This window comes from Eumetopias jubatus, unplaced genomic scaffold (genome assembly GCF_037043125.1).
Source record: "Eumetopias jubatus isolate StellerSeaLion01/CBP00866 unplaced genomic scaffold, mEumJub1_p1.0 scaffold_1, whole genome shotgun sequence".
Lineage (NCBI taxonomy): Eukaryota > Metazoa > Chordata > Mammalia > Carnivora > Otariidae > Eumetopias > Eumetopias jubatus.
This window is the reverse complement of record NW_028274807.1, coordinates 39,738,301-39,810,389: the sequence shown is the minus strand read 5'-3', so window position 1 is coordinate 39,810,389 and position 72,089 is coordinate 39,738,301. Positions and strand designations below refer to the sequence as shown.

Sequence of the window (72,089 nt, the reverse complement as noted above, 5' to 3'; positions counted from 1 at the left end):
GGGAGAAGTAGACTTCCTGTGGAGCAGGGAGCCCGATGCGGGGCTCCATCCCAGGACTCTGGGATCATGACCTGAGCTGAAGGCAGACGCTTAACGACTGAACCACCCAGGCGCCCCTAAAATTTTATCTTTCAACCCATACATTTGCGCACCCCTGGTGTTCCCCATCTCACTGAGTGGTTCCACCCCCTACCCCCTTGCCTAGTCCAGAAACTCCATTACCACCCTTGAGTATCCTACATTCGAATGAAGGGAGACAGAAAATATACAAATATATCTGAGGAAAATTAACACTATGAAAATATAAAGCAGAGTAAACGGGTACAGTATGAAGGTGAAGCTGTTATAGTGTGAGAACATGCAGAGACGGCACACAAATGAGCATAGGTATTTTCCAATAAAGTGTTAGCAAAACAGGTGATGAGTCCGATTTGGCTGCCCAGATCTATTCTAATGTGTTGTTCTAGAGTGTTGACCAGAATATGTTAACCAAAAAGCATGTATTTCATTTATACTTAGGGATACAGAATAAATAAACCAATATTCACTCAGTAGAGTTTATTTTTTTCACAACTTTTTCTTAAGATTTATTTATTTGAGGGAGAGAGAGAGAGAGAGAGAGTTGTGGGACAGTGGCAGAGGGAGAAGGAGAGAGAGAGAATCTCAAGCTGACTCCTCACTGAGCATGGAACCTGATGCAGGCTTTGATCTCACAACCCCAAGATCATGACCTGAGCCGAAATCGAGTCAGACGCTCAAACGACTGAGCCACCCAGGCGCCCCGATTTTTTTCACATACTTTTTGATAGTCAGCAAATTTTATGCTAGCAAACAAGTTTAATGTAGGCTTTGATATTGCAAATGTTGAAGATACTTTGTATTAGAGTGTAACTTTTCTTTGTTTTATAAATATTTCATTCCCTCATGTATCTGTGGTTTCAGTGGTAAGATTATTTAGATAAAATAATAAAATGTTACATTTTTTCTTGAGAATTGAAACAAATAATTATCACTTACCCATGATGCAGAGTTCGTTCCAAACAATTTCATCATGGAGTATAATTTTTTATTAGTCAATAAATTCTGTACATTTGGGAATCCCTTTCTATAGAAATGCCACTTTAAGGGTTTTCCAGGCACCAGGCAAAACTTTGCAAAACTATCTGCCCGCTTGCTATTTTTCCTAGAAACACATTCGATGTGTATTATGGGTGCTTCTCTCTGGATAGACAGACAGATAGATAGATAGATAGATTTATAGATACAGAGAGAGATATATTTGATCATCTCTGTATAATTCATTAAAGTACTCAGAAGTCAAGTTTTGACTTTTTATTACAGGTATTATTTAAAAACAATATTAGACTTGTTTTAAGAAAAGTCTATTTTCCTGATGATAACATTCTCCCATAAATCTTCACAATTCCTTTTGTTTACTGGGCTCTGGGTGTGTGGTAGTGCCACCTGCTGGTGTATTGAAGCAAATGTCCGTATCATGAATAAAAGCAATTTACGTGTTGAACAGGATAAAACTGTATTGTGAGGAGCTAGAAAATTGAATAATGTTGAGCACAATTCAAGGTGCATAAAAATATTTCACTGAAATTGAATTTTATTTTTTAAACATTTATTTTTAAATGTAGTAAAATAGTCTTTCTCAGACCTTTAGTGAACTTTTTGGGGATAGTAAAACTTTTTAAACTTTCTAACGAGGAATTCACAACTTTAGGCACCAAAATCATTCTTGTTCAACTTTTTTTATGATTTTTATGAAATGTCTCTAATTTCTCAACTTTCTTGAACAGAATATTAAGAGGACAATTTATCTGATGCACACTCACTGATAGCAAATAGACCTTCAACCAACTTCCCACGTGACTTCCCAAGTCAGTTGATGAATGATCACTGCATGCATGGTACTAGCCTCTCTCTTGCCCTCTAGTTTTCTTTTCCTAACCACTTGTATTAATGGAAACCACCTAAACCATCAACAAAAACTTAAAACTGCTTCTAAAATAAAAGTTTAAAATAATCAGGATGGAAGTATTCATGTCAGTTTGCAAAAAGGCTTGCAATTTAATGCTAGAGTATGTGTACGGGGAGAAGGAGAGAAGACCAACTTCTACCTTAGAAATTTGTTTTTTTTTTTTAATTAACAAATGAACCAAAAGATTTAACACCATATATTAACTCTCAGTAACTTTCATTTACCCCACTCCTCCAACTCTTTTGAATAGTAGTTAACTACCATTTTCTGAGAGCAGAAAAAGAAGTAGAAGACAAATGGCAAAGTAGACTCGCCCTTAAGGTGAAATTGGAGACAAAATTTATATAAATGTAGTAGTTTTCTCCTCAACTTTCTGAGCATTTCTAGAATCTTCTCTGCCAACTGTACCCCCATTTGGTATCTATGTCCTCATGCTGCACTGCATTTACACAGTGTCGCGAAAATACTGAATACTTGAGATGTTCACTGTCTCCCTGATGCAGTCATCAGTATGCCCTCCCTGGACTAAAGACTATTATACCGCTCTCTGCTTCCCTTTGGCTAGATGGCTTTCAATATTTCTTTATTTTTTACTCCATTTTTAATTGTCAAATTTTAAGTGCTTTTGCTGCAAGTAACTTCAAATTCCTTTAAAAACATTGTGGGCATTCTTTACACATATTCAATAAATAAATATCTATTGTAGCCTTTCTTTACATGAAGGATTTTTTTTTTTTTCTGGAAAATGATCAGTAAGGCTAGTGACTTATGAATTCTTGGTTACGGTTTTATATGGTTGCTTCACAAATCTTTGCTTGAACCAAAAAGAGTAATAGCAGTGTGAGCATTTTATCTACCTGATGGATCAGTGCCAGGTTATGGGGAAGATTCAAGCTCTTGTGGGCCCCCTGGAAGTCCATAATTTGTTTATTGCTTTTTCTACCCCAGACCAGAGCTGCCCCTGTGGGAATTTAACAGTGAAGGTGCCAGGACAGCTCTCACCTTAGTTTCTATTCACGTGACAGCTCACTTTGGCAAAACAAAGAAAAAGAATATTTTTTAAAAAGCTTTTATTTATTTATTTATTCGTTCATTCATTCATTCATTCATTCATTTGAGAGAGAGAGAGCATGAGCAGGGGGAGGGGGAGATGGAGAGGAAGAAGTAGACTCCCCACAGAGCAGGGAGCCTGTTGCAGGGGCTCTATCCCAGGACCCTGGGATCATGACCTGAGCCAAAGGCAGAAGCTTAGCCGACTGAGCCACCCAGGCACCCCAGAAAAAGAATTTTTAAAACTTTTGTGGGCTTCCTAATGTAAATAAAATCTAATGTGATTTTTATACAAAAATACTGGGTGTTTACATATTCTAACAAAATGTAGAAAAGCCATTATTAGCACCTATCACTGTAGAGACACATTATTTGACCATTTGGTGCTAATTTGTTGAGGATTTGAGTTGACATATCTTTGAAGAAACTTTTTCATTCCCTTAAACAACTTATATCTTTATGTCAGTTTGCTGAAAGTGTCCTCTCTTCCTCTACAGAACTGTTTTAAGAGATGGGGGGGCTGGGGGGATGGGTTAGCCGGGTGATGGGTATTAAGGAGGGCACGTATGGCAGGGAGCACTGGGTATTATATGCAAACAATGAATCATGGAACACCACATCAGAAACTAACGATGTAGGGGCTCCTGGGTGGCTCAGCCGTTAAGTGTCTGCCTTCGGCTCAGGTCATGGTCCCGGGGTCCTGGGATCGAGTCCACATTGAGCCTCGCATCGGGCTCCCTGCTCGGCGGGAAGCCTGCTTCTCCCTCTCCTGCTCCCCCTGCTTGTGTTCCCTCTCTTGCTGTCTCTCTCTCTGTCAAATAAATACATAAAATCTTAAAAAAAAAACTAATGATGTAATGTATGGTGATTAACATAACATAATAAAAAAAAAGAAGTTGGCAAAGGAGACAAAAAAAAAAGAGTTTCAATTTGAATAAGAAAACTTCAACTTATCCCATTACACTTGAAATTCTAAATCTATACTTGGAGACTACCTAGCCCAACTTTGAACCTCACAATGTACCATCTCTTCTTGTCAATAAACTACTCTCTAAGAGTAAAGTGGATAATTCTGAAGATGCAGGAATTACCAAAAGCTAGTAGAATGAAAAATGAGTCCTAATTTAGTGAAAAGTGACTGCTTTTATGATAGAAGATTATTTGCTATCAGAAGATGATGACAAATTATCTCCTCATGTGTTATTAATGTTTATTGTGATGGACAAAATTGTCACAGACTAATTCAAAGACTGAAAGGCTGGCTGCGATTTGCTTAATTGCAATGGTGACTACGGTACGGGTGGATGTGAGTGCCCGGGAAATGTCCTGGTGGCCAAATGCCAAAGCGTCAGACCTAGAAAAGAACACTCAGTATTTCCCAAGTCATAGGATTCTGCGCTGGGAAATACAAGGAGTCTGGTGTTCATCCATTTGCTTACTTGAGCTGAGATCAGTGCGGGTATAATTTGCTATTCAAAATACCAACTTGGTATATAAAGTGTTTTTTTTTCTTTTTTTATCATTTTATTTTATTTTTTTCATCACGGTAAGTATCCTCTTTAATCCCTATCTCCTATTTCCCTCTTTCCCTCACCCCCCGACCCGCTTCCTGACTGGTAACAGTTCGTTCTCTACAGTTAAGAGTCTGTCTTTTGGTGTGTCTCTTTTTTCTTCATTCGTTTTGTCTCTTAAATTCTACACATGAGTGAAATCATAAGGCATTTGTCTTTCTCTGACTTATTTCGCTTAGCATTATATTCTCTAGCTCCATTCAGGTCATTGCAAATGACAGGATTTCATTCTTTTTGATGGCTAATAATATTCCATTATATTTTTACCACCTCTTCTTTTTTTAATTTTATTTGTTTCACTTAAGTTCAATTAATTAATGTATAAATGTATTACTGGCTTCAGAGGTAGAAGTCAGTGATTCATCAGTCTTATATAATACCCAGTCCTCATTACATCACGTGTCCTTCTTAATGTGCATCATCCAGTACACCTAAGTAGATATACACATTAGGGGCAGTCAAAAAAATATTTTTACCATGAGAGGGAGTATTTAGCAATATTCTTATAATAGTTGTTTTAAACATATTTTGATATTATACTTTGCAGGATGTAGAAATGTGATACTAATCGATTCTTCCCTCAAACAACAATACGTTCTATAAATATATTTATTCTCTCTTTGACATCTTCTGTATCTCCCAAATCCAACATTTCCTGGGTTATTTTTGACATATGGCAATGCTTTGGCAATATTTGCAATTTGAGAGGAAATGGCAAAAATGTTTCAAGTAAACCTGTAGATGACTTGAGTCATAGCTTGTGAAAAAGGATTAAGTACTAGCTTTGGAGAATGCTTCATTCTAGGCACATATTTATAGGGAAATATAACATTGGTGGTCCCATATTTTTACTTCAAATCCTCTTTCACGGTAATATTTTGGCTTAAGCTTGTGTTATCGTGAATTTATTTATTGTCTTGTTCCATTATAAAATTTTTTTGCACTTCTCTAGACTCTGATACTACATAGATATTGACAGTACCAGTATTAATCACTTATCTAATCATCTGAAATATGTCACTATCGATGTTCATAGGTGAACTTTGAAACAATTTATGGACAGATTATGGAGAATTCTCTATCTTCAATACAACACAATTTGCAATTTGTTTAGTGTATGCTGCATTCAGTTTTATATTTGTACCTGACTACTTTTAGTTATAATTTTACTTTAAAATATACTTTAAACTCTTTTAAATCCTGAAATCCAGAACCTTCTGGCATAATCTCATGGATTACTGTGTTTTCTCATATTGTGTTTTTTCTGTGCATTTTATATCTCTTCCCAGTCTGGTTAGAGATACTACATGAAGCAAGGTATTGTTTTTAAAAAATAGTAAAGATAATTCAGCTAGCCAATAATCTTGAACACTAAGGGTGGCTAACAGCTGTATCAGTCAAGCTTCTCCAGAGAAACACTCATAGAATAATAGTGTGTGTGCGCATGTGTGCGTGTGTGTGTACATGCATTTAAAGGAATTGGCTCAGGTACCCATGGGCACTAGCAAGTCTGAAATCTGTAGGGCAGCTAGCTTATGGGAAACTCAGGCAGAGTTGATGTTGCAGACTTGAGGCAGAATTTCTGCTTGTTTGTGAAATCTCAGTTTTTGCTCTTAAAGACTTCAACTAATTGGGTTAGGTCAACAACGTTATTAAGGATCATCTCCTTTTCTTAAGGTCAACAGTAGATGTTAACCACAGTACAAAATACCTTCATAGCAACACCTAGGTTAGTGTTTGATGAATTCACCGGTCACTATAACCTAGCCAAGTTAACATAGAAAAGTAAACGTCACAATAGCTAGTGGAATTGATTTCTCCTTATTGCCACTTTTTTTTCTCTATTACTTCTCCAAAGCCTTTGAGTGAAAGGACAAAATGTTATAGTCATGGGGGTGGTGCTATTTTTGAAAAGCTGCTACACTTAAAGTTCTGTCAAAATGAAATTATTCCCATTAAAGAATGAATTATTTGTCTTTTGTTGCACAGACTGATTTGGGAAAAAAACAGAGAGGAGTAAATGCTCTAAAAAATGGCATGACTAATGCAAAAGACACCACTGTGGAAAGAAAAAAAGACTATGTTTTTAACAAAGCCAAAAAATAAAAGCTTTAAAAGAGCAATTTTTCAAATGAAGGAAATGAACTGGCTGAATTATGAATTATAATACATATACCCTCTTCTTTTTCTTCTCTATATTTTTTCTTATTGAGGCAATCGAAATGAGAGAATATTTAGTTAGACCAAACAAACACTTGAGAAATATATACATTTGTTTCACTTTCTAAATAAGAACTTCTCATTCCTACACTGCACAGATGGAATTCCTTACACCTGCTCTGCATTATCATGGTGGCTTAATTCAACCAGCACTTTGAATGCAGCACGCCTCCTCAGGATTCACCAATACAAAGTCTCTGAGATGCAAATATTATGAGCTTTTATCAGCATTCCCAGATGGTATATGGATTTATTGTTAGAAAATTTATAAGAGAATATCTCTGATACTATCTGCAATTAAGACTGTAAGGAACAGACAGCAAACTACCAAGTCTTCCTCCACCCCCACCCACCCAACACTGCTTCCTTCTTTCTCTTCTTTCTTTTGTAACTCCTATGCAGCAACCAAGTAGCCAGGTGGTAATGACATGCCAGTTTTCGTAAAAAGAACTGTGGGACTAGTTTGGAACACTGCTTCTGAAAAGCCTTCCAGAACTAAGAATTTATCATCTAAGTAATTTGTTGACTTTTTGGAGGCCTCAGTAACTTCAAAAGTCCTTTCTGGCTTTAATGTTCTTAAGCAATGCTAACATGACTGTGCCTGTTACTCATTTTACCTTCCTGTATGTCAGCCTTCAAAATTAGTCAATTATATTTATATCAGTGGAAATTGAGGACTGCTGAAATTGCATATATAATAATATGAACAGTACATTTGATACTCTTCCATATTAGTCTCCTCAGATCAAAAATTAAGACAGATCAAACAAAAGAATTATATAGTTGAAAGGCAAAAAAAAAAAAAAAAAGAATGACCAATAGATAAATCCTGTAAACCCAGTAAACATCCTCCTTAGGAATGAAAAAGAATGATTTAAAATGCAATAATCAGATACCATATTCTTTCTATGAATATATTGTTCAATACTTCAAGGGTATGTTGAGAACTTCACACTCCTGAATAGCTAGTAAGAGTATAAATTTAAAGGTCCTTTATAGAATGTAATTTGGCAGTATGTATCTCAACTCCTAAAATGTTCCTCTATTTTCAACAATCCATTTTCATTTTCATGACAATTCATTTTTAGCAGTCTAGTCTGAGGAAGTAACCACAGATGTTAGCATATGTTTATAAACAAAAATTTTCATAAGCATATATGTGTAATTATTCAAATATTGAAATTGTCCTAAATATTCAGTAATAAGTTAACGTTACCAAATACAACAATATATATGATGAAATAGTATATAGTCAGTTAAAATGTCTTTATTAGACTTTTTAAAGACATGGAGAAATACCCATGGCATTAAAGAAAGATGATATAAATATATATTGGTAAAAATTATTAACCAAATTTTATTTATTTGGCTAATTAAACACATATGTCCTAGTGGTATTTTTGTTTGTTTTTAGTAATTGAGGCATAATTGACATATAGCATTATATTAGTTTCAGGTGGTGTACAACATAGTGATCTGATATTTAAATATATTGCAAAATGATCACCTTGATAAGTCTATTTAACATCTCTGCCCAATAACAGTTACAACTTTTTTTTTTCCTTGTGATGAGACCTTTTAAGATTTACTCTCTTAGCAGCTTTAATAAATGCAACACAGAATTATTAACTATAGTCACCATGCTTTATATTACTTCCCTATGGTTTATTTATTTTGTAACTAAAAGTATGTACCTTTTGACCCCCTTCACCCATTTCACCTACCCTCCACCCCCACCCTGTGACAACCATTAATCTGTTCTCTGTATCTATGAACCTTTTTTTTCTTTTTTAATTCAACATTTGAGATCATGCAATATTTGTCTGACTTATTCCACTTAGTATAATGCTTTTGAGGTCCGTCCAATTAAGAAGTCAATTAAAAACTGTAGGCTTTAAATTAGAGCTCAAATAATGGGGCACCTGGGTGGCTCAGCCATTAAGGGTCTGCCTTCGGCTCAGGTCACGATCCCAGGGTCCTGGGATCGAGCCCCACGTTGGGCTCCCCGCTCTGCGGGAAGCCTGCTTCTCCCTCTCCCACTCCCCCTGCTTGTGTTCCCTTTCTCGCTGTGTCTCTCTCTGTCAAATAAATAAATAAATAAAGTCTATAAATAAATAAAAAGATTAGAGCTCAAATATTAAATTCAATAAAATTTTACATAGCTATGACAATTTAGTTAATAAAAGGAACTCCATGCTCTTTTTGATCAATATTTTAAAAAAATATTTTTAAAATATTCACTTCCTAAGTCACTGTAGGCAATCTGGATAGTGGATAGGTAGTTTTTATTTTATTCCCATTAATCTTCGGAAGGTGAATGTCATTGCCCTCCACTATACTTTGTATAAGTATTCTTAGCCTCTCAGGTATAAGTTAGCCCACCAGGGTGCCCAAATTAAATATTCCCACCATCCATTTCTAAATTCCTTGTCAAAATATACTTCTTACGTATCCATTTGGGTTTCTGTGTCATGTTATATAAATCTTACAAGTAATGGTTATGATGGATCATAACTGCTTCCTTAGCCATGCCAGACACACATCATATAGAGCCCTATATCCCAGTTTATCCAGTTCACACCTGTCACACCTGTATATTTTTTAATAGTACTACTTTTCTTCTAAAAGCTATCCATATTTGGATGATAATTTACATGGTCACCCTCATCATAAGAGAAGGGGACTATTTTAATAAAGGGATAACCAGTGATAATCATTAAAGACTTGTGAGTGGAGATACCTAGGGAGTAAGAAAGTCATGTTCAGTAATTCCATGTGAGCCGCTATGAATTAGCCTTCATGTAGGACTAGTTGTGTTACTGACTCAGTGCCAGAAATGAAATTTCTCAGTGCTTTTTGATCACTTACTCATTCTATTTTTGCCACTGACTAAAATAACTTTTTGAACCTTGATTTTGTCACCTGTAAACTAAGACTGATATCTACCATACTAATTACCAAAAACGGATTGTATAATTTAATGAAACTATAGATTGTAAGTTCCCCGGGAAAGAAAATATGCAACATTATTTTACAAAGATCTGCCTCTTTTTTGTTACATCTAGTTTGGTTACTTCTATTTTTTAATTGATGTGTTTCTTTTATTCATACTTTCACAAGGTATCAGAATGTATTCCATATCTTCATAAAAAGCCCGATTTCCATCTAGCCAACAGGGTTAAGTTTGATTTTTTTTTATACTTCCCATGAAATTATTCATTTTCGAATACAATCTTTTAGATTTTAATGCTCAATGTTAATTGAAGAAGGTGCAGATGCTCTTTTGCCAAGATCTGCTTTCAGTAAATGGGATAATACAGCATTGCAAATTACCATTTAATTTGCACTTACTCCAGATCTACAGATACACTTACTCCAGGATCTAACTCCTCCAAATGTGGTGGGTGAGGCCAGGGAGTAGGTGGGCACAGACATGATTCTTACTCATCTCAAATATGTCATTTTAAAAATGTAGTAAAAATCATTATTCTGGAAAGATGTACATATGAAGAGATGTTGAGAGGATTATATGATAGTTATATTCTTTTTAGCTTTTTTTTTTTAATTTACTTGTTCAACAAGTTCCAGCTCCCTTCCACATCCAAGATTATTTATTTGGATTAAGTGAGATTTGAGTTTTTTGTTTCAAGTCAATATTTGAAAATGGTAGTGCAATGAGGATATTGCCCTGGTGGCCTTGAAGACAAGGCAAGAAAGCAGTCCAGTTACTTACTATGTTTCCTCCAACCCCCCTCTGCAGCTTTTCTAATTATGTCTTATAGTTCTGCCAGCCTAGAATGTCTTTCCTTCTGTTCAAGTACTACTCATTCTTTGTGGCTGAATTCCAGCCTCAAACTCTCCATAAATAATTTTCACAATGACTTCAACTTGAAAAATATTTTCTATTTGCAATCTCCTTTAAATAAGTCTTAGAATTTAGGGTAAAATATTTTCTGGAAATGTTCATTTACATTTTCTTTCTCCATCCTCTCTTTCCATCTCTTCAAGTGCTTCCATAACTTTTGAGGCAAGGCTTTTTCTGGATTATGTTTCCAAAAATCTAGATAGTGAGGCTTCAAACTCTCCAGGCTTAGAGAACAGAGGGGTATTGGTACTGGGAGAAAAGGGGACTTGCAAATGACTCCCTGGCAGGACCCAAGGACCTCAGGTTGGACACCAGGGCTTGAGGAGTTTCAATCCTTACCCAGAGCTCTGAGCAAAAGATGTCTGTCTCTGTGTCTCAAACATGGCAGAAACATAACAGTGAAGTCTTGAAGTGACCATACCAGCAATCCAGGTGTGGTATAGATTCACCCCTATTTGTTTCTATCCTATTATCTAGAGATTTTTCCTTCCTCCCTTCCTTCCTTCCTTCCTTCCTTCCTTCTTTCCTTCCTTCCTTCCTTCCATCTGTAGCTCAGCTACATATATAAAGAAACCTTTATTTTATGCACCATTTCTATTTGTAACAGAAAGTTTTCTAGGTTATGACTGCCACTTTTCCAGAATTCAAAGTATTAAAATTAGTATGTTTATGGAGATTTTGATATAAAGACCTTTTTAAATATGTATCTATAGCTGAATCTGCATGTCTTTTCCTAAAGGAATCCTTTTATTTTTCTTTAAAACTCAATTTACATCATGAGTTAGGTAATCACCTATAAATTCTACTTGTAAGACTGCATTTTTTTATAAGAGATGCCTTAATCCATGTGTGCTTATTTGATATATGCTCAGAAGCAAAACTCTTATTCTAATGTTTTTCAAAAGTAAGCCAAGAGTCCTGGGACACTTATTAAATAACACTTTCTTTTCCTACTGATTCTTAAAAACATCTTCACCAAAAATGCAATTCTCACATTGACATTTGTACAAGTTGTTTTGAAATTATTAGTAGAATTTGACAAATTGTAAATATGAAATATTAAAAACTATTTTGTTAGAAAACAATTCCACCATAATGTTTTTAGGTTCAAGTCTTCTCTGTCTTATGTTTCAAAGTGTTACAAGTGACCCTTTACAGGTGCTCCACATTGACTTGAATATGCTGATGAAATCACTTGGCTTGCAAGATGTTTGATAGAAAAATGAAACCTTAAACTACCAACTGAGTTTGAACAGATGATGTTTTTCTGCCTAACACACCAATATTCATTAAACAGAAGTATGTGTCCAAAGTTCAGGTATGAATAAAAATGAAATGGCTTTTCTGGGTGCTTACATGTTAATCTCCATTAGGTCATTATTTCTCAATACGATTATGATTTGTACTTTGCTCATCAATATAAAAGAAGCAATTAAAATATTATAAAGCCTCCATGAACTCCGAAGAACTTTTGTTCTCATTACTAATCATTTGTAAACTGGAATTCTGAGGTTAGCTTTACAAACTTGCGTAATTGACTAATTCTAGGAACTTGTTCTACTCCTATTTTCATCCTTTTTCCCTAAATTTTCTCTCCAGGTTATGGGTATCAAGTACAAGCAGAGGAAATACTAAGAATAATAATTTAAGAAGACAGAATTCTTTGTAATATTTTACATTGTGCTTACCATCTCTATCATAATGAACTGAATCATATGATGGTTTAGTTTGCTTTTCTGTCACATGTGAAACATGACCAGCATTCTCTGCTATAGATCTTCCATGCACCTGTTCCTACCTACCATTAAATGGGGTTCTCAACAGTCTTTAAACACATGGTATAGGATTAATCCTCCTCAATCCCTCCACCTCTCTTCCCCCAACTCCCTCTAACTTACCCTCTTCTCTTTTCCCCTCACCTATTCCAACCTATTTGACCCCTTGGAAAATAGAGTAAAAGTAAGACAAGTAAGAAACATGTTCATTTCACTGTGCATCAACTAGTCAATGCATGCATTTATTAAAGGGAAATGTATTTGGAAAAGTAATTGTCATGTGTTATTTTTATATTTTGTAAATATCAATACTTTAATTATTCATCATTTATGACTTCTGAATCACTGATTCAATTTTTCATTAGAAATATAATTATATCCAATTTAATATATAATGTATTTTTAAGTGATCTTGTTCCATAGTGAGAAGTAATTAGGTGATTCTGGTCAGATTCAATTTTATATTCCATTAGATGACTTTATTAAAACTCACTTTTTATTTTTCATTTATCCATGGTATCTTAAGAATATCAATGCCATTGGTTTTATGACACTTATTGGTTTTATTTATTTTATGTGTTCAATTTTGGCATGAACATTTGCTATTCAGTTCATTGTTTTACTCAGATTATCATTCTTTATGATTCAGAATTTAGCTTATCTAGTTTTAAAAACTTTTTTTGAAACACTTTGTTTACACACCCTACATGTTCTCTGAGAACCGTGGGAAGAACAGCTTTATCCTCAGAGATAGTTCCTTTCTTCAGTGTACAACAGAATGGTTTTCATTTGCAGAACCAATCTAGTGCAAGGCAGGTGTCTCAGTGAAAGAAATTCTAATTTTATTTACCCTTTATTGAACCCTTCATTTTATCTTAAACTTCTAGGTTCTGTCAAGAGTAATGTAATTATGTTTGTTTTTATTCAGAGACCTAAGACCTAGACAGTTGATTAATCACAAATATATATAAATACATATATATATATGTATATACACACACAATGTACTTATATGGTTAATTGCTATTATTCAGGGCATGAGGAATCATTCTCCTCCAATTGTCTTAATCTGTTCTCTCCATTTTTCCCTGCAGAGACAAACACATTCTACTTGCTTATTAAAGAACTAAACTTGAGTTTTCCTCCACAGACTTTTTCAGTTACTACATTGAAGGAATTCTAGTACTTGGAGAGATTACTAGTTTCAAAGTAAAGTGCAAGTATTTGGAGATTTCTGTGATAGTCACACTACAAGAAATATAAAAAGTATTTGCAAGTAGAGATATATAAATAACAAATTTATATTTAATGAACCACATATTTAACAATGTCAGGAAAATATAGGACAGAGATTAGTCAAAAATCACTTGGAGATCATTAGAATTATACTCATTTAAACAACATGTTGGAATAACATACTTCAAAGTACTTAGGACAAATGGATCACAGAGTAGATGCTCAGTAAACAGTAATTAAATCTGAATTCATATTAGAAACAAATGTCTTATTATTAAAAATAGAAAGTGTTGTTTTCTAATAATTGAGTACTAAAGAGTACTGTGTGCCTATGTGCCAAGAACAGTCCTCAGCATTATTTTTTTTAAGATTTTATTATTTATTTATTATTTGTCAGAGAGAGAGAGAGAGAGAGAGCACAAGCAGTGGGAGTGGCAGACAGAGGGAGAAGCAGGCTTCCCGCTGAGCAGGGAGCCCGATGCAGGGCTGGATCCCAGGACCCTGGCATCATGACCTGACCCGAAGGCAGACGCTTAACGACTGAGCCACCCAGGCGTCCCCTCAGCATTATTTTTAAATAAAGCCTCCTCATTACTGGAATTTTTCAATGCATTTAGTTATGCTGCCGCTTAGTTCTCCCGCATCTATCAAGCTATTCATTTTTTCCCCCATTTGAATTATAGAGAAACGTTTAGCTATATCTGATTCAGAGTAGTGTAGATTTATGAAAGTTTAAGTTATTAGATCTTCTCCTCAAATGATCACACAGAAATTTACAAAGACTTCATCTGCTCGTGACAGTCCTGCAGTATAAGTAGGAAATATAAAAGCAGCATAAACTATACTTTTAAACATGGTAGTAAAAACAAAGGATAAGTGGAAGACGATATAAATGGTGTAGATAATGTTTTAGGATAGGTAGTGTTAAAACAGAACATAGTATGACTGCCTTCTGAAAGCCTTCTCTTTCTTCATTTGATCTGTAATAAGTCTTGCTTGCCTTCACTTTTATGAATTTTTTAATGGAACATTGTGAGTTACACAGAAATAACTAGATTTTTTAATTGACATATTCTGCCCACCCCTTAAAAACAGCAAAATCCCAAGCAGTCAAACATAGCCTTTGATCTCTATCAGAGGAAATGAAACACCTTTCTTTCTCCCACTTCACACCCCTGTTTACCTTGTCTCCTTTCTACAACCCCTACATTAGATTATCTTGTATCATGAACTAAGCCATAGCCAGATGATTATAATTAAATAACCTCATTGCAGTAACTAAGGAAAGCATTCTGCTTCTTTCATCTTCAGAGATGCCTAAATGAAAAAAGGAGGCAGACTCCCTCAGCACAATATCAATTAATTTGCTGTGTTCTGTATTTATTTCTTGTTACACCATATGATATGCTTGTGTCACTCAGTAAGGCTACTAAGGAGCTAATCATTTTCTTTCCATCATGAGTTTAAGGAATAAAAATATAACTTCTAATTCAGGTTCAAATAGAAAACATCTCTTGTGAAAGATTTATACACTTCAAAATGTACCTCTATGCATTGTGTGTTAATGCTGTCTAATGAAACTCAGCGCAAAGAGGTTTCCCAACTAAATTAATTCAGTTGTGGCAGTCCATTGTTTAGACAAGACTTACTCTATTTAAGTGAGGGAGACAAATGATAAATCTACCCATGAACTGTAGTACAACGGGGATATGGCCCTTATGGGTGAGCGTCACTCTTAAGTCAGTGTCTCCCCTTGACATTTATTTTCCGTAAGTAATGAGTTTACCCTTTAGACAGCATTAACAGAGCATTCATCTTCAGGAAGATTGCAAGCCATTGACATTATCTCTTCCTTGGGCAATAAAGAAACTTGATTTCTGGATATGAAGGAATTTAAGTAAGAATGAACTGAATAATGCACACATTCATCGCTGTTTTCACAATCAATAAAGAGCCAAAAATGGTGTGTGTAACTGATGTGTACTTTAAATAATGTCTGCTTCCAATGTGACAGAGTTCCTTTTCAAGCCATATGGCTGTATAACCTTTTCCTTAAAAAACTGCTTTGAGTAAAATTTATCATCTTTTCAAAAGTTATGAGTTGTGGGAATACTATATTTTATCGCCACTAAGACTATCTGAATAAATTAATTTAGATTCGTTTTCATATCCTGATGGGAATCCCCCATCTTAACTCCTTTTCTTTCTCCTCTCTCCATATCTGTCTGTATGTGGATTCAGATATAGGTATATAGTTAGATAGAGATATATTTAAATAAATGTTTATATATATATATTTAAAATATGCACAAATTTGGGGCACTGGGTGGCTCATGTCATGATCTCAGGTTCCTGAGATCGAGCCCTGAGTTGGGCTCCCTGATCAGCGGGGAGTCTGCTTCTCCCTCTGCCCCTTCCCCTTGCTTGTGATTTTTCTCTCTCTCTTAAATAAATAAAATCTTAAAATATCCACAAATGTGAATCAGTTTGAAGAGCTTTGAATTGCAAGTTGGTGAAGAAAGAATTATTAACATCAACTAAACACATTATTAGATAGGGTTAAATTATTCAGCCATGTTAGTCTTTTGCCCCATAAGAGGTAATGTCTATATTATTCTTGTAATATACCTGAATACTCATATAGGTCTATATAGCAATCTGGATGCTGAAAAGATAGAACACTACATCTTTTAAAAGAGTTCTCCTTTGTCCCCTGTTTTCTCTCTGAAGCCATGTGACAAAAAGTCTGCAGATAGAGATACATAGAGATATGGAACGGAGTTAGATAAATCTCAATATCAACATACCTTTTCCTTATACAATAAAAGGCAGTATTATGTAGCTTGCTCAGGCTTCAAAAGGCTTGAATTCCTACACCAGCTCCAGTATTTACTATATGACTTTTGGTGAAGCTTTAGCCTCTCTATGACTCAGTTACTCAGTCTGACAATGGTGCCTACCTCACTGGATTCATGTGAGGATTAAGTGAACTACCCATAAAGTATGTAGACTTAGTAAGCATAAACATTATTATAAAAACTCACTTATTAATAATTACTAATATTTATTGAGAGTTTATTATATGCCTGGCATAGCTCTAAGTGAAACTAGTATTAGTATTGTCTCCATTTTGTGGATAAGATAAACTGAGACACTTGAAAGGTGAAGCTAATTGTCAATCATTACATAGCTGCTAAGGTGTAAAGCTCGAGTTCAAGACCAGTCTGGCTCCAGAATCTATCTATATGTTGAATCATTCATTATTCTATAGTTTTCAGCTCAAGCAAAAACAGAAAAGATAGAAAAAAACATAGAAAAATTAGCTATTATTTCTTAATAGCATGTTTTCTAGATTTGTATATTTTTCTCAAAATATGATCATTCTGTCAAAACTCAAACAGCATATTTAGAAAAAATCCTTGGCTTAGATGAAGAGGGGGTACAATGAATGAACAAAACTAACAAATAAGCCTGGCCAGGATTTCTGCTATATTTTCTTTTATTACTTTAACCTGATTAGACTTTTCTTTTTATTTATCTGATAGTTTTCAAATTATGCTACAATATTCATTAATATCTAAGCAATTATAAAGAAACTCTAGAAACATAATGAATATGGTAGCTTAAAATATCAAAAAGAATTTTTAAGGCTCCAAAATAACAAAACAAAACAAAACAAACAAATTTCTGGACAAGCGGTGCCTGGGTGGCTCAATCAGTTAAGTGCCTGTCTTCAACTGAGGTCATGATCCCAAGGTCCTGGGATCAAGCTTCGCATCAGGCTCCCTGCTCAGCAGGGAGTCTGCTTCTTTCTCTTCTTCTGTTCCTACCCCCCACTCATGCTCTCTCTCACTCTCTCTCTCAAATAAGTAAATATTTAAAAAATCTTAAAAAAAATTTAACAAAAACAAAAATTTCTAGGCAAGAGAAAATATAAAAACTTAAAATTATTAAGAAATGCATAAAAGAAAATATCAGTGTATTTAGCTCATACCTAAACTGTTATGTATGTCAGTGTCCAATATAAATTTAAAGGACAAGAAATTAGGAAAATTTTAATCATAAAATGAAACACTAAAAATATTCTTAATATATTTTAAAACACAAATTGCTAATAAAACAAAAAGATATTAAATAATGGGGTGAAATACACTGCTAATTAACAAAATAATAAATACAAATAGCTAATATAGATACGAAAAATAGCATATTAGCAATAAAAATGCAAATTATATTAATAAGATGCCATTGTCTTAATAGACTAATACTTAGTATTTAAGCATAATTTAGTCTTTATTACTGACATGGAGAATGCAAGAAAATTGTCAATTTCACTCTACTGGTGCTTTTGTAAAATTGTGGAACAGCATCAGTCACATTTTAAGAATGTCTTCCCAGATAACAATCTATCCCTCATTGCCTACAAATGCCTGACTGCTTCCAATGCAGAACAATCCATTCATAAGTATGGGCACCAGGAACAATGCTGCACTTCTAGAACATATCCTTAGCCATGGCCAATCAGAATGTTTCTCTCATAAATATAGACTAAGAAGCTTTTGCCTGGCTGAAAGCTTAAGGCATGATCTGGAGATAGATGGAGAATCAGTCAGGCAGAGAGTGGGGAAAAGGAGATAGATAAGTCAGAGAGATTTGGCAGATGGATTTCCATTTTCTCTTCAGTCTCTCCCAATGGCCTGACTTTGTTTTCTGTGAGTTCCAAGAAACCTCATATCTCCTAATAATAAACAATTATTTTTTGCTCAACTTGTCCCTGATATTTGAAACCAAATAGTAATAGAATAAATTGCTTGAGGGGAGCCTGGGTGGCTCAGTTGTTAAGCGTCTGCCTTCGGCTCAGGTCATGATCCCAGGGTCCTGGGATCGAGCCCCACACGGGGTTCCCTGCTCCGCGGGAAGCCTGCTTCTCCCTCTCCCACTCCCCCTGCTTGTGTTCCCTCTCTCGCTCTCTCTCTCTCTCTGTCAAATGAATAAATCTTTAAAAAAAAGAATAAATTGCTTGAAAAATTAAGCCAAAGACTAGAAGAAAATATTTGCAAAAGACATATCTGATAATGGATTGTTACCCAAAATATACAAAGAACACTTAAAATTCAAAAATGAGAAAACTAACGACCCAATTTAAAAATTAGCAAATGATCTGAATAGACATCTCACTAGAGAAGATATACAGATGGCAGAAAAGCATATGAAAAGATGCTAAACATCATATGCTATCATGGGATTAAAAAATTAACACAATGATATACCACTGGACATCCACCAGAATGGCTAAGACCCAAAATAGTGACTACACCAAATGTTGACAAGGATGTGGAGCAACAGGAACTCTCATTCATTGCTAGTCAGAATACAAAATGGTACAGCCACTTTGGAAAACTGGTAGTTTCTTTTGAAACTAAACATACACCTACAATGCAATCCAACGGTCACATTCCTTGGTATTTATCCAAAGGGATTGAAACCTTACATCTACACAAAAATCTGCAAACAAATGTTTTTAATGTCCTTATTCATAAATGACAAGACCTGGAAGCAACAAGATGTCCTTCAGAAAGTGAATGTATAAATCAACTGTGGTGCATCTAGACAATGGAATATTATTCAAAACTAAAAAGACATGAGCTATCAAGGCATGAAAGACCCAGAGAAATCTTAAATGCATATTACTGAAGTGAAAGATGCCAATCTGAAAAGCCTGCATACTATGAAATTTAAGCGATATGACATTCTGGAAAAGGCAAAACTATGTAGATAATAAAAAGGTAAGTGGTACCAGAGGCTCAGGTCATGATCTTGGGCTCCTGGGATGGAACGCTCAACAGGGAGTCTGCCTGAGGATTTCTCGCCCTTTCCCTCTGCCCCTTCCCCCATTCATGCATGCGCACTCTCTCTCAAATAAATAAATAAATAAATAAATAAATCTTTTTAAAAAAATAGTAAGTGGTACCAGGGGTTAGAAGGGAGGTATGAATAGGCAAAGCACAGAAGATTTGTACAGCAGTGAAACTTTTCTGTACTTTTCTGATACTACAATGCTAGATTCAAGTCATCATACATTTGTTAAAACCCATAGAATATTACAAGAGGGAACTGCAATATAAACTGACTCTGGGTGATAATTCAGTGTCAATGTAGATTCATCAGTTGTAACAAATGTAGCAGTCTGGTGGGTGATTTTGCTAGTGGGGAGGGCTGTGCGTTTTGGGGGCAGGGGGTAGATGGGAACTCTCAGTACTTTCTGCTCCATTTTGCTGTGAACATAAAACTACTCTTTAAAAATGTCTTTTTTGAGAAAACAATTTAGGAATGTTTTTTAAGAACTTTAAAAATCTTATAAGACAAACTCAATAATCCCACTTCTAAGAGTCTATCCTCTGGGGGGATATTTAGATTATCTTGTAAAATACAGATTATATTCTGAAAATGCATTGCATAAATAATTGGTTAAAAACATTCATTGCATTGTTATTTATAAAAGCGAAAGCAGAAGTTGATACAACACCCAACAATAAAGAAATGGTCAAATTATAATAGATCCATACAACTCAATATTATGCAAAATTATAATTGTTTATGAAACTATTTTTAAAAACTGATAAATTAACAGTTGATAGTACTAAGTGAGAAGACTGTAGTGGAAATGTCTATTTTCTGGTTTTGCACAATTTTAACTAGAGCATTCTGGTTTGCATTTCACAGCCCAGTTAAAAAATTTAAAACTGTTATTAAATGATGTCTAAGATTCAACTGTAGAATTTTAGATACTATGACAAACTGCTAGGAAAATTTTTTGTTTTGTCCAGGGAGGATTTACAATGCCCTTCATTATCTACCACTGGGTTGATATATTTTACCAGCATATTCCAAGAACTCTATCATTTAGCTTATTTTTTAAAATAAACTTATTTTTATTTAATCTTAGGGAATTCTCTTTATAAATACATTGAAAAACTTTTTTTTTTGCTTATGTGATCTGAAAATTACATAAATTCTGCAAGAGTGAAATACATACTTTTGGCTACCTGTAGCCTTCTTCTCTCATTTAGAGAAAACAGAGCTTCAAAGATATAGAATTCAGAATGAAAAAATATGTCACTTTCACAATAAATATTTTTCAGGCAATATCTAATGATTTGGGTAACCCCATATTTTCCTACAAAATATCAACTGGTTACTAACAACACACTCAAGTTGCAAGTTTTTTGAAAAAGTATTCTTATCAATATAAACATTAGGTTTAACACAAAACAACCAATTCCAAGTTATCTGGAAACATTCCATAATACAAAATTTCAAAAAAACTAATGAAGCATGGCCCTTGCTTATGTCAGTAATCTCTATGCCTCTCAGTTTACTTCTGTTATATTATCCTCAGCAGACATTCTAAAAATAGTATTGCATTCACTTATTTGTAGAAATCATGATCATTGTACTTGATGCGAATATATTTATCTTTGAATGAACTGTTCGTTGTGTGTGTGTATATATATATATATATATATATATGTGTATATTTTTTTCATGCCCACGTGATATTTTCTGTGTGGAAGGTTTGCACCCAGAGCTACCATGATTACTGTAGGCTCTGGAACAGAATGGTTAAAATCAGGGGCTCTGGAGGACTAAAGCATGGTTAGGGTAGTATGGTAAATAACTCACACAGATGTGAGATTTGCATGACATGAACTATAGAAAGTGCCGAGAATAGTGTCAGCATGAACTAAATGTTTATTCTTAATAAGTAAATTGAAATCAAGGGAAAGATACTATATCACTCATGTCTATCTTCTCTACACAGTACTAAAATTGTATTCAATATTTTTCTGTTTTCAATTTATAACATATAACAAATTAGTTCACATTTTTCACAATTGCATTGTTGAGTCTGAATCAGTAGTTGGCAATATATTCATTCTCATATTCAGTCTTCTATGCATCTTTCAATTTAAACGTAAATATTTACAGTTTCTTAAAAATTGTGTAGAATTTCTGTTTTATGTTAGTTTTCAGATTGAATGAGAAGTTATCAAAAAGAATCTCCTATATAAAAATTTGTTATTGTGTTAGTAACACAAAGACACCTAGTATTTTTCAATTCATTTTAGGATTATTTCTCGGAGGGACACTTATTTCTGAAGTTCTTGAATCCTTTCTAAAATGTCTGAATCACTAAGGTTCTCAAATCAAGTTTCAGATTTCTCCCTTTCCCTCCATCTATACCCCAGAACCAGGTTCCCTCTTGGGCATGGATTATGTTTGGGTGAGAAGGAAGACGGTTCAGATTGATAAAGCAATACCCCTGGGAAAAGACGATTAACATGTATAAAGGGATTTCCCTGCAGTATAAGTACCAAGCACGCGCCCTCCTGGTGCTCCAGGGCCTTCCTGATGTATATATGCAGGTAGTGTGATTTGAAACGGCCCTTTGAAACAGTAATAGAATAAAACTCTGATTTGGGGAGTAGCAGTTCTCCTCAGTTTTCTACTGTCTTGTGGGAATGAGTTGCCAACCTTTTACTTCGGCTGATACCTTTATACCTCTGAATTCTGAGGCTTCTGCAACTCTGCCTCTAATCATGCATCACAGCGCTGCTGAGTGCCTCCCAGTCTCTAACCATCCCACCAACGTGATGTCCACAGGTACGGACTCCCATACCAGTCTGCGTGTGGCCGGGCCGTTGCAGGATGGATGCTTTGAATCTTGTTAGTTTAGAATCTCTTTGCTTCTTTTGCTTTCTCCTTCATTTTAATTCGTCTTAAGTTAAATATGAAGGATATTTTAAAAAGCCAAACTACCTAAGACATTTTTAAAGAATATTATTAAGCGTAGTAATTTCAATTGTTGGTTTTATTACAAAGAAGATCTATTTTCTACCAAAGTAAACAGTGAGTCTGGGTGTTTTTAATCCAAAAAGCATTTTTATGTAAACATTTATGGGTAAGGAACAAAACTAAAGAAATAGCCTAAATAATTTAGTGTTTAAAATGTGTTACTTCTTTATCTTAAAGATTTATTTGGTTTTACTATGTCTAAAAACAGCCATATACCTTGTAGTAAACACAGCTGAATGATTCCCAATACCAACAACAATGGCTTTCAAAGAATAATATAATTAAGTGATATTAACAAACATTTTTGGCATAATTCAAAACTCAAAAATCAAGGCTAGAAGCAATATGTAGCATTTAGAGCCCACAAACTGAGTTAAAAAATCTTAAAACTGAGTTCTGAAGAGACTTCAATCTCTCTAACCGAGTTTTAGTATTTTCTTATGTAACTTTCTAACATAGAAAATAAGCTTGAAAATTTGAATATATTGTCTCAAATATAATCAAATAGGTATGTGTTGCTAATGTGTCCTTTATGTAGTAACAAAGTTTTTTAAAGTAGCTTTATAAATAGACAGAGACTTGAATTGAGTAAATTTCTTTCATATGCAAGTTTGGATTAATCTGCAGCTGAATTTTTAAAATCTAGAGAGTAGATATCTGGATTTGGTTGAAATCATTAATGTAGAGGGTTATTTTTTTTTTCATCTACCAAAGACTCTCATAATTTAAATAAAAAGACAATAATGGGAGCTTCCCCAAACATATTTTTTTTAGAAAATATAATAGAGTATTTTAACTAAAAATATGTACTATAAATAAATTTAAGCAATGATCACATAACTCTGTATTTTAAATAATAGATATATCTATTCTAAATAGATACTTAAATAATAGTATTTAAATACATGATAATAGCATTGATTTTATCATTTTTCCATGAAATTATAAATTAGTAGGTAAGAAACAAGAAATATTGCTTATAATGAGAAGAATACTTGGATATTACATGTGTTTCTTGTTTATTTGTTTAATTTTAGATTGCATAGTAAGATTTTTACATGTAATCATTATAATGTAAAATGACTTCAGTTCTTTCTACATGTTAATTATAAAATGAAAATTTGTGCAGATATTTTAAAATATTGAAGATTTATCAATAGTAAGAGAAAATGTTTTGCTTTCTGAGATGACCTCATGTCTTTAATCACTGAATTGTATCTTAATATTTTCAAAGGATTCTAATTCTATACTTTATAATAGCTCATATTTATTCACGGATTCATGATCATATTATATTTATGAAAACCCACCATTATAGTCAAGATATAAAGGAAAAATGAGAAAATAAAATACATAAAGAAACAGTAGTTTTATTGTCAATACCCAAACTCTTAGTCAACTTGGTGATTCATGTTTAAAGCTTGATAAAAATTTTGTAATTTAAATTTACTTTCATAATATACATTGATTACATAAGGCAAGCAACTATTTATGAATGGTTATGTTTATATACCAGGTTCAACCTTTATAGATCTCAAGTCGTTCAACAATCAATTTTTTTTTGGCCAGCTTTATTATTGTAATTGTTGAACTGATTGTGTGCATGCAGAAAACCTACCACCTCTTGGTTTCAACATCAACATAAATGCATCATACACTGTCACTTATTTTTCATAAACCTCTGAGTTTACTGGGATTTTTAAGATTGTATCCAATTAGAAGCTAATTGCTTGGCCATTTTCTCTTTGATGGAAGAAATTTGTTAGGATAATAAGCAGAAGTAAAGATTGTTCAAGAGTTGATTTCTGTATTCATTCTTCCAGAGAAAGACCACTATATAATATATACTACACAAGCATTTAGCGAGATTATTCCTCTAGTCAGTTTATTGTAATGTCTATACAAGATGGAACCTACAAGAATTCTGCAACTCCCAATTGGCCAACATCCAAACTGGTCAGTCACCCCTTCACAGGGCACAACATAGTTAATGAATGCTATCATCCACACTGATGATTTATGATTTGATTACTTGAGACAAACTTTGATTTCTGCTTTTAACCTACTCATCAGAGAATTTCCCCCAAGTGAAAACAGATTACTGCCATATAACTTTAAGAATCACATAAATGTGTATTTTTGCAGTGAAATGAATGTGTCTTGAATCCTCATACATTTTCTTACCAGTCCCGTCTATTTTGTCTTTGATCCAAACTCCTAAATGTTTGCATGCATATTTCTTGGTGACAACATTGGGAAACACAGCAACAGGACTTCATTATTCTGTTCCTTCCTGTCACTATGGAAACCAGCCATCGACCTATGGAGTGATGGCAGGTAAGAAAAATTGTCTGCATATATGAGATTGAGTTTGGGGACACTTAGATGGATTCTTGGGTCTGAGAGAATCTTGACCAGAGCGTATCATGAAATTCTCATCTGTTAACTTGGGAATTGCTGGTAAACCACTACTTATCGAAATGTTCCCTGATATGAGATGCCTTCAGTGACCATAATGGTTAAACCCGATTGCCCCTGTTCTCCATAACCCTGAACATCTATGCTTAACTCTTTTGTTTGCTTTGTATGATTTTTACTCTAATTGACGACTACCAAACTGCTGATTGTCACTTAATGTTATCGGTGGGCTCGATCTAATAATAATACGGTAGTGACTAACCTCATGTGGTTATTTAAATTTTGTTTATTTAAATTCAGTTAGCCAACATATAGTTCATCATTAGTTTTTGATATAATGTTCAATGATTCATTAGTTTTGTTTTTTTTTTTTAAAGATTTATTTATTTATTTATTTGAGAAAGAGAGAATGAGAGAGATAGAGAGCACGAGAGGGCAGAGGGTCAGAGGGAGAAGCAGACTCCCTGCCGAGCAGGAAGCCTGATGTGGGACTCGATCCCGGGACTCCAGGATCATGACCTGAGCCGAAGGCAGTCGCTTAACCAACTGAGCCACCCAGGCGCCCTCAATGATTCATTAGTTTTGAATAACACCCAGCGCTCATCACATCACGTGCCCTCCTTGTGCCCATCACCCAGTTACCCCAATCCTCCAACCACCTCCCGTCCAGGAACCCTGTTGTTTCCTGGAGTCAAGAGTCTATGGTTTGCCTCCCTCTCTGGTCTCTTCCCTTTCAGTTTTCCCTCCCTTCCCCTAAATTATTTAAATTTAAACATAAATTAGCTAAAATAAGGTCAAATTTAAAATTGAGTTCCTCAATTGCACTAGCCCCATTTCAAGTGCTCACTAACCTCATGTGGCTATCAAAGCAGACAGCACAGATTTATAAAACATCTCCCTCACTGTAATATTTCTTCTGGACATTTGGTCCATAAAGATAAATAAGACATTGAAAGCTAAGAGTCCATTGCGGTGGCTTTAGTGATAGTCATTTGAAGTTTTGGCAGCTCAAAGTTGTTTTTAGTCTTAAATGAGATTGAAGAGTTGAAGTTACTTATGTTTCTCCTTCAGATAAATAAAGCATTTTTTTTGAAGGCTTGACCTGTTTTTTAATTTAGTTATTAAGAGAAAGAGTGGAATACAATGGCAGGGTCTTTCAAGGAACTTCATTAATTTATGAATCTCCATCATTTTCCTTTTTTTTTTTTTTCACCCTCGGGAGAGAAAACCTGGGCAGAGAGCGGATCCAAGATCAGCTTCCTACAGTTTCTTTTCTCCCCTCAAACCTAGCAACATGCTGTGCTGTTCGGCCCCTTGGAAGTCCCTCAGTGAATGTGAGCAGGGTCTGCAGAGAACCCCACTTGAATCGGCCCCTCCAAGGGCCCCGGCATTGCTGAAGGAGGCATTAGCTGCTGCTTCCTGAAGATAGGTGCTTGGTTACCTTTTTAAGTCAGATAAATAAAGCGTCACTAGATCAAGGTTAATTATTTATTGGTGCTTGTATGAAAGCAGTAATAACACATTCCTTAAGGAAGAGGAAAATCTGACCTAATCCATTCAGAACAAAACTTATGACTTAATTTTAGGGTATGGCCAGAAAAAAAATTTTGATGATTTAATAAAAATACACAATTTTGTTCACATATTTTTTTAGCCATTCTTTGATCTTTTGTATTCATTACTATGGCAGGGAGAGAAACCTGATGGGTGACAATAAACTACTGGGGCTCTGTGTGAGAAAATAAGAGAGAGAGTGTGTGTGTGAGAGAGAGAGAGAGAGAGAGAGAGGGAGACGCTTTAGATAAAGGAATAGTATCTTTTCTCACTGCTTTGTCTATTATCATTCATAGTAAGTGATAGAAAAAAACATGGATTTATGACTATAAATTTGAAATAAAGTTGAACAAAAAATAGTTCATTGACAATTTCTACATATTTTTCAGTTTGACACTAAATAAAACACTAAAACTTTAAAATAAAATATTCCAGAACAAATTAGCTTCACTTACATCCTACCACACAGCATTTTGAATAAACGAGTATCCTCACCTTGATGGTAAAATGAAGGCTGATGTTCTTAATGATTACCTGTAAAACCTAGCATCTCTTATTTTAATAATTATGAAATAGGGACAACCATATTTTTCCCTTTTGAAAACTGATAATTTATGATTCATATATTTAATACTTAATTAGTATTTATGGTTAATGAGAACAGCCCTTGTGGATGATAAACTACTTTTATTATAAGAATAGTAAAATGTGCATGTAGCTGCTAGAGGTGCAGGCAGAATGCTTCGTGTGGCCCACACCACATTTTGATTATGAAGATAGGAAATGACAAGCACATGGCCATGTGCTGCTATCTCTTGGAGGGGGGTTCTTGCTATTCATTCACAGTGTTTCCCAGAAACCCAGGTCCAACTTTAGGTGTCTTCTAAACCCAGCGACAGGCAGCAATTGATTAAGGTTAGCACAAAGATAACATCAGCCACAGACCAAATACCTTTTTTTTTTTTTTAAGAGAGGAAGAGAGAAAAAGAGAGAAGAGGGGGTGGTGGGAGAGGAGCAGAGAGAGAGGGAAAGAGAATCTTAAGCAGGCTCCATGCCCAGTGCAGAGCCTCACGTAGGGCTCTATCTCAATTCTGAGTCATGACCTGAGCCAAAATCAAGAGTTGGACACTTAACTGACTGAGCCACCCAGGCACCTCCTAAATACTTTAAGATGGTTTTCGCTACCACCTCCCTTCCCACCAGATCAAGGCCACTGGCTACTAGCCTAGTGAATTTGCAGATGGCCTGAGAATTCTAACATGCTTCTAGTTTCTGGGCCCAGGTTCACAATGAGAGTCCATAGGCTGCTTAGGCTATATTGACAAGTCCCCTCAGCAGGCACTCAGCAAACCCTCTTCCTCACCGCAGCTGAAAAGGAAAGGCTCCCAGAAGAGCCCTTTAAAAGGATCCAAAGCCTGGGTTAGTACCATGAAGAGCAAAAATGGTTATCCTAAGATTTGAATGTATCACCGGAGTCTTAAAAGTAAATATATGTTTTCACTGAAAGAAAAACTCACCATGGCAAGCATAGAGATTATATTTGAATATTTTTTGAGAGTGATATGCTTTATTATTTGTTAGAATGTCACTATTTTGATATATGCTTAGTATGAATATTTGCATCTTAGCAGATTGAACCTCAGAGAGTCTGCACTCTCCTGTCGTTATCCCCAGAGAAGCTACACAAATTGAGTTATAAAACACAGGAATTCAAATAAAAGAGAGCAAAGGTATAAAATACACAAGAGAAACCTGGCTAATGTCATTAGAATTTTCTGAGAAGTCTCAAGGCATTCATCAAATCAGCCACTTCCACACAATTCACAGAAGCATCTTATCATCTACAACAAAGACAGGTTCATTGTCACACATGCCATATGAAAGAAAAGCTAGAGGAAGACCTATATTTCAAAGCATATGAAATTGCTTTATTTTAATGTGGTCCTGTTATAACCCATACTCTGATGCTCACATTTAGCTTGAGCATTGCATTAAATGAACAACCCAGTGGAAGGGAAGAGCTATAGCTAATATTTTGTTAACGTTGGTAGAGAAGACTTTGCAATTATCAGATGAGTCCACTGTGCCTTATAGTCCAGGTGTGGGCACACCAAAAAGAATGACTAATTGGGAGCAATGAATTAGCCGTACCATGAACTGATTACAGACGTTGTTCAAGTCACTTAACTTCTCTGACTTTCAGTCTCTCTCTCTCTCTCTCTTTTTTTTAAACATACACCCTGTGCTGCACTTTCTATTTATTTATTATTTATTTATTTATTACATTATTATTTTATTGTTAACATATAATGTATTATTTGTTTCAGAGGTACAGGTCTGTGATTCATCAGTCTTACACAATTCGCAGCGCTCACCATAGCACATACCCTCCCCAATGTCCATCACCCAGCCACCCCGTCCCTCCCACCCCCCTCCCCTCCAGCAACCCTCAGTTTGTTTCCTGAGATTAAGAGTCTCGTATGGTTTGTCGCCCTCTCTGGTTTCGTCTTGTTTCATTTTCCCCTCCCTTCCCTTATGATCCTCTATCTTGTTTCTCAAATTCCTCATATCAGTGAGATCATATGATAATTGTCTTATTTTGCTTAGCATAATACCTTCTAGTTCCATTCACGTTGTTGTAAATAGTTTCAGTCTCTTCATATCTGAGTTGTGGTGAGTGCCACCACTCTATTGCAGTTGAATTGCAGCAGATTTGTACCAACTCGATCTGGTTTTCCTATGATCTTCTCTTTAGATACACTTGCAACTAAATGCCTTCTGTGCCTTCACTCCTGAGAATTTAGATAATTCAATAGCCTACAGTGAATTAAAAATGCTCTTGAAAAGCTTTTCTAGATAAACACAACATAAAATAACAACAACAACAGAAACCCTCAAAACTCTAATTCTTGGGTATCTGAAATTGTGTCTGTTCTCGGGTTTCCGAAGCTGGGTGAAGCTAGAAAACATGCTCAGTGGGCTGCCCACCCTGCCCACCCTCCCGTGGAAACAGCACATCATCAGCCACACAGGGATGAGTGCTAAACCCAGCCAGGTCAGATTATATAATGGCCAAACCAGATGAGGCGTAAGAGTCCTTGTTTAAAAATGAATTTTAAGGGAAACGCAAAATCGCGGAGTTTGGGGAATTAACCACGAAGCTGAATGTCCATTTTGTGTTGTTGTTTTATTTTTCAATGGGAAGTGGATAAGAGAGAAGTTAATTATGACTGAAAGTGCCCTCTCCACCAATCTTAGGCACAAAGCAACAGAAATCAGGTTGATGGTTGACATGGAGAAATAGTCAACTTTGGAGCCCATCTCTTATTCTTAAATTATTTCCTTTCTTCTTCTCCTCCTCCCCCTGCTCCTCCTCCATCTTTCTCCTTCCTCTTCATCCTTCTCCCACCTCCTCCTCCTCCTCATTCTCCTTCCTCCCGCCCGCTTCTTTTTTTCTCCTTTCTTCTTCTTTCTCCTTTTTTCTCCTCCCCCTCCTCCTGCTCCCCTTCCCCACCCCCCACCTCTCCTCCTCCTTCATTTTGTTTCTCCCTAACTAGTTCCGATTATGTTGACTCTCAGGGGAGAATGGACTCTGAAGATTTTTTACCTCTGAATCAGAAAAGGCTGTTCAGTAGCAGTAACATGAGGTATTTTCTCTAAGTTTTTTTAGTCTCTCAATGACTCAAATCAGTCACTACAGCGGGAAAGCAGCCGTAGGCGATGTATAAACAAATGTGCGTGGCTGTGTTCCAAATAAAGTACACCAGGCAGAGGCTCCCTGTTGTATATGGATGGGATTTACCAGTGCACAAAAGAGAAAAGATCACAATTCACATTTATGGTTTGCTTCGCATTGTCTTGTGTGATGAAAAAGAAATACATGGAAATATTCAAATACTCAAATATTCAAATTCCTTTGCCTATCTCCAGCAAGATGGTGTATTTTACTGTATGCCTCTGCTATCCCTGTGTGTTCTTTTAGGGCTTCAGGCACATGACCTCAGATATGTTGGCAGTTAGCTTCGGGCAGGACCAGGTGCTCCCGAAGAGCGATTTTCCCCCTGCCACGATGGGTTGAGCCAGCTACCTTTGCCTCCCCGTTGCCTGCTTTAGAAGATTTACCTCTTCTCCCACTTGCCACACGGAAATATAGACACAGAAATTTAGAAAGGTTTTGATGGATTAATCTGCAACGTGAAAATACACTTTGGGCTGTATATAATGTGCAAACACTTCCCGGACCTCTAGTTGGGGGCTTCTCTAGGCTCACAGACAATTTTGCTTTATCAATGTTTTGGAAAAAGTTTGTGAGACCTCTGCTGCACAGGACTCCCCGCTTCTTTTATCTTCTTCCTATTTCTTTTTTTCTTTTTCGATAATCCATGCTTTAGAAAGATTTTAAAAATATCTTGCCATTGATACCATACCAGTCACTCTCTACTCTCCCCCAAATACAAGATCACATGATAGATACTGCAGTTTGTTTGGCTGTGCCTGGGACTGTCATTATGAATTTCTGTTTAAGGTTAGCTCCAGGTTAACTCCAGGAAAACCATGTCTGTGTGGATAACTGTGGATATATTCACTGAATGAAGAATACAAACATATCACACATCATGTTTTCCTCTTTGCTCTGGCTGCCAATCATCCGAACATGGTATCTCTCCTGTGCTCTTTTCATGGACTCGTGTTCAAATTTATTTTTTATATGCTGATTTTTTTTCCCAGAGCATTTATAATGTATAAACTATCTTTATAATTTTCCAGAAATAGAGGTGACTATCTTCTAAGATTTTAATAATTATAATATTTTTGTCTGAAAGTATCTGTTTAATGTAGCCAAATGCGTTTAAACTGCAGATGTCTTTAAAGGAAAGTCATCTGGTTTACAGACTGCCGGAAAAATGAATGAGGTGTTTGTTTTGATGTGGTTTATTACAAATGTTCACTGGACTTCAGTTCTGGTTTCAACTGTATAGTTGATTCATTGTGGCACTCAAGGGAGGTTATTGCCTTTCTCTTAAATTTCCTAAATTTTAAATCGTGAATAAAAAAGTATTCTTTCTAACTTACTTACATAAAGCTAAGAAGATGACAAATGTGAAATGAACACAGGACAAAGTATCACATGGAAGACTTGTTGTGGTGTGTGACTATGGTCAGAAAGAAAAATTGAAAATAATGACCAAGATTGCTAACAAATTCAGAACTTATGGCTTATCATATAAAAGATATGTAACAAATTACTTATGGACAATAAAAATAATTTGACATAGGTTAAATGAGTTATCTAAAGTGCCTTAAAGTACATTCAATGTGCAAAATCAAACAACAGTCTGCACATATATATGCAGTGAGATATTACTCAGCCTTAAATAAAGAATGAGATGGGGGCAGCTAGGTGGCTCAGTCAGTTAAGCGTCCAACTCTTGATTTCAGCTCAAGTCATGATCTCGGTGTTGTGAGTTGGAGCCCCATGTCGGCTCCATGCTGGGCATGCAGCCTGCTTAAGATTCTCTCTCTCCCTCTTCCTCTGCCCCTCCTCCCTAAAATAAATAAATAAATAAATAAATAAATAAATACATAAATACATAAATAAATAAAATGGCCATTTGTGACAACATGGATGGACCTAGAGTGTATTACGCTAAGTGAAATAAGTCAGAGAAAGGCAAATACCATATGAGTTCATTTATACAGGGGTTCTAAAAGACAAAAATAAAATGAACAAACAAAGTAGAAACAGACCCATAAATATAAAGAACAAACTGATGGTACCAGAGGAAAATGGGTAGAGAAATGGGCAAAATGAGTGAATGGGAGTCGGAGATACAAGCTTCTGGTTATGGAGTGAATAAGTCACAGGGGTGAAAGGTACAGCCCAGGGGCCATAGTCCATGGTACTGTAATAACATCATCTGGTGATGGATGGTAGCCATACTTAGAGCAGGCAGAGCATAACATATAGGGTTCAGTGACTATGGTATACACGTGACACTAATGTAACATTGTGTGTCAACTATACTTCAATTAAAAAAACTAATATAGTAAGAAAGAGGAAAAACCCAGCAGCCTAATTTTTGCTCACTGCTTTTACTCTTTCCCAGAATATTTCATCAAGTGTCTTAAGTGACATGTGGTATTTTTTGAATGATGCAGGAAGTGAAGATTTTAATATATCTAACATCCAACTCTGAAAGCCTAACTGAAAACAAAGTCTTGAGATAAATATCAAGTAAATGCTAAATAAATGTCATCAGTGTTCTTTTAATGTAGGTTAGTCTTTTACTTCAACTAGCAGAAATCCAAAAGTAATAGAAAGCTAAAAATAAGCCCCAAAATTAATAACCATTTTCAAAAATGGAACTATGTGATAAATTAAAAATGGATAAAACTGCTTTTTAAAATGTTTTCTGGTCTGATCAATATACTACCCACTAAAGCATAAAATGGACGATTAACTGACTTTAAAAAATAAAATGATAATTTTGGTTTGTAAAAGTAGCATGGATTTTTTTAGACAGGAATAGTTTCTTTCAAATATTTTTCACAGCAGCTAAATTTATTTTATGCTATTTTGTTTAACCCCTCACTTGTATATTTGCTTCGCTTCAAGGAAAAAAAAGTCTATTGGAGAGGAGTACACTTTATAATTACATATTGTCACATAAATAATACAAGCCAACAATTTGCTGACTCACACTATTCTTTGGTCATGACGTATTGATATATTAATGTAAGATTTATATATTCTGGAAAACTACATTATTACTCATGTCTTTGATTTGTGAATATATTTATAGAGAAATAATAGGTAGCACAAACTTGATATGTTTTTCCAGTGTTTTCAAGAATGATTATTGCATATATTCTGTAGCAATTTACTTTTAAATATTTATAATCATAAGAAAAATGACAAATTACAAAATATTTTATTTATATCAACATGTCTTGGTTATATGTGTCATTTAATATAAATCGAAGTGAAATCTCTTCCAATAAAAAAGTGATGTATTGATGAGGAAAACAAATAAAATGTGTGGAAATTTAGCTTATGCTATCCTCTCACTCATGCTTCCCAATTGAGAAGCTCTTCTAGTGAAGAATGGAATCTGGAAGCAATTTTTAAAAAATTAGATCTTTTTTGGTAATTTATCATTTAACCCAATCAATTGATCTAATGCTTCATCATTTATGGGTGAATGCCCATCATATCTAGAATTGCACCTTTCCCGCCACTTATTTTTGCTTCTTAAACAATAATCAAGAAATTATTCCATTATATTGTATAATTTTCAAGAAATTTTGATGCTTTTTAATAGAACTTTAAAAATTACCTTTTGTCTAGTCACTCCTTGAATCTATTTAAGCATATTAGTGTATTTTATGTTCTCATAATTTTCTTTTTACCTGCCTTCGTTAAATTTTTAAAAAGACATGATTATTTCCCCTTGAAATTCAGCATTGGCTGATAAAACAGTGGAACTTCTTAATACTGTAAAATCAGTTTTCGAATCCTAAGAAAACTTCCCAGCATAACACTTAACCATATGCCTTGATGATAATAAACATCACAGATTATTTGTGTAATGAATTAAAACAGAGATCAAAATATACATCCGGTTTCAGTTGAACCTCAGATTCACAGGAACAGGTGTCTTTTTAAGAGAAAATGAAATAATGGAAAACACACTTTTGAGAGAATTGGCTTATTTCTATTCTAATTATTTGCAATTCCCTGCTTTTTTTCCTTTGGCATTATTTTTGTCTTCACTGCTCTGAGGAAGGTGGAAGAGAAAAAATCACATTTATACTAAGCTATTCTGACTTCTGTTTGAGATGGCTGAACGTCAGTTAACCTTTTAGAATTGTGACGGCTTGCAGGGGGATAATGGGTTCTAAGGTGAAAAACTTTTGCTTGTATAGAAATGGGGGATAATTACAAGTGGCCCTTTTCTTTTCCTTCTGTGTTTATTCACAGGTAGCTTAACCCCTTGTCTTTATAAGTTTCCTGACCATACCTTGAGTCATGGCTTCCCTCCCCTGCCCCAGCCTCTTCTGGCAGAGGACCCCGCCGTCACTGATTTCAAGCAGGAACTCAGGCGGAAAAGTAAATTGGTTGAAGAGCCAATAGACATGGATTCTCCGGAAATCCGAGAACTTGAGAAGTTTGCCAATGAATTTAAAGTGAGAAGAATTAAGTTAGGTATGCACTTTTTAAGAGTAACGGGCATACAACTTGGTCTGCAAATCCTTACGATATTACTGTTCAGTCTGTTACACTCTGGTCAGAAGTCCAAGACACTTTTCATTCTACATCTGTGCTGTGGATTTAAGTTAATCCAATTATGAAAATCCTACCAAAAAAAAAAAACCACAAAACCTTTTATTTCCTTGTTAATTCTTAATATCCTAAATACATAGGTTTTTAAATTGATGATATTTTTTCAACTTGCCTACCTCAAGATTAACTTGAAGTACTTGTTTTTCTCCCTATTTTATCTGAACTTTTGAGTAGATGAGCCATTCATTGATTCAAAGGCATAAAATGTGTAAGTGAAATGTATGCTTTATGTTTGTCTTTCGTGTTTATCAGTGCTGTTGGTTTCTTTGCATTCTTCCAGAGATACTGTTTGCAAATACATATTTTCTCCCGACAGATTTTTTAACTATTTATTTAATAGAGCTTTCCTTATTAATTTTTACAGATGTTTTTAAAAATGGGCCTATCAAATTCCATTTCATGAATATATTATTTAACCAGTCCCTTACTGATGATAAATTTAGGTTGTCTCCAATCTTACATTGTTAAAAACAATCCCACCATGATTCACTCCATAAATGCCATTTTGTACCTATATATATGTAGGACAAATGTTAAAGGCATGATTTCTTAATTAAAGTGCATGTATATTTGTAATTCTGATACATGTTGTCAAATTGGTCTATATAGAGGTTGTGCCAAATTTTACCACCACCATGAGTGTCTCTTGGCAAACTCCTTAGAATATAATCTTTCTGAAAGCAGGAATTTTTTCTTTATCTATTTTTATTTTTCCTTAAACGCATATCCCTCAGCACTTAGAACAGTGACTGGCAGCACAGAGAATAAATAAGTTATTGAAGGAAAACTATGATTTAATCTTTTGGATCTTTGCAAATCCCATAAGTCAAAGTGGTCCCCATGGTAGTTTTTTTGTTTTGTTGTTGGTTTTTGTTTTGTTTTGTTTTTTGTTTTTCTTGAGAGGGGACGAGAGAGAGCACACATGAGAGAATGGTGGGAGAAAGGAAGACAGAGAATCTTAAGCAGGCTCCACGCCCAGGGCAGAGCCCCCCATGGAGCTTGATCTCATGACCTCATGACCCTGAGATCATGACCTGAGCTGAAATCAAGAGTCTGATGCTTACTTGACTGAGCCACCCAGCCGCTCTGGTGGTTTCATTTTAAATTTATGAGTGAAGATTGAAAAGCGTTATTTCATGTGTTTATAGTCATTTGTAATTCTTTCTCTGTGAACTGTCTGTTCATAGCCTTTGCACACTTTCTATTCAATTGTGTTAACATAAAATAACTGTAATAATTAACCTTGATTTAAATTCACGAAGTAGTGCATCTTTTAAATGGATTGAAAAATGATAGTTCCACCCTCTGCACTTGTGGAATGAACCACAGGTAATTTTGTAATGATATTTATTGATGGGCATCATACGTAACCATTTTATGCATACAGATATATAGCTTTAGGCCCTGAATTAATATGCAGTTACTATATGGAATAAATACAGCGGTAGGCATCTTTATAACAACCATTTTCAGTTTGCTATTTATATCGCTGTGAATATTTCAAATTCTATGTTGATGGTTGATAATCAACTTGTACCCTAAAAATGGGACAAATCTATGAGGATCTTTGGCCAGAAGATAGAAGCGTTACCAAGTGATATAATAAATGTGCTCACAGATACATGTAAAATATTTTGGTGATCACAGTCTCATAATAAACATGTTTTCAGGGAAAGTCAGCATAATTCTTCGTTTTATTTGGTACCTTTTAACAATATAGTTGAATTTTGTACTCTTACAGTTGAGATAAAAATATATCATCATATAATTTATGCATTGTATTTAATATACTATATTGTTCAGCATATATCCCCAGATATTTAATAATAATAGAGAGCAAGAATTTATAAGTATCTTATAAAGTGTTTATGACACATCTATCCAATTTCACTAAATATTGTGAATGGCAGGGTTCCTGTCTGAATTCTTTTGACTTCTGGAAAAAATTAACTAGAAACATTTTTTAAAGTACCGGACAAGTCTACGCTGAACTTACCAAGCAATTCTAAATTGCCAATGAATATATGCTTAAAAGCAATATCTAATAGTTAACAAAGAAAGACACAACAATTTCTGTGATAACCGGCTAAAATGAATGCTTCTGGAAGGGCTGACTCTAACAGGTCTTGCCTGCCCTTTCACAGGATACACCCAAACCAACGTCGGGGAAGCCCTTGCAGCCGTGCACGGCTCTGAATTCAGTCAAACAACTATCTGCCGATTCGAAAACCTGCAGCTCAGCTTTAAAAACGCATGCAAGCTAAAAGCAATATTATCGAAATGGCTGGAGGAAGCTGAGCAAGTAGGAGGTACTGAAGTTACAGGCTCTGTGATGTTTTAACCTCAAAACGATGGCCTTCCATTGCTAGCTAGGGCTTACACTGAAGCAGAGAGGTTTGAGGTTTAGTTGGGTTTTTTCTCTTTCGTATGAAAAATAAATATGTTTCATATCCTGAAGAGAGGAAGGCTCATGCAAGTGCAGAAATAAGTTTACTGAGAAGGTAAATATAGTAAGAAAAGAAGCTGCACAGGGACAGCTTTCTGGATAACTTGACAGAGGCGTGAAGTGGTGAAATGATTTTTTTCTAACACATCAAGATTTTCTGGCTCTGTGCATACTGTAGTAATTGCACATGAATTTTTATGACCCGATATTACTGTAACCAGAGCATTTGTGCACACCCGTCTTCCAAGTAAGTACATAAGCAATTGCTAATGTAATAAAATTATCTTCTCATACTAATGTCAAGGCTGGAGAAAGAGCAAGGTTTGAAAGCATTTAAAGCAAGTGTTCCAAGAAAAGTTTGGTCAGGATATCACTAATAGACAGTTGTCTTTGCAAAGTTAATATTTCTGCATTAACATTTGTATCTTGGTCTTGTACTATAAAATAACATAGAATGCAAAAATTTAAGACAAAAATGTATAGCAACTTTATTTTGCATTGTTTTACAAAGAAAATTTGAAACTCAAATCTGATAGTTTTTTTGGAACCTACTTTGTTTTGTAATTATTTCTCTTTTCCCCATTACAGCTTTATACAATGAAAAAGTGGGAGCAAATGAAAGAAAAAGAAAGCGAAGAACAACTATAAGGTATTCTTTTGAGATATGAAAACGCATAGAGGAGATGGAATATACACAATATGTACATATGTAAATATAAACAGAGCGTTTGAGGATAATGTAGGTGCAACATAACATAAATGTATGTGAATAGAGTCAACTGAAAAAACAAGATTGGTGAAAAAGCATAACTTAATAATTTAGCACTGAGAAATGGAGAGCTAGTAATTCTTAACATTTGATGGAAAAGTAGGTTATTTGATTCAAGAACACTTGCCCCACAAGTTTTGGATAAAACAGAAATTAAACAATCACTTCTACAAAGAGTGATCATTTCTGCTGTCCTTTTAGATATGTCTTGCTCTGGCAATTTGGTATCTATGTTATTAAAAATAGCCAAACTATTCATCAGTGTTTCAGTCCCTTAAAGTCCAATGTGATTCCTTGCATTTCAAACCAGAAAGATTGTTGGTTGATCTTTTGGTAATTTGCGTGAAAATTACAGAGGAAATACTAAAATACAGGTTTTGTTTTGGTTGATGAGTTCACTAAACCTTTCGTCTATTGTAAATAACTAATGGTTTCTGAGGGACATTTAGAAATGCCTGCACAAGTGCTCATTTCCTTTTCAGGAAGTCAGTGCCCTCTAGTGGCACAAAGTGGGATAAACATAGAAAGCCCAGAATACCTTACTTCTCAGGATACCCTGCATAAGACAAGCATCTAAATATTCTAGACTGCACATTTAGCTTTGTTGAAGCTTTGGAAGTGCTTTCAGAGTCTTTAAACAATGTTTTAATGTTGATATCTAGGATATTCAATATTACTTAATTTTGATCTGCCAACACATCATAAGAACACCATAATCTCACCCTTCTCTACGTCCCTCCCCTCAGTATTGCTGCTAAAGATGCTCTGGAGAGACATTTTGGAGAACAGAATAAACCTTCCTCTCAAGAGATCATGCGAATGGCTGAAGAACTGAATCTTGAGAAAGAAGTAGTAAGAGTTTGGTTTTGCAATCGAAGGCAGAGAGAAAAACGGGTGAAAACAAGTCTGAATCAGAGTTTATTTACTATTTCTAAGGAGCATCTTGAATGCAGATAAAATTTATTATTGTGTGATAGCTGATTTTTCTCTAGTTTTCATTCCTTTCTCTTCTCCAACAAAAATAGAAATTAGTTATTTGGTTGTTTTCAAAAATCATTTTATATCAATAACTTTTGCAGAAGCTTTCCTACTTTTTTTAAAAAGAAGACAATTTAAATATTGATGAATTATTTTCTTTAAAAAAATTATTCTCAGAAGCCAAACTGTACATTTTTAAACCAAAGATACCAATAGGAATAAAACAGTGATTCTCTCTCAGTCTTTCTCTCTCTCTCCCTCCTGCTCTATCTACAGACACACACACACACAGACACATACACGCATGCACAGTGTGCATGTGGGTCTTTTAGTTTAAGATTCCTTTTCCAAAGGCTGTTTATTAGCTTTTTAATATTTCAGTCATAATGCCAAATAAAGAATATCACACTAGAAGGAACAATTAGAAAACTGATTAACCAATGTCCTGCTTACTATCAGCTCTAATAGTTTGTTTGAACTTAATAGTTTTTGTTTGCACTTAAGAGCCAGAGGTACCTTTGAATTTCATTAGTGCATTTAGGAATAAATCTTAATCAGAAGCGACACTTTTTATCTTTTTATTCTTCTCAGAGATTTAGCTTTTTTGATGTTTATTTATAGAAAATATGCCTTATGGATTCTTGACCCCAAACTGCTATCCTATAAGCTGCAACAGTGCAGGAATGATGTCTGGCTTGTTTGCTTTTGTTCCTCCAGCACCTGGGAAAGTGCTCCTAGTGGGGCATGCAGTCTTTGTTAAATGAACAAAGGAGTGTGCTGTTAAAGACAGCTACAAACTTGAATGGTGCCTAACTTAATAACAAAATTTAAGTCTCACAACCCAGAAAATTACCTGGGATCCTATCAAAAAAGACTATCACTTAAGTTTAATTGGTTAGAGTGTGGTTTATTATTGATGAAAAAGTTTGACATATTGAGTATTTAAATTTGGGGAATTATATCCAAGGAACATATTTAATTTATAAGACTGCACTTCTTTGAAACTAGCAAGTAGAAGCAAGCAATAAGGTAATAATCTAAGTGACCTTTTTGCATTTAACATATAAATCTGCTGGCAATGCTTATCTAACTTATTTTATATAACAAAAATGGAAACAATTAGACCAAATTTTATTGCTGATTTAGAATGCTTACTAAATAAATTATACTGTCCAGTCTCATGGTTTTTATGATATTAATAAAGACCAAGCACTATACAGGTCATAATCTCTGTAGATCATATGTGTTTATGCACACATAATCACCATTAATTGGCTAGAAACTTTGGTTTTTTACAAAAAGACATATTTTTCAGTGACTTAATCATCTATGCTTAAGCACACATCTAGCACCCAGGAGATGTTGAACAATATGTGCATACAAAGGCTTTTATTATTCAAGAATAAATTCCAAATTATTCAGCCATATAGATATGTAAATTCCTTCTCTGTATAATTCACCTGCTTACCACACACACTAATTTGGAAGGGATTCTTTAGTTTGCAAAAGGCAGGGATAGGATGTATTTATGTACTTATATGCATTCTATATCCATACACAAAAATGCATATATGCATGTCTGAAAGTTGCAAATAGAAACAAAATGTAATGCAAAATAAATCTAGAATAGTGACTTTTTTGCACTTTAAATCTGGGAACGTTTAATCTTTCTACAACAAAAATAAGCATGTATGAATGCTTCTATCATCATCACATTTATATGATCATAATCTTATCAGACATTCACCCATAAGGTTATTCCAGTTTAGATACAACTAGCATTGGGAAGTAATTTTTCTCCCTAAAAGGAATTATTTTGAATCCATATTTAATATTGAAATAGCAAATTTTAGTTATTCACAAGTTAGTTGTAAATGCACTGGTATTTACTATTCATCTATTTGTACTAATGAGTTTTTTGAGACTATTTATTCTAACTACATTGAAATATTTTAATAGCTATAGATTGATCTTTTTATAAAAAATAGAAAATAGCTATTTAGAATCCTAAACTGCAATTAAATAGCAAATGTAATTTCCTATGCAAATTTGGGAATATTATCTGAGAATAAATGGCAAAGCTGACTTTAGCCATAGTCTTTCCATCCTATGTTGTTGTGAACTTTTCGGTGGTAAATCTTCAGAAATTTAGTATAGTCCATTAAAACGAAAAGACCTATTTGTCAATTATACCAATTGGTACATTCAGTTCTATCTGGTAGAGGTGGTTGACACTCATTCATACATTTACCTTTCCATCTCTAATGGTGGAAAGATTGATCTAGTAAAAAAATATTTTCATTGTTCAGGGATGGGAGCAGTGTCTGTGTGCACCTGCACTCAAGGTCTGGGAGGATTTTGTGGGGGGGGCAGAGTAAGGGGAGTATCCATTGTGTGGTGTTCCAACAATTAGTGCCTTAAATCAAACTTCACAATCCCCAGGCTTCCTCTAAGGTGAATTCAATCCAATTGAGTTTTAAAGGAACGGAGTGTAGAAGAATGGTCTTAAGTCCCTTGATGGGACTCAATTTCTATAGAGAGGAAATTGGAAAGTTGATCTGTTTTTCTGCTGCTCCAAAAACCTATTCTTGCAGAATAATGGCATCAAAGGAGACAGGTCATCATAGGTCTCTGGACATACACACCCTGTTTTAACAAGGGAGTATCTAAAATAGGAGCACATATTTAAATTAGGTCCCCAGGGATCAGGCTAAAACTGTGGCTACTGAGCTAGTAAGGAATGTACTTGTGGCTAAGGGGAGAGTGCAGTTTTCTTCTAAAGGCACTCAAATGCATAATAAAATATGTATCACTGTGCAGGTTGAATGAAATAAAGCCCAAGGCTGCCAGATTCCATCTGGTCTTACAGGGTCACAATCTTGAGCCCCCTTCCAGTAGGCCTGCCATAGCCAGGTAGGTACTCAGAGCACAGAATGTAGTCTATATAACACAATCATCTGACAGATGGTCATTTTATGTTTTCTAAGACTAGCTGTTATTATCATCAGTACTGATATTTTCATACCACATTCTACTTCCTGATACCCTGAAATCTCCTCCACCCATGACTTTTACATCCAGTCATAGAAGGTGACATTGCGCTGCATCCTTCTTGGTAACAGAGGTATTGCTATACTCTTCACTCTCTATTGGCAACCTCTTTTTTGACTACAGTTTTAAAGTAATCCTTTTGCCAAAAAATAGAGAGAGCAAGGCAAAAAAAAAAAGTCAGTAGTTGACCAGTGAACAACATGGGTTTAAACTTTGCAGGTCCACTGATACGTAGATTTTTTTCAATAAATACAGTTCAGTACCATAAATGTATTTTCTCTTATGATTTTCTTAACATTTTCCTTTCTCTATGTTACTTTATTGTATAATACAATATATAATACAGATAACATACAAAATATGGGTTAATTGACTCTTTATGCTATTGGTAAGGCTTCTGGTCAACAGTAGGCTATGAGTAGTTAAGTTTTTGGGAAGTCAAAAGTTATATGTGCATTTTTGACTGCATGGGGTCAGTGCCCCTAGCACCCACATTGTTGAAGGGTCAACTGTATTTTCATTGAACTCAATGTATAAGAATCCTTGTTTCCTAATCTTAAGGATTGAAAATAAGTTTTATTTTTAGTAGAGGATAGTGTAACAGTATAAATTTAGAATGATTATGAAAATTGCCACAGGAGTATTTTATAAATATAGCCTAATCAGAATGGCTCCACTCTCTCCTTTGGTTCCCAAAGCCTTCTGTAGTATCCATGTTTGACCGAAAATAAAGGAAATCACTGACTTAAATGTTTAAAAATACTATTTAAAAATGTTTATCCCCTGGAAATTCTAGAAAAGGAATCATCAGATCGATTTCATGTGAAACCATCCATTCTTAGGCTTACTCCATTCACAAACATCAGTCCTGTATCAACTGCTAATTCTTAGAAGGCATTTGTTAAAACTTAAGGAGCAGAGTTACCTAATTTTCTTTCTAGGAAAATGATGAAAATCATTCTTTTGAAAAATTACCAGATATGCATAAAAATGTTAACTTTAGCAGAAGCCAAAAATAGAGTAAAAGATAAGGAAAGAAAGCATAACAGCAATAAATCTTTATTGGAATTTTTTTAACAAAATAATTTTTAAAAACAAAAGCCCCCGCATGTAAACAAGAAAGTAAATAAAGTTAGTTGGCATCATTATATACATCCAAAAATCAAAACCAGTTCTGGGTTAACATTCCATAATCTAGTAAAATGTTTTGACCCATGAATGGTCAGGGAAACTATTTAATACTATCAATAATGCAACCTGATCTTTGAACATCATACAATGATTTATGAATTATAAGCGATATAGTTGGAACTTTTCATTCTTCCCACCAATCGATATGCCACATGTAGACTAGTCCTAAAATGGATTTACATTGTCAATATTAGACCAAATGTCCATCCTCGTAAATTGACCAGATTACACCTATCTGATCTCCTCCATAGTTTTTTATGGTGGGATATACTAGAACCCATATATTACAACATAACTTTTTTAAACTAACCTAATCCTAAATTCTACCTCTAACTAATCTGTCATTTCATTTTTTCTCACTTCCTATACATAAATACCATAGCAACTTCACCTTAAAAAATACTGCTAATACATTAATACACATTTAGGCAGTAATTTCTGACAAAAGTTGTAGTTTATTTACCAAGAAAACAATGCTATTTTTTATTTTAAAATTTAGGTCAAGTATTGTCATAGTGTTAAATTAAGAAGGATGGCTTCCATTTAGAGGGTTCAATATACACATTAATGAAGATCAAAATTAAACAGATTAAATTATGTCCCATATGGGGAAAATTTTCTCAGTTCTTGGAAAAAAGACCAAAATAGTTTTATTACTATAAAATGTTATTAATTCAGTGTCCGTTTTTGCTAATTACATTCAATTCACTTTTATAAGCTTTACAAAAGAGAGCCGGGATAATTTTTCTAAGAGGCCTTAATTTTGGTTTAAAATGTAAGTCTTTTCTGTCAGTTAAAATAATTTAAAGATGTGCACAATATGTTTGTGCTGTTTAAGGCAGGTGCCAAGCACATTTTGAAAGGTAATAAACTTACCAACTACAATGTTCTCCCAAAGGAAAAGAAAGAAAAGAAAAGCTCATGACAGTTTTTAAGACAGATGTTTAAATAGCACTCTTCTTTTGGATCATTTAAAAATAATTTGGCAGCTGAACCGCCTATGGTCATACCACATATCGCTAAAAAAGGACAAGCAACAGATACAGAATTAATGATACCCACTTTTAGTATTTTTACAAGTCTCTTTAGTTGGTGCCTAGCGGCATTTAACAAAATTTTTGTATTCAGTGTAAAAAGGTAGAACATAAATACTAAGTAATGAATATAATTTCTCTATGTCATGCAGGAAAGAAGTCAAACGTTTTACATATCATCACTCCTAAATAGTTCTAATTAAAATCCAAACTGTTCCCATTTTTGCATCCTTGTCATTCTTTGGTAAAAGATTCAAAATAGTCATGGGTTAGGAAACAACTGTTTGCTCATGGTCTTCATTTTTGTAAAAGGAATCTGCACTGTGCCTGGTTTATACTAAATAATTATAAGTAAGCAAAATATTATGGTTTTTCTGACTAATCTACTCCTAAAGCCTTGAGTTGCCGTTCAATCTCTTCATCGGAGATTGTAGCCTTTGAAGTAGAGGCAGATGGTAAGCTTCGGGCAGCTGATGGAGCTTTGGCCATCTATATAAAAAGAAAAGGAAAAAAAAATGCATTATCAAACATTTGGGCAAGGACACAAAGGATATGCTGCAAAGACGTTTACCATTCAAATATAAAAAGATGTCTCTAAGGGCAAAGGCTAACTTAAAGTGACAAAAGCGGTAGAAACGATTCCAACAGAGGATAGAAGACATTCATACCTTTCCAGAGATTTCAATTCCGATTTCATCAAGAACTTGATTCACAATATCTTGGCTTTCTTCTTCATCATCAGAGCCATCAAAGATATCATCAAGTGTGTCATTGACTTGGGGGGAAGGGGAGAAACAAAATTACAGTTACTATCAAACAGATTTCAAGTTAGATTTACATTTTTAGAAGGTGAACCAACTATGTGTACATATTTGTAATATTACTCAAGGGCAAACTTAGTTGAACCAACAAACTACAAAAGTCATTTTCAAATGTTAGTGAAGTTCATTTATACATTTTTGGGTTACTAAATGTGGAGTACTTTTCATTGCAACACAGATAATATAAATAATAATTACATAACAAGTCTACTATGATTTTTAAAAATGTGTCTTTAATAAACAACAAAAGAAATTCACAGCTAAAGGCTTAAAGTTTTGAAATATGATTCTACAAACTGTATTCACTGAGCTAGTTAGTAGCTGTTAAATCTGACCATGGAATAATATGTAAGAATCAAATATCCTGTAAATATTAGACAATTTACTCTTTTTATATCTATAATTATATTTTCAACTTAAAGTCTAAGGTTCAGTGTTTTATTAAACTTGTCTACAGAATGACACCCAATTTAACCTTGCAAAGATTATTACTGCTATATCCCTCTCTTCCTTCCCGTCCCTTCCCAAAGTATTTATGGAAAAGTTTCTGTATAGAAGGTATCACATTACGATTATGTATTGTTTATTTCTGAAACAAAGTGCCTAGCATGTAGTACAAGTACAATTAATGGACAGAGAAAAATGAAGACCTCAGGTAGTTTACATTTAAGTAGAAAAGAAATTAACAATCAGATTGTAGTAAATAAGAAAGATAATAAAGGGAAGAGATTACATCCAACTGGGAGGAAGTACATGTGAGGTGGTCCTTAAAGGATGCATAGGATTTGACCAAACATAAATAGAGGGAATAGAATGAGCAAAGACTTGGTGGAAGACAAAAGGAATACACTCAAGGTAGAGTAAGTTCTTCTGTTGTATTATTATTTAAGGTGCATGAATGGAAAAGGTGTATCTATTATTCTGGGTCAAAGAGCTTATGTCTGATATGGGAAAAAAGACCTGTGGAATCATTTGGGACATCCCAGCCCTCTCCCTGTTTCACATGTACATCTTAATTGCTTGTGTCCTTGATGTAATTAATAAAGCTTGATACTGGTTAAGATCTCTGGTTGGTATGAGCATGATTTGACAATTTGAAATAGATGAGAAAGAATAGAGAGGTGTAATCGGGATTAACAAAGAAGGATGCTTTCAGAAAAAGTGTAACAAAATTAACCATATTTTATATATATGTATATATATATAATTTATATATATATTTACATACATATGTGTGTATATAAAATGTGTGTGTGTGTGTGTGTGTGTGTGTGTATAAAATACAGATTTCTCAAAGATCCTGTTTCCAAAATCAAACTTGTTCGTTCTGGAGCAGCACTGCACAATATAAATTTCAATTGGAAAAAGATTATATTCATTTAAACCTTGAATTTACCTTTGGATGAAAATACTAATGTTAATGTACTTTACTAGGTCATAGAAGAAATGAGTAATCACCAACAATTACTATTCTTTCAGACCCATTTGCAAAGTAGTAAAATACAAATGAGAACTATGATAGATATGAGTTGGATGAGCCTATTGATTCTCTTCATTATAGCTTAATGGAAAAGTTAATTCCTCTAAGATCTGCTCACACCTGTGCCATCACTGGAAATCACATAAACATGTTAGATACTGTGATCATTATATAAATGACAATTCTCACAGTCATTAAAAATTCACTAATGATGTTTTTAAAAAGTCATATTTTTCAAAGTAAAGATTCACAAAGCTAAAGAATTTTTCAACTATCAAAGATACACATATAATTTCATTAACTCCTAAAAGGAAAATAGAAAATAGATATTCTGAAATTGAATACTTGAACTGGTGAGTTTCGTATTCCTGATAATTTAATTAGATACTACCTTATACACTAAATGCCATTAAATTAAAATGCTGGCAGCTAAGCAGAACTAAACTGGCATATCTCTACATAGTTGTAAAACAATTAGAAAATACCTTTGCGAAATAATGATGTCAGTTTTTACATACCAGGTTAAGTAATGTTGACCAGGATGCTGTAAAGTGTCACTTATTTATTAGCAACCAAATAAAGATTGGAATAGTCTTTCTGGGAGGAATTTGGTATGAACCAAAAGCCTTATAAAAGTTAATACTCTAAGGAGATTTTAAAAATTTAGTCAAAAGTAGTATAGAAACATTTATCAAAGGATTAGCAAATACACAACAAATTTTAAAACAATCTTACTGACCAATGTAAGAATGGTTCAATAAATTAAGATTGATGTTATTGAATATTGATGTTATGCAATATTAACGCTATTAAAAAAAAGACTTCAGAGAAGATTTAAGGTCATGAGTACATGTGTATATCACACTATTATGTTTTCTAAAAGCAGGATAAGGTTCAAAATTGCACATGTAATATGATTTAACTACTATAAGATATGGGAAAATATAGGAAAGCATATAACATTATCAGTAACTATATCTGGGTGATGTGATAACAGATTTTTTAAATAAATTTTGTTTCTTTGTGTTCTCTGTATTTCCTCTACAAAATGCAATTAGTTTATAGTCAAAAAGAAGAAAACTAAATTTTAAATAACTTAGGGAAGAAGGAAAAAATAAGAACAAAAGAGCTCCCCATTATCTCTACCTCTAATAAAAAGAGAGATCTTCTCTAGTATGAAAAGAATCAACACAACTCTGAAGCTACCAAATTCATACTAGGAAGAGTTCTTTTATTCAAAAGTTGGTTTTGGTCCCCTCATCAATGAAGTAAGACCACTGGAGCCAATATGACATATTGGCATAGCATATTTTATATTTTTCGTTCCAGTGAAGTTTGATAGGATTTGAGCCTTATACTTTGCCAATTTAACAATACACTAGAGTTATAATACAGACATCTATTCAGAAGGGTGCTGTACCATTGCTTTTTTCAACATTTGTGCTTTTATGGATTAGAATATGAGGTTGCTAGTAAATAAACTTGGCTGATTCAAAGATAAAAAAATGTAAATTTCATTACAAGTTATTAAACTTACTCATTTCTTCAGTCATTTCCATTTTCATGTTTTCCTTCTGGAAATTCTGCATTGTTTGTAATGTCTTTTGTGGATCCATCTTCTTGTTAACTGCTTGCATTGTCTTTAAATATATGAAAAGATTCATGTTGGCTACATTAATGTGACATTTTTACTATGAAATAAGTCCAAAGAGAACATATCAAATTAGATACAGACTTTCTAAAGATATACATACTGTCATAATCTAACATAAGACTGTTAAGTAGTCTAGAAAAAAATGAAATACTCACTTGGAAACCATCTGCTTAACATTTATATAATAAAGACCAGGGTGAAAAAACTCATATGAACAGTAGGCAAAAAAAAAAAAAATATATATATATATATATATATATATAAAAAACTTTGTCAGCAAAAAATCCATTTCTATTCAAATGGGAAAACTACATTTGCCTACTGTGTGGCAAGCAGGTAATGTCTAAATTGAAAAGAATTACAATTTAAATTTTATAAAATTTTTCATTAAGCTTTTGATGTCTAAATTAAAAAGGAAGATACACAGCATACACACTTAATCCATTCACATATATTAAACCACGGTTTAAAGAAATGAACAGAACACTGAGTTTTGTAAAAATATGTGAAAAGAACTCTTACATTTTATATTCACAAGTTATTTCATTAAAAGAGATTAATGCTATCTAGCACGGCCAAAATATTTTATATTATATATAAAATTTATGTATTATATACAGTAGTTCAGACACTATACAATATAAAACACATCAGTTTCAAAGATACCAAGCAGTCTTTTCACAATCTGTACACAACGCTACAGCCAAAGTAACCTTTAACTATAACACTGAATTTCCCCCATCCCCCTCCAGCCCATACATACCTCTGAAGTGGCTTTCCATTGTTCTTAGTATTAAAAGCCAAAATCCATAATTCACTATGAGACCAAACACTACTGAACTCTGCCTAACAAGCTAGTCTTATGGTGCACCATTGCCCTCCAGCCACACTGATGTTTCACTTCCTTAAATGTGCCATACTTTCTCTTGCCACAGAACCTTTGGATATGCTGTCTCACACCTGGAATGCTCCTCTCCATTTGTTTTCAGTATCAACACTTCAGATTTCAACACTTTCCTAGGGAAGTCATCCCTGACACCCCTGATTAGAATAAATATTGTTAAATCCTACTCACTACAGATGAAATTCCCTATTTATTGATGTAAATTATATTACTTCACTTGTAACTTACAGTATTGGAGCAACTAATACTAATAACAATGGTGATAATAATAATAAAGCAGTAAAAGCCTCTTATATAGTCTTAACTATGTGCCAGACACTGTTCTAAGCACTTTACATATAATAACAGTTAGAGTTAAAAGACATTTATTTAAACCTGACAAATCTTACATGCTAGGTGCCACCATTTTCCCTGTATTAAAAATGGAGAATGAAGGCACAGAAGGGCAAAATAACTTGCTGAAAGTCACAAAGCTAATGAACAGAAGTGAGATTTAAACTCAAGTAATCTGGTCCAGAATATATGTTCCTAATCACCGCACTAAACTCTCTCTCAAATGGGCTGTTTTTATAGAATGTATGGGGACACCTGGGTGGTTCAGTTGGTTAAGCGTCCAACTCTTGCTTTCAAGTCAGGTCATGGTCTCATCAGGGTCCAGGGATTGAGCCCTGAGTTGGACTCCAGGCTCAGCATGGGGTCTCTTTGTCCTCGCCCCTCTGCTCCTCTTCCCACTCTCTCTCTCAAATTAATAAATAAAATCTGAAATAGACTATACAGTTTAAACCCCTGCCTGGTTTTGCTTTCCACTTCATCCCCATCATTTGTTATACTTCTTACCTATAGGGTCTAAACAAATATTTGCTGAATTAATACATTTCTAAAAAGATTAAGTAAAAATTCCAGTTCAAATATCTCCATATGGCAGGACCATATTCGGTACTTTTTCCTAGCCTACCATCTGCAAAAAAAAAAAGTGCAAAATAAGTGGTTTTCCCCTTAACATTATTGAAAGGTTACCTATCTCAAGTGTGTGATCATCACATATGATCTTTTCCTAAATTAGATGTTTAGTTCTGTCCGTTTATGAAAGAAAAAAGAAAAACAAAAGTTTTTGCCCTTAACAGTGTTATTTTTCACTGTAAAAGGACAAAGATCCATCAAGAATAAGTTACCTGACAGAACAAAACTAATATTGAAACTTCCTCAATTTTTTTAAACTTCCTCTATTTTTTTAAAGAACATATTGTGTCACTTCACTTACTGCAGCTAAGATGGATAAATTCTATTTTCATGTGCTCTGTAATCTAAAACACAATTATAGTTGCTCCTCATTATTTCTGGATTCCATATTTGTGAATCTGCCTACTCACTAAAATGTATTTGTAACCTCAAACCAATACTCATGGAGCTTTTGTGTTCCTCTGTGGACACAAGAGAACAGCAAAAAAATATGAGTTGCTCAACACGCTTGTTTCCAGCTGAGGTCAAACAAGGTGACACTCTGCCTTCTTGTCTCAACTCTCATACCATAAACAAGTGTCCTTATTTGTGGTCTACTTAGTGCCACATTTTTGTACATTTTGTTGGTGATTTTGCCATTATTTAAATGGCCCCAACCAAAGTACTAAGTGCACAAAACTATGTGTTCATGGAGAAAATACATGGTAGATTTGATTAGGCATGACTTCAATGTTAATGAATCAACATTTATTAACTATGGTGTCTTTCAACAGAAACACATAAAACATTAGGTATAAGCTGGTTGACAAAAACGTTGTGACCAAAGCTCACAGGAACCTAACCCTGTATTTCCCATAGGAGAAATGGTTCGATATTCACTGAGTGTTCCCAACTTAACAGAACATTAACTACTTCAAATAATGAGAATCAACTGTATATACCATTTTTAAATATGAACCTCCTACTTTCCTCTGTGGCTTTCTTTTATTTTGGTCTTCATATTCATATTCCTCCTTCCTTATATTTAACATCTAATGGTATTTTTAAGACCTAGGTTTTCTGCAAAATCTTTCAGATCATTCAAAGATCTGTGCAGTTCACTGAAACTTAGCACAAACTGATGTATGTAGTCGGTAGTTTCCCTGTCAGATATACCTTAACCTCCCTGCTCTCTACCCCCACCCCATCCCCAATTGAATTATAAAATCTGTGAGAGCAGGTCCTTTGTCTGAGATGTCTTCTTACTCCTTACAGTACTTCACATACATCAAGGGACTCATTATTTATTAAAAAATCAAAAAGCTCAGGGGCGCCTGGGTGACCTTGATTTCAACTCAGGTCATGATCTCAGGGTCATGAGGTCGAGCCCCACTTTGGGCTCCATGCTAAGTGTGGAGCGTGCTTAAGATTATCTCTCTCCCTCTCCCCACCACACCACCCCCAAGCTCACTCTCTCTAAAAAAAGCTCACAGTCCATGGGCACCTGGGTGGCTCAGTTGGTTAAGCGACTGCCTTCGGCTCAGGTCATGATCCTGGAGTCCCTGGATCGAGTCCCGCATCGGGCTCCCTGCTCGGCGGGGAGTGTGCTTCTCCCTCTGACCCCCCCCCATGTGCTTTCTCTCTCTCTCAAATAAATAAATAAAATCTTTAAAAAAAAAAAAGCTCACAGTCCTATAAACTCTATAGTAAAAATATTTTTTTATATAAAGACCGTAAGTTAAACGTAAGTTCCTGGTAAAATTAACTGATAAATCCTTCTGACAGAAATCATGTGTCCTTCGGACACATACATGAAAATGAATCAGAGCAAATTATTACTCAGAAGTATTTATAGCTTAATGAAATAAGACCAAAAATCTTCTGACAATTTAAAGGAAATAAGCAAACAACACTTTTAAGTCAATTTAAAAAATTTAGAAGCTACACATGACCTTGGAAAAAAATCAAAATGTCTGAAACAAGAAATTTTATAGTAAATCAATAAAGAATCTATGTACATCCAAAACTGTTATAATATTGTAAGGTAACTATACTTCAATTAAAAAATCTAGAAGTAGTTTCTGGATAATCTAGTACTATTATACATTAATATATAATTATTACACAGATTCTGTACCAAATATACATCAGGAGATACTTTTAAATCTGATTTGAATACTGACACTTATATGTCTTAGATAAAACAATAAATGTATGGATATAAAGGTTCCCACTTACTTTTGCTGTAGTAGACATTGCTCCTGCCATCTTCATCTGGGAATTCATCACTTTTGTTTGTGTCGACATAGAAGTGACTTTTGAACTTACAGCAAAAGTTCTTGTTTTCTGTTTCCGTAGATGTACAAGCTGTTTGGCTAAAACTCTGCAAGCTTCTTTATTCCCAATCTTAGCCATTTTCTTAATTTCTAATTCCTAAGAAAGGAAATAAAAAGAGGGGAGTAAAATCACTGAGAGGTAGTCCCTAATGATTTACTTCAGGAAAAAAAAAAAAATCAAACACACATCATATACCCTTTTCTCCCTGATCATAAAGAGAGGAAGACACAGTCATATAGTCACAGAAAAGAAGAGTTAATTTGAGAGAGCAATTTATTCCACAGGTTTACACGGGAAAGACAGAATTCATACCTTCATCCACAAATACAAAGCAAGTCTATAAAACAGTATTTACAAAGAGCCCAAAAGAAAATGAAAAAGCTCAACCTAAAAGTAAGAAAAAGGAAAAAAAAAAAAAAAAGACAAAGAGTTGGTGGGACAGAGCAAAAAGAACACATTGGTAGATTTAAAGCGAATAATACAGACAATTACATTAAGTGAGAAGATTCACCTAACACCTCAGTAAAAGACATAAACACTACTATATGCTATGTCAAGAAACCAACTTTAATTACAAAAACAAAGCAAGTAAAATGATAGAAAACGTATTCCATATAATTACTTACTAAAATCTGAAAATCTGGAGTGTGTACATTAACATCAGATAAAATAAACAAACAAACAAAAAAACTTGAGAACAAGTAATACTACCAGAAATAAAAAGGGGCATTTCATAATGACAAAGGAATCAATATATAAAGATGTTAGAACAATCCTATACGTGCATGCACCTAAGAACAGTGCTTCAAAATACGTGAAGCACAACTGACAGAACTGAAAGGAGAAACAAATACACAATCAGCAGGAGGGATATCAACCACTCCTCTCTTGAGTACACTGCTATAACTGTTAGAAGTAGACAATCTGCAATGATACAGATTTATAAAAAATACTATCAACTTGACCTAACATTTATAAAAATGCCATCACCAACAGAATGCTTGTTTTTTATAGATATACACTAAAAAAGAAAATCGTATTTTCAAATATATCATATTTTGCTCAGAAAACAAGACTCAATAAATTGAAGAGGACTGAAATCACACAAAGTATGTTCTCTAATAGCAATGAAATTAAACTAGAAATCAGTAAGGAAAAGGAAGGTATATCATAAAAACGCAGAAATTAAACATGGTTCTAAATAAGTCATGGGTTGGAAAAATTTCAGAAGAAGTAATATTTTGAACTTAATAAAATGAAAATGCAACATATCAAAATGTGTGGGCTACAGTTAAAACAGTACTTAGAGGGAAATTTATAGCATTAAAACTTATATTAGAAAAAAATAAATATTTCACAAGCTTCAAAATTGAGAAAGTAGAAAAAAGAGTAAGTAAAACAGTAAATAGAAGGAAAAAATAATATAAACAATAAAAGAAATCTATACAGTAGGAAAGAAAAAATATTGAAAATTAATGAAATCCAAAGCCTTTTTTCATAAGAGGTGGATCAAATTGACAGGCCATTAGCCAGATAGATGAAGGGGAAAAAAAAAAAAAAGACACAAAGAGAACACACAAATTACAAAGATTAGGAATGCAAAGGAGGGATCACTTCATATTCTAAAGATGTTAAAGGATAATATGGGACTATTATGAATAATAGGTCATTACATTTTTTTATAAGTGTTCTTTTCCTTTTTTTTTATTTTATTATATTATGTTAGTCACCATACATTACATCATTAGTTTTTGATGTAGTGATCCACGATCCATTGTTTTCGTATAACACCCAGTGCTCCATGCAGTACGTGCCCTCCTTAATACCCATCACCGGGCTAACCCATTCCCCACCCCCCGAACCCTCAGTTTGTTTCTCGAAGTCCACAGTCTCTCATGGTTCATCTCTCCCTCCGATTCCCCCCCTTCATTTTTCCCTTCCTTCTCCTAATGTCCTCCTGCTATTCCTTATGTTCCACAAATAAGTGAAACCATATGATAATTGTCTTTCTCTGCTTGACTTATTTCACTTAGCATGATCTCCTCCAGTTCCATCCATGTTGATGGAAAAGTTGGGTATTCATCCTTTCTGATGGCTGAGTAATATTCCATTGTATATATGGACCACATCTTCTTTATCCATTCATCTGTTGAAGGGCATCTCGGCTCTTTCCACAGTTTGGTTATTGCTGTCATTACATTTGAAAATTTAGTAGACACGGACAAATCACTTGACAGATGTTAACTACCAAGGCTCATTTAAAAAGACATATCCTAATCCATTCTGTATCTGTTTTTTTTTTTCTAAAAATTGAACTTGTACTTTAAAAACCTATCCACAAAGAAAAGTTCCCTCTCAATGGCTTTACTGATGAATCCTATCAAACATTTAAGGAAGAAATACACAAACTCTTCCAGTGAAGGAAGAGTAAGAGAAACCAAATCATTCTTTAAAGTCAGCATCACTCGGATGTCAAAACCATATAGACAATGGACAAAAAGATAACTACAAATCACTATCTTTCACAAACACGGATGCAAATATTCTTAACAGAATTTCAGCATACTGAAAAAAATATTTCAAAAAAGCCACATCATTACTAATGGAGCTTATCCCAGGAGCAAAAGCTTGATTCAACTTTAGTAAATCATTAAATGTAATTCACTACATTAACAGACTAAAGAAGAAAAACTACATGATCATCATCTCAACAGATGCAAAAGTGAACCTCTACCCTCACCTGATAACAATAAAATTTAATTCAATATGGTTCAGAGTCCTAAATGTAAGAACTAAAACTAAGATTCTTTTTTGCACTTGATTAAAATAAAAAACTTTCTGTTCCACAAAGGACACTATTAGGAAAATAAAAGACAAGACCAATAACTGGAGAAAATATTTGCAAAACATATATTTAATAATATACTTGTATTTGAAATATATAAAAAACATAGAAATAAATAAAAGAAAACATTGATAAAAATGGGCAAAAAGACATGTAAATGGCAAACAGGCACATGAAAAGATGCTGAACATCATTGGCAATTAGCAAAATATAATTTAAAATGACAATCCACTATACACCACCAGAATGACAAAAAGTAAAAAGACTGTCAACTCCAACTATTGGACAGGATGTAGAACAACTTTACTTTCATATACAGCTGGTGGAACAGAAAACATTATAGCCAATTTGCAAAACTGTCCAGCAGTTTCTTACACAGTTAAACATACATTTACCCTATGATCCAACAATCCCACTCCTAGGAATATACTCAAGAGAAACAAAACATGTTCACACAAAGACTTCAATTGCATCTTTATAGCAACTTTATTCAAAATAGCCCAAACCTGGAAATAACCTAAATATCCACTAGCTGGTGAACAGATAAATAAACTGTGAAACATCCATACAATGAAGTAAATTAAAAAAACACTGATTAATCTCAAAATAATTATGATGAGTGAAGGAAGCCATATTTTAAAAAAAAGTTCATATTATATGATTTATATAAAGTCTTGAAAATGTAAAATAATCTACAGTGACAGATCAGTGTGTGCTGGGGAGGAGGGAGTCAGGGAACGACAGGTGAAAGACATTACACAGGGAATAGGAAACTTTTCAGGATGATGGATATGTCCATTACCTTGATGGAAGTAAGATTTCATGCATTTATCCATATGCCAAAATATATCAAATTGTATGCTTTAAATATGTAGTTTATTGCATGTTAGTAATACCTCAATCATGCTGTTCGTTTAAAAGATTTTAAGCAACATACATTTAAAAACATAACAAAAATATTTAAAGATGGGAAAGATAATCTATTTTTTAAAAAGTACATTATCACAGATACAATGATCACTAAAAGATACCAATGAGTTAACATAATTATTTCTTGTAACCCTTTATTATTATTCAGGACTATTTTATTTTTGCTGTTAACTGAGAATGAAGTAGCTGTGTTTTGAGTAATATTTCCTCTTAGGCATTCATGACTTCTACAAACTGAAGAATAATCTGATTTTATAATCAGCAGAATACACAGAATCCTGATAAAAGTCAGCAGAATGACACAATAAACAAAGGTAAGCAGAAAATGCAGGAAGACATTAAATGCCATTTCTTAGTAAATCACTTACCACCTGCCATGTGTTTTTTTCTTAGCTGGCTAATTATTCCAACACTAATTTCCAAATTTGTTTGAAAAGTTAAACTGAAATTTAATGTTCTACTTACCAGCTGTTTTTCTTGTTTCTCTAAAGCGGCTCGGTCTCTGATTATAGCTCTCTGTGTACCTCGTAATTCTCGATTCTGTTCCTTTATTACATCTAAGAGAACCACAAAAGAAACCTAAATGTATGAATTCCAAAATTTTTTTCAATACCATTTGAAATATTAGACTTGGAGACCTTAATAAAAAAAAAAAGAAAACTTGATTTACTAGATGTTAAAATTTTTTCATTCAATATACTAAAAAATTAGTCAAATATTAATACTTGGATTATAAATATTAATTAAAGAATTACAAAAGTGCAGATAGGCTATAGGTGGAGGTTTAACCAAAAGTATATATAAATCACCATAAAATATTCCCTTAGAGAACTGATAGTATGCAATGTTTTATGTGGCACATATATATGTCTCTCTCTCTCTCTCTCTCACACACATACACACACACACACACACACTTTTCATCTCTTCTTACTCCAGTATTATATGAAATTCCAGGAAGGAAGACAGATCATGTGTTTATTAAATCCTTTTTTCTACACTAAGTCATTATAACAGAGTGAAGCAGCAGACCTTCCAATGAGGCAGACCTGGATTTGAATCCTCCCTCTGCTACTGGATCATTATTTAATGATATCTTGGCAAAATTAGTTAATATTCTAAACTTCAGGTTTCTTATTCATATAATAAGGATAGTTAAGGTGTAAATAACATACATAATTGCCCTGATATACTATTAAATTTCCAATCAATCTTAATGTTTTTCTAACTGAATTCATTTGGATTCATTAGTCCCATCTTTTGAAGAATTAAAGTATTAGTCTAGGCCTTATGGACCATAATTTGGGTTAGTTGTTACTAAATAGTAATTTCTTCAAAAATCACAGATATTGATGGTAATTCTTGCCAAAACTGGTCTCTCATTATCAGGAATCTTGCTAAGTGCTGTACATATATTACACAATATTCATAATAATGCTATGGAGTTGATTTTTCTATTATTTTATATTTAAAGAAAACTGAGTGTTAGGAAGTTTAAATAACTTGCCCAAGGTCACAAGGTAGTAAGCAGTACTGCCAGATTTGGATCCAAGTGTTCTGTCTCCTGAATCAGTAATCTTAATCACTTCATTAGAGTACCTTTCTAGTCAAGAGGTAGATTTAAAAATAACAGTAACAACAACAGAAAGAATAGATTCTTCATCAAATGGCACTTAGGATTTAGCGCCCACAGGAAAAAAAATGAAATTGGACCCCTACATCACAGTGTATATAAAAATTAACTAGGGGCGCCTGGGTGGCCCAGTTGGTTAGGGTCCAACTCTTAATTTCGGCTCAGGTCATGATCTCGGGGTCATGAGATCGAGCCCGCATCAGGCTCCATGTTCAGAGTAGGTGTCAGCTTGAGATTCTCGCCCTCTCCTTCTGCCCCTCCCGCCGCTTGCATGCCCATGCGCTCTAAACAAACATATAAAATCTTTTTTTTTAAATTGACTAAAAAAAGATTAATGACCCAAATATACAAACTGAAATCATACAATTCTTAGAAGAATACATAGGAGTAAATTTGCATGATCTGGGATTTGGCAACAGATTCTTAGATACGACTCTAAAAGCACGAGCAACAAAAGAAAAAGTAGACAAACTGGACTTCGTGAAACTTAAAGGCTATGCGCCAAAGGACATTATCAAGTGGAAAGATATTCCACAAAAAGGGAGAAAATATATACAAACTATATATATGTTAAGAGTCTAGTATGTAGAATATACAAAAAGCTCTTAAAACTCAAAAACAAGACAATCTAATTAAAAATGGTTGAAGGACCTGAACACTTATCCAAAGAAGATACAGAAATGGCCAATAAACACAAAAAGAAGAGGCTCAACATCATTAGTCATAAGGAAAATGAGAGATACTTCACACCCACCAGAATGGCTATAATCAAAAACAAAAATGGAAAATAACAAGTATTAATAAGGATGTGAAGACTGGTACCCTTTGTACTGCTGACAGGAATGTAAATTGTTTCAGAAGCTGTGGATAACAATTTGGTGGTTCCTCAAAAAGATAAACATAAAATTACTATATGACACAGCAATCCTACTTCTAGGTATAAGATAACTGGCGTATAAAAAGAAATGAAGTACTAATACATACTACAACATGAATAAACCTCAAACATATTATACTAAGTGAAAGAAGCCAGATATTAATGGTCACATTTTATGATTATGTTCATATGAAATATCAGAATAGATAAATCCATAAAGATAGAAAGCAGACTGGTAGTTGCCAGGGGTTGGTGAGAGAGGAGAATGCTGAGTTGCTGTTTCACTTGTACAGGATTTTATTGTGAGGTGATGATAATGTTTTGGAACTAGAGGTGGTGGTTATACACCATTGTGACAGTACTAAATGCCACTGAACTGTTGTTCACTTTAAAATGGTTAATGTTATGCGAATTTCACCTCAAATAAAACAACAGAGCCAACACCCATTATCCTTGTACTGATGGAACATCACAACTTATGTTCTACACATTCCTGTGTGTAACATATAACTTTACTCAGAATAAAGATAACTAATTATATTGAGGAACAGACAGCATACTAAGAAGTTTACAACAACCACAAACCTAAGTACTATTATCTCATTTCAGGGAATTTGACATTCAGTGAGGTAATCTGCCCAAGGAAGAAAGAGTGTTAGGATTCATATATAGGCAGTCTGATTCCAGGGCCTCTGATTTTAACTACCATATTATGCTATGAAGCCTTTCAGACAAATAAGAAATAAAGGTATCAGAGACATAATCCTTATCAATCACCTTATCAGTAAAAATATACAAGATTTAAAACAGAATGAAAAACATTTCAAGTTACTATATAAAATATAACTAATCAACTACAATGACTTTCTGAATAAAAGTTAAGATGCCAGAGATTCTCTTTACAAGACATCTATTTCCCCTCTCTTGCATACTGTGTTTCTCAATGAAGTTATATTGGTGGACAGCTCATGTCTATTTGCTAGAACCACCCGTAGAATTCAGGAAAGTGCTTTACTCAGGAATTGCCTAGGATTTTCCTAGGCTTGTATTTTCTAGGAATGTATTCTATAGGTTCCTTAAATATAGAAATAGGAAACCATATCATATATATGAGAGAAGGGGGGGGGGGCTCGACCCTAGAACACTGGAATCATGACCTGAGCCAAAATCAAGAGTCAGATACTTAACTGACCAAGCCACCCAAGCATCCTTTATTTCCCAAATTTATTAAGCCAAGGGTCCCTTTTAAGAAATCTCTATTAATATTTTTTAGATGCTAATGTTCCATGGAGCACTGGTTGGCATTCTATTTTCACAATTTATTAGTTTCCTAGGGCTGCTATAACAAATACCATAGACTGCGTAGTTTAAACAATAGAAACTAATTTTCTCACAGATCTGGAACCTGAAAGTCCAAGATCAAGGTGTTGGCAGGTTTGATTTTTCCTGAAGCCTCTCTCCTTAGCCTGCAGATGGCTGCCTTCTTGCTGTGTCCTCATACGGTCTTTTCTCTTAGTGTGCCCATCCCTGGTGCCTCTTCCTCTTCTTATAAGGTCACCCTCCTATTGGATTAGGGCTATGCCCTCATAACCTCATTTAACCTCAATTACCCTTTACGTACCCTATCTCCAAATATAGTCACATTAGAGGTGAGGACTTTAACACATGAATTTTATGGGCATACAATTCAGTCCACAGTGCACAATATCTTTCCTCTGACATCTGTAGACATTAACAGCAAAGCTCTCATTTCCCTAGATTTAAAAGCAATCATCAGCCTTTTCATCCTCAACACTCCCAATTTTCTTCTTTTGAACTTAGCATGCTATCCTGCCAAAGCCAATGAATTGGTATAAAAACACTGACCACTTACCCTACTGTTTCAACAGAAAAATATGTTCTATATTTAAAACTATGAAATTACAAATGAAATTTAGACTATAACATCTTTGTGTACTGACAACTTCCTAAATTCAACTAATATGAAATGCAATGGTAACAATGAGATAATGATGAGGGTCTTCTAAAGCCTTAAGAGTACAGAAGTGAAAAAGAAGCCACCATATTGACAAGTTAAATTGTGGTCAGATAACTGATACAGATGCAAAACAATTGCTGAAAGCCTTGACTGCTAAGATCTAGAATTCTATCAATATATACTTATTCATTATTAGAATGGTATAATATATAATAAAAAGTATATGTTTGATCCTTGTCTTTAGTTCGTGGCACAGAGCTCCTAAAACCCTTGGAATTTCCTTAGTGGTAGGAATACCTTTTAACTAAAGAAGGCGGACCCCTAGATACTGTTTCTGGAGGGCGCTGGTTACCAGAAAGACAAAATGCTTGAATAGAGGGTAGGATGTTCAGCCCCAACCCCCTGACCTCAGGAGAAGGGAGTGGAACCGAAGACTGATAAAAACTCCTGAATAAAGAAGAGATTAGGAGAACTTCGGGGACAGTGAACACACTGATGTGCTGGGAGGGCAGCGTGCCTGAAAAGCGCATGAAAGCTCTGGGCCACTTACAGCCCCCACAACTTTGCTTCCATTTGGCTATTCCTGAGTAAAGCACTTTCCTGAATTCTACGGGTTGTTCTAGCAAATTATCAAACTGTGGAAGAAGTTATGGGGACTCTAGAATTCACAGCTGGTTAGTCAGAAGTACTGGTGGCCAACTGGGACTTGTGACTGGCACCTAGGTGAGGACAGTCTTGTAGAACTGAGCCCTGCGTCTGTGCTAACTCCACGTAGTGTTAGGACTGATTGACGTTTTGGACACAGCAGTTGATGTCAGAGAATCAGAGAGCAGAAAATAAATATAGCCATCTTTGTTGGGAAAACACATATTATGACATGAAATTTTACCAAAACATGTACCTTAATCAAAATAATTTTATTTCCCTTTTCTTAATTTTACGTAACTGTGTACCATAACTACCAATGTATATTAGAGAAAGAAAAATAAAGAAAACTAACTACTGCATATTCCATAGCCCTATAGTTAACAGACCTATTAATATTTAAACAGTTCTAAGCTATAAACTGAGAGCAGCTAATGTTGCATACTAAAATATAGTCATAACACTTTAAAACATATTATGGTAAGAAAAGATAGTAAAACATTTTCTTCATATGAGATGATAGGCATATCCTATAAAAAATTACTCTTAAAAAAAAATCCCTATATTAAATCCATATTTAGTGAGTTGGTCTTCTAGATAATTCAGAGGGGCTAATAGGAGAATGGTTCTGAGACACTTTTAATGTTTTTAGGCCAAGTTTATTTTCCATTGTATTTATTTTTTGGTAGGTTTGATTTCCTCCCAAGATTACAAGCTCTTTAAGAGCAAGGAGCATAAGTATTTTATTTATTTATCTATTTGTATTCCCACCACACTTCATGCCAACTACTACCCCAATATAGTACACTTAGCAGTGATCTACGGGAGTATAGACATATATTGAAATGTAAAAGAATGTGACTTATAGGCAGAGTTAATACATTTCTTCGAAATGTATAATAAACTCTATAGGTTACCAAGAAAGATGGTTGATAATTTAACCGTGAACCTTAACTATGATAGATCTCTTTATACAGTGGAAGATAGAGCACTGAAATAACCAGATATTTCCCTTAACAGTTTTCTGCTTTCCCCTTTTTTTCATTCCGAGTCAAGACAATGAGAGAAACATGTACTGGGTATTGCTGACATCTAGGAGACAGAGTGCTTGGCTACTGCCCATCCCTGCTTCCTTCTCTAGGCAAAAGAATATGCCCAAATTTTTATATTCCAGCACTTTATTTACCTTGTGGGGTTGCTGTGAAGCACTTCGTAATAGGTGGTAATAAAGAACTTTTACATTGTGAAAATGGCAATGGTTCATGGCTGTGACTATGGTTATGTTCTCTTTGCTACTATTCCATGAGGTAAAAAAAAGGGTCTGGAGGCTGTCCCAATCACTACCCTCTTCTCATCCAAACCCAGCACAATGCTTAGAGAAGGCCACCCAAGCCAGCTCCACTGTAGGCATTAAAAGCCTATCTCAAGCCTTTCAGGTTACTTTTACTGAATGAAATATACATGTGTGCACTGGAGTGATCAGGCTTAAGTTTTGGACTTAAGAAGATACAGACAGAAAAGGTCATTCCGCTCTCCTTAGTTCTGAATCAATAAGGTCTATCTGCTTACAGGAAAAAAAAAAGTGAAAAAATAAAAAAATAAAACCAATACAAAAGGGGCCTCCGTGTGGTCCAGCCTAGCTTACTAGAATTTTCTACTGGGGTTTGAGGCTAGGCCCCAACTTGAATTATGGCTGTCCTTCCAGACCCTGCTTATTTACATATAATTTGCACATTTAAGGACTGAAGCAAAAAGTAATTATCAACTCTAAATGCAGGTATTCATTAATTTGTGAGTTATATTTTAAGTATGTTTAAAGTGCCTTTCGTTTGGGGAAAAGGAGATACCCTGTCTCGAGCTTACAGGGTAGTTCAGGTTATTGCCCCAGTGAGGCACTGGTCAGTAGACAGCATCCACTCTACCATATACTGGGTTTTGTTCTTTATTATAAGGTCATGTTTACTACAGGGTCAAGACAGAAATTTTAATCTAATATACCATATTTTTTGCTTTTAAATATATTTCTTTAAAGAAAAAAAAATCATTTTGATCCATGCAGTTTTATTGCCTATCAGTTGTCCTAAGTCTAGTGATCACATGGACTGAAAGAGGAGCACAGAATAAACAAAGCACATTCTGCTTTACCATTTTTATTAACTTGCTTTGGAGATCAAGACCTGAGAAGACAGGGAGTTTCTCCTTTAGATTTCATCTGCAATCTCTGCAGCAGCTGTGAGTGTTAAGTAGTGGGTCTGCAGCCCTGGGATGGCAGGATAACGGGAATTAGCTACAACCTGATCCTTACTGAATAGAAGAACCACCTGTGTGAAGGGGGTGTGGTGGAGCTCACCAAACAGTAAAGAGGAAAGGAGTCCTGGCTATGCAGGGATGTACCACCTTCTTGGGTAGAAGAGGAGGAAAAAACTGCAAATAGCACAAACTCAAAAGTTAAGGGAGAAGAAAGAAATGTTTAAGGTCAGTTTCTAGAAAATGTTGGCTCTGGGAACCAAAGTTACTGAGAGGCAGAGGGAAAATGACAATGAGAGAATGGATGGGGAAGGAATCAGAATTTGATATGCAAGCAAATCTGTTTCTCAGGGTTTGGAAACTGTGTATCAAAAAATCAGGGAGGAATGGCTTCAGCTTAATTAACCAGTTTTGATACATGGTAAAGAAAAAATAAGAACAAAAAACAACTATGGGAAACATAAAGGACTGTGGAGGATTGTGTCAACAGATTTCTTCTACATATGGTCCGGGGAGCCAAACATCCATTTAAAAACTAGGTTGAAGTTGAAAAACTCAGCAGGACTTTCTTGGAAGGAGGAGGTAGAATACTAAAGAGAAAATAGGAGTCTAGCCCCATGGTAGCATAAAAGGAATGCTTCCCACCTCTCCCCCCACCCCCAGTAAAATCTCAAGTCACTCAAATACTGAGAAATTCATTCAGATTAATTTATTATTAGTAAAATATCATTGTTTTCAAGAGCTGAAGGAAGGTCTTCATATGGGCTATGTGTCAGTAGATCTTTAGGTCTCATTTGGTCCTCAAAGACCCAAGTTTTGGTACCAGCTTCAGTTCAGAAAATTGTGAAAGAGCATTTTCTCACTTTAGATAAGAGAGGGAACAAGAAGGAAAGATCCTATGAAAGGAAAGTTTCACAGATTTATGGACTTGAAGGTAGAAAAAAGCAGCATGAAAAGAAGTACCAGTCTTTGGGGTCATGCTAGGTATGAAGAAATACAAAGGGGAGACATTTTCCTACAGAAATAGCCATGGATGGTATCCATCCATCTCCATACCAAAAAGTATGGAGAACTTTTAACTGAGAAAAATGCTCAGAAGAGAGTACTGTGCTTCTGAATCCCATGTTCAATTATTTTTCTTTGGTGTGCCAAGAATGTAGGGGCCAAACAGCAAGTAAAATTTGAGTTTTTAAATATTCAGAATAACAAGCACTAAGGGAACACAAAGCATCCTAGGAAAGATCTAGCTACTATAGGTAGCACCAGACAGTTCTATCTTATTTGGAAAAAAGCAGAAAAGTTCTGGAGGGGATTCAGTTTATATAGTTGGTAGATTTTATTCTCTCTTAAGATATCACAAATCTGTCAACCTACCTTCTCACAGGAGATTTATCCCAAGTTAGTCAAAACTTCAGAGATTCTGAACTCTGAACTGCTAGCATACATGGATACTATCCCAGTAACGTAAAAATCAAGAAGCTTGCTCCTCTTCTATCAGTAGAGTTCCTCAAATTATGTCTAAACTTGCAGGTGGGTGGCAATGATATATGGATATAAACTATAATAAGCTCTGGATCCTGGAAACACTACTTTTGGTTAAGAAATACTATCATTTTGAAATTTTGTCTCTAAATTATAAACTGCTGCAGATACACTTTCATGTGTACTGAAGAGACTCTGCTACCTTGCATAAATGCAATGTAGGAAAAACTCTGCAAACATAATCCAACTCTGGAAGCGCACAAGGATCTACTTTAGTTCCAGTGAATGCAAGTCAGGAAGCAGGGGTTAAAAAAGTGAGAATATGGGACTGAGATACTTAACACAGCTTGAGGTGGCATCAGAGAAGAGTTCTTAGAGAAGAAAAACACCTGACATAGTGCAGGTTAGCCAGAGGAAGAAAAAAGAGGGTTCTATGCATAAGGACATCATGAGCAAAAATATGACAGAGAAAGAATATGGTATGGTATGTACTGATGAATATAAGAACAATACTGCTGGACAGTAAAATGTTCAGGGACATGAAAAGAAAGACAAGGACCAGATCAAGGAGGGCCATATGTGCCTACTAAAGAGCTCTCACTGATCCTACTGGTACTAGCAATATAATAAAGGGGTTTACACTGAGGAGTAGAATAGTCTGATATGGGTTTCAGGTGGATCAAATCACAAGGCAACTTTGTAGATGAACAATTTAAGGGCTATGAAGCTACAAGAAAGAAAAGCAGAAAGGTGATGTAATAAAGTGCAAGAAAAAGTCTGATATGGGTTTCAGGTGGATCAAATCACAAGGCAACTTTGTAGATGAACAATTTAAGGGCTATGAAGCTATAAGAAAGAAAAGCAGAAAGGTGATGTAATAAAGTGCAAGAAAAATGGGATCTGAATTAGAGCAGGAGTGCAGGCACACAGTGGAAAATCATGTGTCAAATATTTAAGAGGCAAAAGGAGCAAAACTTGGTAATTAATTAAAGGTAGGCAAAATCAAGACCTGCCAACACTGGAAGAGGAGACTCAGGAAAGGAACTGACTTAAAGGAGATAGTGATAAGTTCTGTTTGGAATCTCTTCAATCTGAGGTACTTTGGGACCTCTAGGTGGGGATACTCAGCAAATCGCTGGTCTGAAACTCAGAAAAGATATAACTAGAGATACAAATTTGGGATCCATCAGCACTTAGGTAATAAATAAAGTAACAAGACTTTGGATAAGATCATGCAGGCAGAGAGTGTACAGTTAGAAAAGTGGCAGCCCAAGATGGAACCAAGAACACTAACATTTAGGGAGTAGGGTTTAAAAAAAAAAAAAAAAAAGGAAGGAAGGAAGGAAAGGAAAGGAAAGGAGAAGGGAGGAAAAGAGGAAGGAAAAAAGAAAAGAAAAACCTGAAAGGAGAAAGAAAAAAAAGTGGTTAGAGAAATTTGAGGAAAATATTAAAGAGTTTCGTGGAAGCCAAAAGAGAATTTCAATAAAGAAATTATTATTAGGATCAAATGCAAAACATAGGCTCAAGAGGTGATCACTAAAAAATGGCCATTTTGACAATCTAGGAGTCACTGATGATCTTAGCAAGATCTCTCTGCTTAAGATGTAAAGCAAACCGCTGTAGAATTGGGGCGTGGTCTGAGAAATAAAGGGGTAGGGATGGGCGATGACACTACTCCTTCAATAAGTTTACATGAAGAGCAAAAAGAGACTGGACAATACTTCCTAAGAAACCCTGGGTCAAGGGAGAACCGGGAAAAAGAGGGTTCTTCCCAGTTCTACTGCTATACGAAATTAAAGTTCTACCATTGATTCCGAGGGAAAGAGAGTCCAGGTCGCAGATAAATGGTTACCATTATTACATTGTACCTACCAAAAGTTGAGAATTCCATATATTAGAAAGAATAGCAAAATTAAACTGTGCCATAGGCTCTCTAATAAGAAAATATTATCAGAGATAATACTCAAGGGATGAGGTCCTGGTTTTGCCATTAAGTTGTGTGACCTTGGGCAAATTACTTAGTCCTTTGTATCTCAATTTCCTCACCTATGAAATGAGGGTGGTAATAGTACTTACCTTCTAAGTTTTGTGAGAATTAAATAAGATGCTGCATACAAAATGCTACCACAGTGCTGGCTTAGAGTAGGACCTCAAATTTGCCTTTATTGAGGATATTGGACAACAATTATATAGTGCTTAAAAAATTTCACTTTTTAAAAGACATATTTAGTTGTGCATTTATGACAAATCCTCATGGCATCCTGATTTACAGGTTCATAATTAGTTTCAATAAGCAGGTCACCATTAGTCCACTTAGGGGGAAAAAAACCACTGTAAACACATTACCCTATGTATATATGTATATCTTATAAATCAGTAAAAGGAAAACCAAATACTCAATTGTAATTTCAAATTCAAAAAAAATCTTTCTCTTCTATGGCACTGAGGTACAATTCTCATTAATTTCTGTAACAAAGTATACACTGCAGAGGCTTGTTCATCTTTGTGTCAAAAATGAATTAAACATAACTCTGAATAGTAATAAGTGCTGTAATGTTGTCTCCCTTTTTAATTTACAAGTGCAGTAGTCTTTAATGATATAGTATGCAAACTCTTCCAGCCAATCCAAAGAAACAAAAAGATTCAATTGTTCTCCAAATCTATGTGCAGTTACATATTTCCCTTATATATCAGAATTTCATTACTGCTGAAACAGATAAAGGCAGCATACAGCAAAAGATCTTATGATCAATAATCAACGAGTCCGAGGATCTGGGATCCTCAGGAAAGCATAAAAATACATTACATTTCATAATATATAGCCTCATTACTGCTAAGAAGAATGCTGTCACCTTTTAAACAAAACACCTTTTTAATAAAACAAGGAGTAAAAACATCAATAAAGCTCTATTATCAGAATAATGAAAGTACAAATCTATAATTAAAATGTAAGTGATCTGAATTAACATAATAATGTAAAAAAACATCAAGTATGCAGTTTGCTAGTTACAGTAAATGTACATGGTGGCCAAATTTACATTCAGAAATTTCACACATAGATCTTTAAATCAGTAGTATAGCTCCTAAAGTCCTTAAGACTTCCTTTTTACAAATAAATCTATTTAGCAAAAAACATTATTTCTTGGATGAATTAACCCAACTGCAGATGAGTATACAGTTAAATACCCTCACTGCACATCCTCACTTTTTTTTATTCTGTTCTATAAAGTACAATAGTCCTAGTATACTGTGCCTAGAAACACAGTGATGAAAATACAGAACTGATATTTATGTCTTTGAAAATATTTGACAGATATTAAGCAATTAAAGCTGTTTGGACTTTAATGTTAAGATTTTTGTAAAAATATAATTTGTAACATCACAGTAACAATGGCACAACTCTTTTCCTCTGTTTAGCAAATTCTCACTATAAAAAACTGAAGCAAAAAAATAAACCATTTCCTCCCTGAAGTACTATACAATAATTGGAAACCACAATATTGGTGCTGAAACAGTGAAAAAAGTGCTACGTTAAAAGATTAGACAGCATTCTCAAATAAAATCCATCTCACATAATTGTCCTATATCCTGTACCAACTTGAAAGGTATTCTAGGTACTGTAAATGGTACTTTTTAGTTAATAAAAAGTCCACAAATCAAAAAAAAAAATTTTTTTCCCACTCAGGGTAGGCAAAAATGTATTATGCTGTGTACTAAATTAGGAATAACATTACATTATGTGTTGAAGTGAAGGGTAGAGTGGCAGAGTAGAAGTGATGTCTTTGTTATCCTCCCCAAAATAATGTTGCTGGCACTGGAATAGTCAATACAAAGATGAAGGAGTTACCCCAGGTCTGGACTCAGCACCCTGTTTGTACCAATCACTGTCTAGCTACCACTGCTCCTTTTGTGGCAGGGTCAGACCCTTACAAAGAAGTGATTCTTCGGTTGAACCAACAGCAACCTAGACTCAACATGTAGTAGGAAACACAATTTTTAAATAACTTGAATGAATTTGATTCCTGGTGGCAATCAATGTAAATACCAAAAGTAATTAATCAGTGTTATATATACATTACAGTAATCGCTTATAAACAACTTGTATATTTCTGTACATATTTTTTCCTCTTAAGATGACATTGAGCTAAATGTCTGAAACAATGCAAGTATCTAAAAATGTAAATTTCTATGCAGACAATACATACCACTCTTACTTTAGGTAGCAAAAGATAATCATAGGGAAGGAAAAATACATTACGAAAACTAAACCCAAGGTACTTCCCTTAGGTTTCTTTTTTATTTCTCCTGGAGTCAGTAACGAAGCAGTTGTTTCACATCTCTACTGATGGGATATTCTTAAGGGCAAGCCGACCCAGACCCAGGTTCATTCTGTAACTGGAGCCTGTTATCCCCTCCTCCAGCTCGATACAGTTCTCCTGTTTGTACCCTGTAAGTAGTACAGCTCCAAACTGAAGGAGCAACAGACCAACAGATGAAACCAACAAGAAATTCATCAAATCTCCGTCTAATGACACTCAAGCGCCAACCTCATCCTGTCTCCTCGAAATGCTCAAGGTCTCGCTAAAGGAAAAACGGGGCGGGGGGGGGGGCGGTAAAGGTGGTGTATGTGTATTAGAGAAGAAGCCAGATTGCTCAGGTGAGGCTGAGGTGTGGCGAGTCAGCAGAGACGGGGAAGCAGAGAAGTGACGCACGAGGGCGGTCACCTGTGGGGCCACTTGATCCAGCCCCGCCCCCAGGGACAGCTGAAAGAATCGTGGCCGGAAGCCCCCAAAACACGCCAGGGAAACGCACAGCTGGGCCCCTTTGGCCCGGCCTGAACTCACCATCCACGGTTTTCTTCTTGAAGAGAGACGCCATGGTCAGGGACCGCGCCTGGGCTGCCCGGCTTGGCCCGGTCCGACCCGCGACTGAGAAAGGACAAGAAGGAAAGGACAGGCCCTTAGAGGGTTTTTGGTGTGACGGAGCGACGGGTCAGAGAAGAGGGCGGGGTCTCCAGGCAGGACCCGCGGAAGGCGGGTATCGGCGAAGCCTACCGCAACCGAGTCGCCCCGAGCTCAGGTGACCGAGAACTAAGACACTTTTTGGAGAAGTCACTTCTAGGCGGCGCCTGCGCACTAAGCGCGCGCGCCTGCGCACTGCGGCGCCTGAAGCTGCTGCCTCTGCCCTCACCTCAGCTGCTGCCGGCTCTTCCCGCTTGCGGGGTCGCGGCGTGGCGTGTCAGGCGGGGCTTTCGGTGGCAGCAGAGCGTGGGAGACCGTCGGCGGTGTCGGGAGGCTTCTCTGTGCGGGTTCCGTGGGGACATGCTAACAGAGATGGGCCTTGGTTAGCCCTTGCTTCCTTGCTTGGGGGAAGCTGGAAGTGGGGGTCTCCAGCGTCTTAGGACAAGTGTGGGTCGTCCCGGAACCAGTTGGTTTACAACCCATCCAGTTGCTGTCAGTACCAGTACTTTCATAAGTGCAGGGCTTGGTTGCAGGGCTGTGGTCCGTGCCTCGGCGGTGTTTGTCTCCGAAGTTCACGTTCTTTTCCGCCCTGAGTCGTCAGCGATCTCCCAGGGCGCTAGCCCGCGAAGCCGGCTGTGGGTCCCGAGGCGTTCACCTGCCTCTCTCGGCCTCAGGGCTCCGACCACCCGGCATGTCCCTGGGAATTTTGTTCCTAGGCTTGAGAATAGCGGGGAAGGAAGGGAATAGGGAACAACTTTCATAATGCAACGCTATTTACTATTCTTGGCTGGAAACATAAAAAAATAACCAAAAAATCCACACATATTTGTATACTGGTTTAAACGTCTCCAGTTCTATTTCTTAAAATCTCGATTTCTTGTAATAGCTCGAAAAAAATTCATGACTATGCTGTGAACCTATTAGAATGCTATATAGCTGGATCTTGGTGCTTAATGTGGGAGGAGGAACACCTAAAGGAAAAACATAATAAATTATTTAAAGAATACTTGTGCGTATAAGCATAAATATGGAAAACACAATCTTTGGATCAAGACCTTAAGTTCATTGTTTTACTTCAGTGTGTGTGCGTGTGTGTGTACACATATCTCAGTTTAATATATTATTTCACTATTTAGAATCTTAATTTTGCTGTGAACTTTGTTCCTTCCAATCTATTAGAGCTTTAAGCAACACTGTCTTCCACAGGATAAAAATGGTAGTAGCCTTTGTTTCATGTCATTTCTTCTAGGGAAAACACTCCAGTAATAGTGTTAATACTATTAGTCACCTCTGGCTTTATGAATCATGTCTCAAAGATTTCTAAGTGTTTGTGGGAGTCACACTTTGCTTCCCCATTTTTTCTCTCCTAAGTCCCCAGGGCCACTGATAATCCTACAGATGTTGCTAAAATTTAGCTAAGAGACTGCTCTTGAAAACTTTCTCAGAATAGTAATATGCAAAGTATAATTGTCTTATTCATCCTCAAATTATTCTAGATATTAAAGGACAGTGAAGAAGTCCTGAAAAGGAAAAGATGTAAACAAGAACACTTAGGCTCTGCACGCTAGGCCTGGCCTTTCTGGTGTAAACTCCATGGCAAAAGGCAGTTTATCCTGGCTGCCTGTTGTAATGAATGGCATTGAGCTGTGCTTGAATGCATGAAAGGCAATAAGCTGTTATGTGCGTAGTAATCGTACTCCTCCCTGCTGCAGTCACCCTTGTTTTATTACTCCTATACAATCCCCCCCACTGACCCAATTGTAACAGTTGGGAAAATGCCAAAATACTTAGCAGCAACCATATGGAAGACCCTCCAAAAGTGCACAGCAGGAGCTAAAGACAGGGCTTGTTCATTACAATAAAGACAAAATAAAAATATGTAGTATTTAAACTCAGCACTCTAATAGCTTGATTCTCCCATAGTTTGAAGCAGGCAGATATTAGCTGATATGCACCAGACTGGCATTCACTCTGATTAGTTGGTGACCAAAGTACCAGTTCATATTTTGTA

The 72,089-nt window shown here is 35.0% G+C and overlaps 2 protein-coding genes across 3 annotated transcripts; one reads left to right on the top strand and one right to left on the bottom strand.

Annotated features, from left to right (window-relative positions):
- The first annotated feature begins 22,226 nt into the window (after window positions 1-22,226).
- POU1F1 (POU class 1 homeobox 1) lies at window positions 22,227-39,048 on the top strand. 2 transcript variants are annotated; one of them, XM_028116651.1, is made up of 6 exons: window positions 22,227-22,368; window positions 24,826-24,897; window positions 34,514-34,738; window positions 37,021-37,185; window positions 37,911-37,971; window positions 38,838-39,048. In XM_028116651.1, exons 1-6 carry the CDS (start codon window positions 22,227-22,229, stop codon window positions 39,046-39,048), a joined length of 876 nt encoding a protein of 291 aa, XP_027972452.1. The 2 variants fall into 2 exon arrangements, with proteins under 2 accessions (XP_027972452.1, XP_027972443.1); XM_028116642.1 differs by having other exon boundaries at window positions 24,748-24,897.
- A 4,115-nt stretch (window positions 39,049-43,163) lies between these two features.
- On the bottom strand, window positions 43,164-70,233 carry CHMP2B (charged multivesicular body protein 2B). Its single transcript, XM_028116556.2, has 6 exons — window positions 69,962-70,233; window positions 56,721-56,812; window positions 52,382-52,576; window positions 48,184-48,286; window positions 45,014-45,120; window positions 43,164-44,834 (listed from the first exon to the last, which is right to left on the bottom strand). Exons 1-6 carry the CDS (start codon window positions 69,993-69,995, stop codon window positions 44,724-44,726), a joined length of 642 nt encoding a protein of 213 aa, XP_027972357.1. The 5' UTR covers window positions 69,996-70,233; the 3' UTR covers window positions 43,164-44,723.
- Between the last annotated feature and the right edge of the window lie 1,856 nt (window positions 70,234-72,089).

What these genes read in the sequence shown, in the direction of transcription:
- POU1F1 (XM_028116642.1), top strand. Translation starts at nt 22,227, where the DNA reads ATGAGTTGCCAACCTTTTACTTCGGCTGATACCTTTATACCTCTGAAT. An exon ending in CACCAACGTGATGTCCACAG is followed by an intron (nt 22,369 to 24,747) that starts GTACGGACTCCC and finishes TTTTCTTACCAG; the next exon opens with TCCCGTCTATTTTGTCTTTG. An exon ending in AGTGAGAAGAATTAAGTTAG is followed by an intron (nt 34,739 to 37,020) that starts GTATGCACTTTT and finishes GCCCTTTCACAG; the next exon opens with GATACACCCAAACCAACGTC.
- CHMP2B (XM_028116556.2), bottom strand. Translation starts at nt 69,995, where the DNA reads ATGGCGTCTCTCTTCAAGAAGAAAACCGTGGATG. An exon ending in CAAGAAGAAAACCGTGGATG is followed by an intron (nt 56,813 to 69,961) that starts GTGAGTTCAGGC and finishes TGGTTCTCTTAG; the next exon opens with ATGTAATAAAGGAACAGAAT. An exon ending in CAATGTCTACTACAGCAAAA is followed by an intron (nt 48,287 to 52,381) that starts GTAAGTGGGAAC and finishes ATATATTTAAAG; the next exon opens with ACAATGCAAGCAGTTAACAA.